The sequence below is a fragment of the Lactuca saligna genome, chromosome 1 (assembly GCF_052625555.1).
Source record: "Lactuca saligna cultivar CGN05327 chromosome 1, ASM5262555v1, whole genome shotgun sequence".
NCBI lineage: Eukaryota > Viridiplantae > Streptophyta > Magnoliopsida > Asterales > Asteraceae > Lactuca > Lactuca saligna.
In genome coordinates this window covers 1,247,096-1,312,832 of record NC_136417.1, presented here as the reverse complement: position 1 = coordinate 1,312,832, position 65,737 = coordinate 1,247,096, and the positions used below count along the sequence as shown (strand labels likewise).

Here is a 65,737-nt window from a genome sequence, read left to right as displayed (position 1 = left end):
CCATATCTTCCACATGTCTTACCAAGTCACCACAACCCAAGTGGTTTTGAATTGATTTGTTTGCTAAAGGATTAGTTTAGTGAACATTTTCTAATCACATTAGAAATCGGTAATTGATGACACATTAATCCATCACACTTTCCACGAAATCAACCATAGGAGTAAGTGAATTGCATCTAAATGGAAGTCTCTTTAATATTCTTGATTTAAACCGTCTTTTGTTCCTTAATTAGTTTTTAATTGATTCCTTTCTAAGTGTTTAAATTATTATTTAAGTTTCTAGTCTCGTAAAACTAGAGAAAAACTCCACTTTTTAATTATTGTTTAAATTAGTTAACATTAGTAGTAGTTTTAATTATTATTACTTTTCTCTGTGTTCGATACCTTACTTACCTGCACTAAGCTACTATTCGATTAGGTGCACTGCCTATCGTGTGTGTTGGTTTTTGTCTAAATTAGTTAGGATTAAAACTAGTGTGTATATATATATATATATATATATATATATATATATATATATATAGGTTGACTACATGCCCCAAGAAATTTACACTATGGAGCCAAAACTCACACTTGGAGAGTTTCGCATACAACTTGTACCATCCGTAGATCCGGGCTAGTCAATTTAGAGACGATAGGCGTCAAAAATGGATTTTTGATGAAAGATTATTTAGAATGAATAATCTTAACTAAGTTATAGTATATGTTACAAGGTTTCCTTGCATATAAAGAACGCCAAAATCCGAGTTATAACGAAAAAGTTATGACCTGTTGAAGTTTTGCGACAGAACCGGCACGAAACATCGCGACGTAAATAGTGAATTTACGTTAGAGCAATATTTAGCCTTAGCGATCTAAACGAAAGTCGTAAAGTTCGTTAAACCGTGTGCGTGCATAAAAAGAACGTTCAAATTTGACTTCATATGAGGAAGTTATGATTTTTCTAAGTTTCAACTTAGCAGTAGACAACCCAAAAGTTTGAATTAAGATCGAGCGAGTTTTAGCCAAAACAGTCTAAATGAGAATCGAAGATCTCGTTGATAGTAGTGCATTGGTGAAAAGACAGACAAAAACGGACGTCAGACGAAGAAGTTATGAATTTCTAACGAAGTTTTTCTGTCCCAGCCTACTAAAAATAAATAATAAAAAATAAAGTCAAAGTTAGCCGACGGAGTCTAAATGAAAGTTGTAGAGTATGGTCTGGCCTACGCGTGGATATAAAGAAAATCGAAAACGGAGCTCGTATGCGAAAGTTACTCAATTTAGAAGTTTGACAAGTCAAATTACGCAGAGCGTAATTTGAGTACGCCCAGCGTACTCAGAGGAGTGCAAGTTGCCTGACCAATACTCGAGTGCCACCAAATGACGCATGAAGTGACGTCGAAGTACGCCCAGCGTAACCAAATTACGCCCATCGTACTTGGAAATTACGCCCAGCGTAATCCCAGACCCAGCAGCCTATATAATGGAACTCGAGATCAGCCATTTTCCTTGCGATTTTTCCTCCTTTCTCTCTAAGTTTTGCATCGTTTTGCATGCCAATCATATCCCGAAGCCCCGGTATCATTCTCGAGCCCCGAAGCAAGTTTCGAAGCCCCGAGGATCCCGAGAAGTGAGATTCCCGAGCCAAAGCCCTGCCCGCGAAGAGCCCGGTTTTTGTGAAGATCTTCAAGATCTACCCAAGAATACTACTTCTACAAGTCGTAGTGCTGTCTGATCATCTTCTAATCAAGTGAGTGTGTGGTCACTTTCTTCTAACACATAAATATTAAGTATTTGCTATGAAATACGTGTTATGTGTATAATATATTGTTGTTTATTTGAGATGATTGTGGAATGGATGAGTTATACAAGTTTTAATGAGTTAAACTATATATGCATTTTGTATCTAAAAATATATATATTGGGTAGAACATGAGTAGATGAGGTTGTTGGTAGGTGATAAAAGGTGGGTTGGACCATGAGATAAAAGGATAAAGAGATAAAGTTGTTTTAGATCTGAGAGTATGGATCAGAGCAGGAGGTTAGTTTTAGATCCAAGGGTATGGATCAAATCAAGAGGTTAGTTTTAGATCTAGGAATACGGATTATGTAATGAGGCAAATTTAAGATCCGGAAGCACGGATTATGTATTTTAGAATTGCGTATTCTTTCGATAAGGTATCATGAGTATAGTCCCTTTTAGGAACATGATCTTAATACGAGTATTGATTAAAGTATGAAATATACATATGTATGTGAAGTATTTGTTATTGTCTGAAATACGTGTTAGATATCATTGATGATATACAACGCGCGAATCAGTTATGGTTCAATGTGTGTTAAGAGATGAATATATGATATTATTGCTTAAAAACTTTGCGTTAAGTATACTCGTAGTTAGTGTTTCCAAATGGAGATAGTATCGAAAGTTGATTATAGGCATCATAGGCTTGCCTAGTGATGGGTTAACACTTAAATAGGGATGTTTAGTTCCATTAAGTTTGGACATTGGGTAGCCTCTTATTAAGAGTACGTGTGTTGTGAGATTGATGATCGGTGGAGTACGTCCTACGTACAGAAGTACATTTTATGTATGAAGTCCTTATCAAAGCTTTGTGTCTTGGGTGCTGCTTGTGCCAGAAGTACTATCATGTACAAAATCCTTTGACAATTTTGTGTGTCAATTACGGGAGCATACGGGAATACTCTATTAGTATTTACCCATACTTTTATTTTGAGAGAGCTTTGGAGTCAGCGTTTCTTTTATGAAGTGATCGACCGAGCTTCATATGTCAGCGTTTTCTTTCACGAAGTAATTAAGGGAACTCCGTAGATTGCCTAATAAAGTGTGTCGGTAATAGGCCACTGCTAGGTATGTCTGGTGTTAAATTGTTGGATAGGGTGCGTCTGGGGGTGAAATACCTCATGTATTTAGACCATAGCCTAAGCATTAGTCGGTGTTTCCATTTCCGATGCCGGATAGGGTGAGTATGAGGGTTCAGACCACAGCCTAGGCATTAGTTAGCGTTTCCATTGTCGGATAGGGTGCATCTGGGGGTTATATACCTCACGATATTCAGACCACAGCCTAGGCATTGATTACTACCCCTGACTTAATTGTCCTGTGGTTCCTTCTTTTACGAACAAAGGTTTGTGGTGAAACTTATTCCATTCCCCTCAATTGATGTCTTTATTGATCCTCGTTTGCTGCCAGGGAATTTCCGAAGCAGCTTCGTCAGTTTGTGGTTCATATCGATTCCTTAGGCTAGATCTCGTAAGATCATTGTATAGGGTCAGTATGTGGGGATCGACGGGATGGGATATATTGTTTTAGAAATATAATTTATATGTGTTTATAACATTAGTGGTTTCGCAGGATCGAGATATACTTTATTATCACGTTGTTTGCACTAAGAGCTTTCAATCTCTGTGTGTCCTTAGGTGATTGGGTTCACCAAGGATATTCGAACTAAGTGTTCATTAGATATTTGAACTTAGTGTTCATCAAGGATAATTGAACTAAGTGTTCATTAAGTGTTTGTGAACTAGGTGCTCATTGGGTAATATTGGAACTAAGTGTTCATTAGGAGTTCTTGAACTAGGTGTTCATTAATTATTGTGAATTGCTTGTTCACCAGAGGTAATCTAAGAACTTTTGCAGCACTAGACATTGTGCCAGTTCCTTAGGGCAATCCTTAGCAATGAATGGGAGAAGGGTAATTGGTTCTTAAGATAAATCTTTTAGAAATAAATGGAGATAATGGGGGTGGGTATTTGAATTGATTGTTTGATAATTAAATATAATAATTATATTATTGTGGGTTGAAAACCCTATACGCTCACCAGGCTCCCAAGCCTGACCCACTCAGTTTTCTTTGCATTACAGGTAATGGCACAAGAGTATAAGTTGGTGGAATTGACGAGATTTTGGATTATAAATCGGTGGTTATAAATGACTGTTGTAAGGTCTATTTTATATTGTTTATGCTTTTGATCTGTATCGGAACATGACATCCCGAGGTTTTATTATTTAATAAAAATACATTCTTTTTGAGAAATATTTTTGATAAATGGTTATCATATTTTGTTTTTGGGACAAATTCTGCAACTGTTTTCTTTAAAAGATAACTCTGATTTCAAAACAAAGCATAAACAAATCGGTCTTTTCTGGTCGTGAAATTGGGGATGTTACACAACTTTTCAGCTCGAAGGGTCTCTAAGATCTGTCGAAGGTGTTGATTATGATCTTCCTTATTTCAAGAGTATACAAGAATATCATCAATCAAAATGATCACGAATTTGTCAAGGAATGGGCGACAGACTCGATTTATGAGGTCCATAAATGCAGTGGGGGCATTTGTTAGACCGAAGGGCATCACGACGAATTCGTAATGACCGTAACGAGTCTAGAAAGCAGTCTTGGGAATTTCCTCATCTCGGACTTTGAGTTGATGATAACCGGATCTCAAATCTATCTTTGAAAAGTAACTAGCCCTTTGAAGTTGGTCAAATAGATCATCGATTCGTGGAAGTGGATATCGGTTTTTGATGGTGAACTTATTCAGTTCCCTATAGTCAATGCACGTCCTGAAGGATCCGTGGAAGTGTATACCGGTTATTTTCATAACAAAAATAAAGTCAAAGATTTTATTGCTAATGAGCCAACAATATAAGGATTTCTTCCAAAATATTATACAATTAACTAACTGTGTTTTAGTTTAACCGATAAAAACATTTTACATCATTGTTAGCTGCATAAATTAAGCAAAAGTGAAATATGTTTTACTAATTATATAAAAAATAATAAAAACATTGTCACATAAATTAACAATAGAAATAAGAAGACTATTGGATATATATATATATATCCGATTAAAGTGTTTATCCGATTTCATCTTAGGGAATATCATGCTTGTTGACTTGTTGTTAACAATGGTATATTTTTGCTTTGAAAAGAAACATCGTTACACGCTCCATTTAATGGGAGAATTTTGTATATACTCTTATTAAGCATCAAAATATCATATTTACCCAATCTACTTTCTAAACATCATATTTACCTTTTATAAACTTTAAAATCTCAAATCTGCCCAAATTTTGTTTTTTAATTATCTTTTTGTTATATTTTATAATTATTATTTATATTTTAAAATCATTCTAATTGTAATAAAAATTAAATTTACCATATTATCCCTACTTTTAGTTTTTTCTCCTCTTACCCACCTTCCAAATTGTAGCCTCCAAAAAAATTACAGTCATTTCCCTTTTCTAACTCAAGTCCAGGTGTGTTTTTTCTCTCTGTAAATCGCAGCCAACACCCAAAACTCCTATAAGGTTGAGAGACCCACCCTTGCACCAATGGCTGCCCCAACCTTCAATCTAGGTCAGAAAAACTTGATAATGAACAGTAACATTTACTCCCAGGGTTGTGTGTGTTCTCATTTCTATCCCTTCGATTCGCAATACAAGGGTAAAAAAAAGGATTCCAAACAGACGTGCGGCTTGTTTTGAATGCCCTCGTTCAGAATCAATAGTTTCCAAAGAAGTTTTGATGAATAGGGTCTATTGGCCAGTTGTGTTAAGCATGCATCTAGATATATCCCGCTTATCGGAATAACAGACGTGGTTTCTTTAATCCAACTCAAGTTTATTTATTTTGGCATTTTTACTTCTTGCAATGAAACTCTAACAGTAAGAGATGGGGGACACGATTTAGGAGCTAAGATGGCAGAGGTAGCATCATGTTTGTGATATTGGATCAAGAGTATCGAAACAATTTGGAAACAAGGGTGATATGGTCAATATAATTTTATTAATCATTATAATGATTAGAAAATATTAGAAAATGAATTTTGACAAATTTGAAATTTATAAAGTTTATAAAGTATAAATATGATATTTAGTATTTTGGTCAGATAAATATGATATTTAGAAAATGAATTTTGGCAAGGTTTTAAAAAGTTCATCATTACATGTCATGACTCCAAGGCTTGTATTTGCCGCCAAACTTTAACAAAATGTCGCATTAAGTCAAATATGTATATAAAAATGAATAATAATAGAAAATTTATATAAATTTACTAATATATATCAAATTACCGCATTAAGTCACGTCTTACAAACGACATGATTCGGAAAAACTTGAGACTTGACATTGTCGTTAAGTCACATCTAACGTTATTTAAAACCTTGAAAATTATAATTAAAAAGGTACTTCGTTGCACTAACAGAAGAAAAACAATGAGACTAGATTACATTAAAAATTCATTTAACCATAATTTCTGTTTTGAATCAAGTTAAAAGAAAGAATTGTGTTACTTATAATAAGGGACTCAAACTCGGTTAAATATTTGATACCACGAGTTCCAACGCCACTTATCTTTTTAGGACACTAAATTAATAAGTCTTAACTTCGAGATATCTAATTACGCAACCCAAATTCATATACAATTGTTACACATAACTAGCAAAATAGATAAAAACGTAATTATATTTTTCATACCATCTTCAATTATAGTTTAACACTAAAACTATAAAAATAGTATGTATCATACCTATACGGCTATACGTTTATCATCATATTGATTACATGGTTTCGTCTGAATCCATTTATATCAACTACCCTAAGCACCAATTTGATAATTATAAATAAATAAATAAACTAAAAAAAAAAAAAAAAAAAAAAAAAAAAAAAAAAAAAAAAAGTGATCATAAGAGAAAAGAAATATGATTATTTGATTAATAAATCTTTTTATTTAAGTAGGCCATAAAACAATGAAAATATCTTATATATTAAACTAGTTTTTTTATTAAACCAAAAAAACTGTTTGAACTAATTAAATGATAATTTTACCCATCCGTATATAAATGATATTAAATAACAAATGACTTTTCATATAAGAACTTTTATAAATCTAGTTTAACTGAGCAAAACATATGATTTTTTATGAAATATTAATCAAACTATATGATATAAATTAGTAATAACCTGTGAGCTTGGTATTATTTTTCTATCAAGACTTTTTCCATCACATCTTATCATGAATTTCCAATGTTAACAGTTATTTTCATTAAAATTGTATGAGAAGTACTTTTTTTTTGGAATATGTAAATGAAAAAAATCTAAAATTTCACATCCAAAAATAATTAAGCAAAGCTAGCAGGCATTATGAAAACCATGAAATGTATGGTATGAATCTTAATATAAATTAAAAATAAATAATGCAAACCTCACCATTTGGGCCCACACTGATGAGACGGGTAAATCACAAAACACCAACATTATTATGCACCTCCATCACTAGACTCACATCACAGAGGTATACTATATGGTATTGTATGTGTCTGAATATGTTAAGTTATGTTGAGATTAGATGAAGATTAAACACACATATATATAATATATAGTTGTCAATATCGATACTAAGTATGTAACTCATTAAGTGAAAACCCGGTGACTTAAAGCTGGTCTCGTTTAAGAAGAGTTTGTACATTGATACATCAGAAATAATTGTAATATTTATGCCATATACACAGAGAAATACAAGCAAACCCTATTTGAAGGTATAATATGATATATCAAGTGCAGCAACTTTTAACATACATTATTGAAAGAATGATGTTTGCATGATTCAATTCCTAGCCACAATGCAAAGAGTAACGTTATTAACAAGCATATAATAATATGATAATACTATAAGAAAGCATAAATTCGGTTGGTATACTGAGGTCAAAGGTCGGTGAACATGAATGAATATCTGAGATGCAAAACCAAATCAAACATATTTTAACAAATAGGGATGGGAAATGACAGATGTTTTTTTTTTTTTTACAGTAAAGAAAAGAAGGGTGCAAAAAAGAAAGAATTTGAGTTTAGGGTTGGTTTTGAAGAGTTTTAACGGAGGTCAGTATTTTGTGGTTTCCTCTGGAACATGAGAGAGCCCAAGACAACAGCTATTCCAGTTATGGCTATCGTGAATACAAGTCTTCTTGTAGAGAATTCTTGTGGTGGGGGCCGCGGCCTTCTTCTAGCTGCCCCACCCCCATGCTCTCTTTCACCTTCCCTCGCCCTGATTCACAAACATCAAACATACAAACCTTCAAACCAGAAAACAATAACACTTTTTTTTATTTTCTAAAATAAAATAACACCTGGAAGCTTCTGCAGTGGTATCTGGGACACCATTACAAGTGAGTTCATGGGCCATTCTCTCGCGTAATCTGATGTATCTGATGCACAGATTGCAGAGCTCTGTCCTGTTTCCACAGACTTCCTGGTAATTGGTAATTTTAAAAGAAATATGATGATTAATTGGTATTTCAAATATCTGGAAAGAAAGATTGATTATTGCTATTTGCTGTTACCTACCTGATGCTCAAATAAGTCGATTGCAGGCAAAGGGAATTCACAGTAATCACATGTCACGATTCTTTTGGGGCAATGTTCACGTTGGTGTGCAGCCAGGCTTTCAGGTTCCATGCTCTCGCTGCACAATGAGCACGATACCTGTGTGTGTCCTCTCAGCTCTTGTTTTTTTTTCACTTATTAATTTTTTTAAAGTCATACAGTAAATAATAAGCTGACTGACTACATACCGGAGCATGGGTGTTGGAGTAATGCTCTTCAGCGTGCTTTTTCGGAACCATTTCATCACAGAGTTTACATTTTTCTAAATTGCGCGAGCAGTGAAAATAATGCAGATCGATATTCGAAGACGGAATCGCTCTGTCACTGCACAATCATGCTTTACATTATTATTCTCCTTTTTTTTCTTCACCAGTTTTATACTCTTAACTCTTAACTCTTATCCAAACAATATATATTTTTTCAAAAAAAAACAACGAGAGATATGGAAAAGAAGACATCAATAACAGACCCTTTTTGTATTTAACTAAGCCCAACTGGAATCCATGATTACCTTCATGTCATCATATATACATGAAACCATCAAAGATTACTTGCAATTTCAAGGTCCCATTGGTATGATCTAACATTTCAAATGGGAATATAATGGATATAGATGCCTGACGAGACAATTAAATCGTCAGTTAACAACTACCCTCCCAACACTTTTCGCACCAAACACAAATCTTTCTATGCCTACAGGCTACACATAAACAACTGTTTCACTTAACCTCATAAAATCCCATATGCAATGCAACAAATATCATATTAAATAAGAAATCTCAAAATCACGCAACAAATTTCCAAGAAAAAAGAAACCCTATTATTACCAGTGACTGCAAATGTTTGTCGCGCGATAAGAACCTACGTCCATCGTCTCGGCTGAAGGTAGGTATCTTACCCACAGCGCTACCAATTTATCTGCAAACTTCGAATTCTAGAATCGAATTGAATTCCTTATCGCAAGAAGATCCAAATTCCTAATAAAATCATACGAGTATGATGAGATTGGTATGGTATACGGGAAAAAACCAAACAAGAAAAAAAAAACACGGAAATGAAGGATTGAAAGCTCTGAAAAGGACCTGTGATTGTGAAATCGATCGCTCCAACACGGAACACTTTCGCGCAGGAGTCACTTCCTGGATTTGGTGTTTTTCTTGATGATGAGAATTTCAAGAAACTATGCTACTTCGTGGATTTAATGTATCTCTTCCATATACGCATATTTTTCATTTTTTATTTTCTCATATCTTTTATTTAGTTTGTGACTTCTTTTTTTAACGCCTAAATACTTTTATGTGTATACATTTTCGATAGACGTGTATATTTTTATTTTTTTCATTGTTTTTGATACAGTTGTATTAAACGTCTTGTGGTTTGGGGAAACTTCGTTAAAACTAATTGATAGGTGGTAGCATTGTGTTAATTGTTACGTAAGATAGTTTTTAGATTTATAACATTATGTTTAAGCTAAACATTAAAAGTTTTCAGCGTCAAAACAAAGACAATCAAATACTCCGTATCAAACATGTCTTTAGTTTGTGGCTCTAAAAGGTGCACATAATCTAATATTATACTAATCAGGATTTCAATCCAGCTTAGATCTTTCAGATCCGTTCTCAAAAAAATGTTAACAAAATTAATTAGATGTTAATCAGTTTTTGATAGAAACATATACCTATTGGCCATTATAACTGGTATCAAATCTGTTAGTGCATTTTATACACTCTTGTATTTATTTTGCATAGCGTATTTATTTTGTATTTTATACACTCCTTTTTTCTAGATATTTGTTTTTGGACTCTTGAGTTATGAATTGTTTGCAAGAAGGATCCCCAATGACAATTATGTGACTTTTGGGTGCTGCTTGAGTACATTGGGCATACACGTTGGTACGTTGGGCTACCTGTGACCCGCGCTAGTATGTTGGGCGTACGTGGTTCAGACCAAAACACTAATATTTAGGGTTTGTGCACCATTTACACACCATTATAGCCCCCAATACCTTTCCTTTTATTAGCCTTCATCCCAAGATTGACCCTCTTTGCAAACCCTATCCCATTTTGAGCTTTTAGAGTGAGTTATGCACTTCCTTATTTGTAAAGAAGGACCTTCAATGAGTGGGATTTGCTCTCAAGACTTTGGATCCAACATCTTTTCTTCATTGTGCACCATTTGGAGGTATAAAGCTCCAAACTTGGCTTATGTTTCTTTAGATCATAGTTAAGCCTTGATTTTCATCATTTTAGTCCCAAAACCAAGAGCTTGGCGAGTAGGAGGTGATGGAAAACGTAGGTTACAGAAATTTTATGCACTAAGCGGAAAAACATTCAAACAGTTGAAATGTTTAGGGCACATGCAACCTATTGAGGATCTATGTCTTTCATGTATAGGTAACATATTATGAACTATCATTTTATAAAACTTTTCTAATGAAAAACTAATTCAGTAGGTTAAGAAACTTACTTTGAAGATTGTTATTGTAAACAATCTTGAATCATTCTTCAAATCTTTTGGCAGCTAGCACCACAAGTGTCGTGTCTTTGATGGTTCACACTCTAGACTAGCAACTAAGGATTATGGAGAGGGATAAGGAGAATTTCAGTCGTAACCCTTCTAAGAATATGAGTACCGCATTGCATAGCCCTAAGTGCCTATTTATAGTGCAGTCGGGAAACCCTATATAAGCTCAAACCCAATATAATAATATTATCTAGAAACCCTAAGGCTCCTAAAACTGTCTAAGCCTCATGGAGGGTTCTAGAATGTCTATTGCTCAATCATAGTCATATAAATTGGCCCCTTTACCTTAGATATTCGGCAAGTAATGTAGGTTTTCGGCTATGGGTTATGTCCTAATTACTAATTAGGGATTTTTTTGTTTATTTAGCACGGGGATTTTTTCAGTCTATCATCTCGAACATTTATCTGGTTTTTCAACAATTAAGGTGAGTTTCCTTGCTAAATCCATGGGTAGAAGACACTAATTCCAGACCATTGCTTGTTGTGTAGAATTTTAGATGCCTTGTGATAATTATATGGAAGACCAAGATCTGGCCCCTAGAATTTACATGAAAGACCATGGTTTGGCCCTTGACAGTTATATGAAAGACTAGGATCTGGCCTCTGACATTTGTATACAAGACTAGGATTTGGCCTTCGGCACTGAACGGAAAACCATGGTTTGGCCCATGGTAGGAAATGATTATATGACTATGATTTAGCTCATAGCATTTATCTTCTTTCATGTGTGGTATGTGGTACTTGGGAGAACTCACTAAGCTTTATGCTTCTAGTTTATGTTTATGGTTTTAGGTACATCCAGTTCCAAAGGGAAGGGTCCGGCGTGATAGCACAGCATCATCCCCTCACGATTTTCGCATTTGATATATGTGTACTATGATGTTTTGGATATTACGAATTGATGTTTGTCCTAAACAATTTAATGAATGATTTAATGAGTTTGAAAAAGAAAGATTTTACTATTGTTTTTAGGGTGTTACACTCTTGAGCCTCCAACTCGAAACCCTAGCCCCCAAAATCAAATCTTGAGCCTTTATGTGTGTTTTGAGTGCATTTTGGATGAAAAAGAAGTTCAAGTTTATTGATTATTGAATCTCGAGCTTGTGGATCTAGAGCCTACATTGCTTTTCTAAACTCCAAAAGGTCTAAAGCTTGAATCTTAATGATGCATTTGTTAAATCTTAGCTAGTTTTGGGTTTTATGAGCTTTTTGGTCACTTTAGTGCATAAAGTTTAGATATTGAAAGTTTGTGACCTTGTTATAGATAAAGTGGAAAATTTGTCCATCTAAACATCATATTGATTCAGATCTAAAGGTTGGAGACTTGGACTTAATGGATTAAGTTGAGAAAGATGCATTTTAGTCCCTTTGAGACTTAAAGATTATATCTTGGTTTTTTGGACCATCCTAATGGATAACATTGGAAACTTTATCCATTATGGAACTATTAGGAGTCATAAAAATGTGATATTGCTCCCTTTATTCCCTCCATGCAAGAGTCATGATGCTTTAGTTTATGTATTAAGTTGGAATTTTGGTGTATGGACTCCTTCTAGCCATGGAAAATCATAAAGTTGGAAACTTTATGACTTGGAATGTTATTTGGGACCAGATTTGAGCTTTGGATGTGAGATCCAAATGAAATAAGCACTTGATGAAGGTAATTGGAATTGGTCGAGTACACTAGGCGTACCTTGTAGTACGTTGAGCATACCAGGCTGGAGCCCCATAATCAGGAAGGGATTTACTACGTTGAGCGTAGCGACTGAGTATGCTAGGCGTACTCATCCTATGTTGACCTCCTTTGACTTTTTAACTTTTTTACTTTGACTAGGAATTTAACCAAGTTTGACGTAAGAGCATTTTGGGTAATTTAAATAGTAGTTGAGATTTGGGTCCCCGTTAATTGTATATGTAACCGATAGAGATAGCTTTTGGAGCAATGATCGGTGCAACTATTCTTTCAGACTGTAAGGTGAGTCTCCTCACTATACTTGTAGGTCGAAGACACTAATGTCGGCCCACCGGATTATGTTGTAGGATAGCAGTGGTCTTTGTGACACTTACTGATATGTTTATATCTGCTTGCTGTCTTTGTGACTTTTACTAGTATGAATGTATGTTTAGCTATAGAGGGTGAAATAGACCAGTACTGATTGATAGAACCAAAGGATTCGGAAGGGACTCAAAGTGTCGGAAGGGACTCAGGGGTAAAATAGACTTGTTACATGTTTTAGTATGATATGTATATATGATGTGTATGTATAGAATGTGATACTTTGGGGAGCTCACTAAGATTTGTACTTAAGATTTATGTTTAAAATGTTTACATGTACTTCTGTTTTCAAAAGGAAATGTCCGACTTGATCGCACTGCATCCCCTGAAGAATTATTCTGCATTAACTATTTAGGATTTTACTCTGATATTTTGAGAATACTTTTATTATGATTGTCTTTTGGGATAATGAATGAATGGTTTCGAATTATTTAAATGAAAATTTTACTCGGTATTTTCGGGACGTTACAAAATGCGATGAATGATGAATATAATGCACTTATTTCTAACGGGACTTGGGTACTTGTACCTCATCCTTCAAATGCTAATGCTGCTAATTATGTTTGATTGTTCAAGAAGAAACTTAATGCAAATGGATCTCTTGCTCGATACAAGGCGTGTTTGGTTGTTAATGGTCGCAGTCAGCGACCCAAGATAGATTGTGAGGAGACCTTTAGCCCGGTTGTTTAGCCGGCTACTATACAGACAGTTCTGAGTATAGACATCTCTCACTTGTGGCATGTTCATCAGTTAGATGTAAAGAATGATTTTATTCACGGTCACCTTTAGGTGACTGTTTATATGCACCAGCCCCCAGGCTTTTGTAGTACCTCAACCCTTGATCATGTTTTTCTTCTTCAGAAATCTCTTTACGGTCTCAAACAGGCACCACGGGCTTCGTATCATAGATTTGCTCATTTTATCACTCGGCTTAGGTTCATTAACAACAAATCTGACTCATCTCTTTTTATATACATTCATGGTGACAGTCTTGCCTATCTTTTAATCTATGTAGATGATATCGTGTTAATTGCATATCCAGAGAAACTCCTTCGACAAGTCATTTCCACTCCACGGGATGAGTTTTCCATGATTGATTTGGGTTCTTTGAACCACTTTTTTGGTATTACAGTCACTAGAGATCACCATGGCATGTTTTTATCTCAACAAAAGTATGTCACTGAGATACTTGAACGTGCGAAGATGTCTAACTACAAACCCTAACGCACATCGACTGACACCACAACCAAGATCGATGGCATGGGTCCTCCTGTTTCCGATTCGACGCTTTACCACAGTCTTGCGGATGCTCTTCAATACTTGACTCTTACCCGTCCAGACATCTCCTACTCGGTTCTACAAGTATATCTCTGCATGCATAACCTTCGAGAGCAACATTTGTTTGCGCTTAAGAAAATTCTTTGGTACATTCGGGGCACTCTCGATCATGAAATTCAGCTATACGTGTCTCCCTCACAAGGTTAATCGCTCCACGTCCGGCTACTATTTGTTTCTTGATCAGAATCTCCTCTCATGATCTTCAAAGCGACAAACTACCATCTTTCAGTCTAGTGTCAAAGCGGAGTATCGTGTTGTTGTGAATTTTGTTGCTGAGACAAGCTGGCTACATAGCTCATTTAGTTTTTGTATAGCTAGCCCATTCTTTGTATTCAGACCATGTAATATTAGTATTTATATGAATGGAAAGGCGTGCGACAATTCAGGAAAAATCACTATCATAACAAGATCAAATTGAAAAATAAAGGTTTTTTATTTAATTCGTAATTTTTTTGTTTTTCTTCAAATTAACCCCGAAATAATATCCAAACACTTATTTAACTCCAATCAATTATATTTATAAAGAAAAAAATGAAACCAAATACAAAAGCATAAAACTATTATATATATATATATATACACACACACACACACACTAGCCGTTTGCCCGTGCAAAGCGGCAGCGGCGAATAGTTTCTTTCAAGCAATTAGTTCCATTCGGAGACATGTTATATTTCTAAGAACATTTGCACCATTATCGATCGGTTTCACAAAAATAAAAAATGCAATGTCAAAACCAAAAAATATTATGGTGGTGGATTCCATGGAGGAAAAGGAGATGAAGATTTGAATTAGTCTCCAATCAACTATATTTTATGCAAAAAAAATTAGGGAACTCCAATTTGAATGAGCTTTTAAATTTCAAACGATTTGTCGAAAAGAAGTGTTTCAGATTTCGAATGCACCAAATACCAGAGAAAATATATTTTAGAAGTACAAGTTGTGTCAAAATTTATGAAAAATACTAATTCAATCCCTAAAAATAAGGAAATACTAATTTAAATGTGTTTTTAATACTTATATCCCTAGGATTATCACTTGTAAGATAATATTATTATATTTATAGTTGGTTGTACTTTAAGCTTAAAAACTTGAACGTATTAAAAAATATTATTATGGTATTGATTTTATTGATAGAAATAGTAAGATTTCTTTTATAAGGTAGTATATATATATATATATATATATATATATATATATATATATATATATATATATATATATATGGGAAAAGTGAATATACTCTTAAGAGTATATAAGCTTAGGTACCCAAACACACCATAATACGTCGTTTTGTTTGATATATTAATTATAATATTGTTAAACTACAACCCTAACTTGATTTTCTTTCAAGATATTCGACATTTCACTATTATCATTCTCTTACATCACATCTTTTTGTTGAATACCTACTAGGCTATATATATTGTAGTTGAAAATGGAAATTATGTAAGAGGAAGATAAATGTGTAAATTATAAAAATCTTGGAAGTAAATCAAGTTGGAAATTAAATTATAAGAACATTCAATAATTAGAACATATTATATGATACAAAACGATGTAGTATAGTGAGTTTGGGTACCTAAACTTATATACCTTTAAGGGTATATTCACTTTTTCATATATATATATATATATATATATATATATATATATATATATATATATATATATATATATATATATATATATATATATATATATATATATATATATATCCTAGTAATCCTTTAGATAAGCGCATGCACACCTCATGCTCGTATTACCTTGCCACTTACAAAAAATAAATAAATAAATCTTGGACGATTAATAATTAAGGGTCATGATGATGAGAACTGTAAATTGTGTTTCAATTTTTATCCATGAAGACAAAATATAGAGATTTTTGTAATTCTTCAATAGACATATTTGCTAAATAAAATAGAAGCCATATTAATTTCTAATTCGCTGCTTGAGACAAAAGTTGAAAGTATTTTGCTAACCTCGTTTAATTTCTAATTCCTCTTGTAATAAGGTCGTGGATTCGTGTAGATTTAAAACTTGCTTTTAAGAAAAGTATTGGTCTTGTTGGTTAAATTTAAACTCTAAAGCATTGGCTATGTTTTCACAATAACTTCATTATCCACATTTATAATAAAAAAAATGATATATCGTACATATGAACGGTTCATGTGAAAGGTTTATGTGGGAGATCAACCATAGATGAAATTTCGCAAGTTAAGTCCTTAACCATTAGGTTCCTATCGTCAGAGACGGCTCAACCAATTTGGGGTTCTAAGCATAAGACACTTAGTTTGATAAACTAACGGTTTTACTACCGTGTCAAGCTCTAACTTGTTTTTATAACCCAATAAATACATATATAATTAACAGAATTAGCTTTAAAATTATGAGCTTTAAGACTTTGATTATTTTTGCAAATAATAGATTTGGTTCTGTGTATCTTGAGGTATCAACATTTATAGTAAGACTTTAAAAAAGTAGCACAAATAAAAATACAAAGTAAACTATTTTCTAAGGTTTTGCTTCATTGTTCTTATCATTGTAAAAACATTGCAAGTCGTATTTATTTAATTTTTGTGTCACTAAATTGATATAACAAGTAGACTCGAAGTCGCTAATCATTAATTAAACTATTAAAGCAGTAGAGTGATAAAACAGGCCCATAACAGTGTTGCTGTTGGATCACAGGCCCATAAACACCTACATTTTTTGAACATAAAGCTATAAAGTGATAAACAGGTCGTGAGACATTTCACTCGACAAATTCGGATAAGAAAATTTAGGCGGCACCTTCTTCAGTGTTCTTCCATCTGCAAAAAACCAGTAAGCTCTCTTCTTCTTTGTGTACACCGTTCTGCTCTTGATACGGACAGTCAATAATCTCATCGTTTTCCATTAAATCATCCGTTAGAAGCGTGTAACCACAAGTTTATGGTCTAAAGTAAAATATGGAGTCAGTTGTGTCCATAAAGCAAACCCATGACGGGTTTTGTTCCTTTCAATGTGTCCATACAAAAACCTTTAGGAATCGTAGAGTTAGGGTTCGTAATTCGGTTGTTTTAGCTACTGGAATTCATGGTAAACTGAATGATAAAAATGGGTTTTTGAGTAAAAAGATTAAAAGGGTGTCGGCCATTTCAAAGTCGGAAACATTTACTCCGAATGGGAAGGCTGTGAATGGGGAGAAAGCCTTGAAATTGAACGGGATTAACGAGGTTAATACCAGAAGGAACTTCGAGGAGTTTGAGAATAATAACCATCTCAGAAGACTGATTAGGAATGGTGAATTGGAGGAAGGATTTAAGTATTTAGAGAACATGGCTTATAGAGGTGACATCCCAGACATCATTCCATGTACGAGTTTGATTCGAGGGTTTTGCCGAACAGGAAAGACAAGAAAAGCGACTAGGGTTATGGAGATTCTTGAAGAATCCGGAGCTGTACCAGATGTCATAACTTACAACGTTTTAATCAGTGGTTATTGTAGAGCAGGTGAGATCGATAAAGCACTCAACGTGTTTGATAAAATGTCTGTAGCACCTGATGTCGTCACATACAACACAATCTTACGTTCTTTATGCGATAAAGGAAAACTAGACCAAGCAATGGTAGTTCTTGATAGACAGATGCAGAAGCAATGCTACCCGGATGTCATCACCTACACGATCTTGATAGAAGCTGCGTGTAAGATGAGTGGTGTAGGACAAGCAATGAAGCTTTTAGATGAAATGAAAACAAAAGGTTGTAAGCCGGATGTGGTGACTTACAATGTCCTTATCAATGGCTTCTGTAAAGAAGGCAGATTAGATGATGCTATCAAGTTCTTAAACAATATGCCATCTACAGGTTGCCAGCCTAATGTCGTCACACACAACATCATCTTACGAAGCATGTGTAGCATGGGTAAATGGATGGATGCTGAGAAATTTGTGGGTGACATGCTTCGAAAAGGGTGTTCTCCAAGTGTTGTGACTTTCAACATCTTGATAAACTTTTTGTGTAGAAGAGGGCTGTTAGGGCGTGCGATTGACATCTTGGAGAAGATGCCTAAACATGGATGCACCCCGAACTCTCTGAGTTATAACCCTTTGTTACATGGTTTTTGTAAAGAAAAGAAGATGGATCGAGCGATTGAGTATTTGGAAGTGATGGTGTCTCGCGGATGTTATCCGGATATTGTGACTTACAACACTTTGCTCACGGCTTTGTGTAAAGATGGGAAGGTTGATTTTGCTGTGGAGATTCTAAACCATTTGAGTTTTGAAGGGTGTTCACCTGTTTTGATTACTTACAACACTGTGATTGATGGGTTGTCAAAGATTGGGAAAACGAGTCGTGCGATAATGTTGATTGATGAGATGAAGGAGAAAGGGCTGCAACCGGATATAATCACGTATTCATCGGTTGTAAGCGGGTTGAGTAGGGAAGGGAAAGTGGAAGAAGCCATCAAATTTGTTTATGATTTGGAAAAGTTGGGGGTGAGACCGAATGTGTTGACTTATAATGCGGTGATGTTGGGGCTTTGTAAGGCTAGAGAAACTGACCGGGCCATTGACTTTTTGGGGTATATGGTTGGGAAGGGGTGTAAGCCTACAGAAGCCACTTATACCATTTTGATAGAAGGTTTGGCTCATGAAGGCTTAGCTCAGGAAGCTTTAGAGCTGCTTAATGACTTGTGTTCCAGAGGTGTTGTCAAGAAACGTTCTGCTGACCAGGTGCTCGTCAAGCTTTAGGTTTTGAACAATATGTAGTTTATTATTATGTTATGTTGTCTACTAAGAGATGAGTTTATGTGAACAAGAGTTTTTAGGTCAAATTTTGGTGCTTCAAATTCAAATTGTTTGTGGATTTTTTTAAATGATTTGCCACTACTTTTGTTGTTATATATATGCAAGTATTTGTTAGTTGTTAAAAGAAGGGAAGGGAGAGTTGGTGTTAATTTGGAGTAGAAAAAGAAAGAGTGAATAAAGCCAAAAACTAGTTCGTAGTTATACAAAATAAAATGCATTACCTAGCTACTTCATTTGGTATTATTATTTATTTCTCAAACAAAAGAATACAATACCATACCATGTATTGTATTCTATCTCATTCATTAGCACGCTCTAGGTAAAAAGAAAAAAAAAAAAAAAAAAAATTACCAAAGTCTACAACAAATGTAAATCAACCACGAATTGATCTTTTACATTCTTTTGGAGGTAGAAAGAGATGGGTGTAGCTACAACAGTGTTGGCCTGGCCTCTCCTGTAACAAGGAAATTTTTGAACCAATTAATAATAATAATAATATGTGTAATCAATCAAACTTAACTTAACTTAAAGATAAGATAAGATAGTTTAAAGAAAGAAAGAAAGAAAGAAAGAAATTGATGATGAGTAACCACTAACCAACGGATCTAACGGCGTTTGCTCTTTGTTTTGGTGATCTTGGATTTCCCATGTTGTTGTTGTTGTTGTTCGTTAGGTGGTTTCCAGACAATATCTTCAAGATTGTTACAGAAATTCTTGTAAAACTGCATGCAGCCACCAATATTATATTATTATTTAAGATTTAAGATAAGAAGAAAATGAAAAATACTCCCTTAAAATTAATAAAAGAAGAAGCACCTTAAGGTATTCAGCACCATCTCCTGCTGCTTTCTGAATGTCAACCATCACAAAATTGGAGGTCACCTGAAAAACCTGCTTTCAACAATTCATTACTTGCTTTCTTGATATATATATATATATATATATATATATATATATATATATATATATATATATATATATATATATATATATATATATATATATATATATATATATATATATATATATCCCTAAGTAATTAAGATGAAAAACTCACTTCCAAGATAACAGAAAAATGGGACTTCTTACTAGCAGAAAGCCCTTCTACTCTCATCTGAAAATAATATAATAAAAAAGAAAATAAGCATTTCCTCCTTCCCTATAGATTGTACGGCCCATTCATTGTTATTGATCATTAATAATCCATTTGTATGTAAACTGTGAAGATAGTATGTGTGTTTGTGTGTGTGTAACCTTGTAATTTCGAATGTGTGTCTTGAAACCCATTGACTGAGCAACAACTTCCATACTTGATAACACAATCTTTGCGGGTTTTTGAGAAACAAACCGAGTTATGTGCGTCACAGGGTCCTGTCAAACGCAAGCAAGCATATACTTTTCACATAGATTTCATTTTCTTAATTCCTAATTTCAAAAACCGATATCAATTTACTGTTTAAAACGTTCGTTTCAACATACAATTTTGAAACACAATTTGCATGCATGCATTTAAGATTTGTGGGTGGGGTGGGGTAGACAGAATTCAAACCTGACCACGGTCAAACATGGAAGACAGGTTTAATCCCTGAGACAGGATTATCATATCGAATGCATTAAGAGACAGAGGACATGCATCTTCATCTGTTTGTTGCTCATCACCACCTCCCTCTTCCTACATACATACATCATACATCATACATGATACATGATACATGATATGCAGCTGTTAAGCATTTCATTGTTTGTTTGTGTTGCCATAATATGAATATGAAATTGACAAACAAGTTATAGAATAGGTTTTGGCTTTTACCTCTGAGTCATCAAAAACAGCATTTACATCATCCAGATTAACATCTTCATACTCAACAACTCTAGCAGGGACATAATTCTTTTTGAACCATTCATCATTCCTTATTTCTTCAATACCAATACGCTGCACATAATAACCATCACATCATTAACTAACACTAGTCACACCATTTACTAACCAACATCATGCAAGATGCAATGCTCACAGTGTCAGGATTTGGATCTAAAATCCGATGAATTAACGATTTTGCCCCTACTGGGAAAAATGACGGGCATGAAAACTCAGCTTTATCGATCTGCACAAACAACCAACCAAAATTATTCTACCTTGGTAAACAAAATCCAACAAGACAGATAATGATAATGATAATAATAATAATAACAATAAACTTGACATGCCTTATTATACAATGTGGTGAGATCCATTTCATCAAATGGGAGGTATCCAGCCATCAGTACATATAGGATGACCCCACATGACCATACATCAGCCAAAGCACCATTGTAACCTTTGTGACTCAGTACCTAACAAACCACACCATCAACAAAGAATGAAGCAATGGTAAATATGCATGTAGGTAACACTACCAAAAAGAATAAATAAAAATAATAATAAGGATAAGTTGCACCTTTAATTACCTCTGGTGCAACATAGTTGGGAGTTCCACAGGTTGTTCGAAGGATACTGACACCCTGCAAATACATAAATTAATAGGATGATGATTCTGATGGATGATACTAAAAGAATGTATTCCAAATCTTACCTCTGCAGGCAATGCACTGAGTCCAAAATCTGAAATCTTTAAATTTCCTTGGGAATCTAACAAAAGATTTTCAGGCTGCAAAAGGAAAGTAAGAGGTAAAACAAAATGTTGAGAATCCACTGAAGATGATGACCTGAAAAGTACCCAACACCTTCAGATCTCTGTGATATACTCCTTTACTATGGCAATACTCTACACCATCAATCAGCTGCTGAAAGAATCTTCTAGATTCTGCTTCACTGAGGCGTCCATGGTGGACCTGGTCAACATGCGTTAGATTTATGAGCCCAGGGATAATACCAAAATACATCCATTTCACCTTGCTTGGAGAATGGAGACTTACAATTTTATCAAAAAGCTCACCCCCTGTGATAAATTCCAAAATGATGTATATTTTTGTGCGGCTTGCTAGCACCTAAACCAAAATTTAACATTAGTAAACAGACTTGATGATGATTCTTTCAAAAAGTTAAACTAACAACAGCTTATATAGCCTGGATTATCAGATCATGCCTCATGCAGCCGAACAACATTGGGATGTCTAACCAGCTTCATGATTGATATCTCTCTCTTGATCTGCATGCAATTATAAGAATAAATTTTAAGGGAGCTTTTAAGATTATGAAAGAGGTTAATTGTTGAAACCAAGTAAATATTGTGCACTGGTATATGTATGCTTAAAGTTTATAGCTTATGCGGTATCACAAGTCTTAGGTTATATTGCATGTCATCAACTGTGTACAAAAACATGTCAGTCATAAAGAATGTTTCCAACACTATGAATGCAGCTATAGCCTTCTTCCATAACGAATATGGTTTTGATTTTTCTTTTCAAAGCAGAAACTTCGTCCCCCTTCTCCCATGAGGTTTTCACTCTCAAAGTAAGAGTATTACTATTTGGCAACAGCTTTGTTTATTTGTAGCACTTACTAAATTCATTGTAGTTACTAAGTTTTTTTCTGAAATTAAGAAAGCCATAGCTATATCGTATCTAAAAAGTAGTCCAGTAGAATTCCAATGATTTTCTGGAGAGCTATACCTCTGTATGCCGACGTACCAAAAAGCAGATCAAAACCCTAATCAAAACTTCAAATCTTTAGCCAAAGACTAATCATGCAATGTAATTATATAACTGAAAGTAACATCATCATTAACAGCTACAATTGACTCATTTTAACCTAATTTTCAGATCAGCGTATCAAATGAACCACAAACAGGTATAATGATACAGAGAAGAAGAAATTCACCTGGTCGACCATCTTGTGCTTGATTATGGTAGCTCGATCGAGGAGTTTCATAGCAACACTTTCACCAGTCTCTGTATTCTGAGCAAACTTGACCTTCGCGAAGGTTCCTTCACCGATCGTCCTCCCAACCTCATATTTGCCAACTTTCCTCACCACCATCTCTACACTCTTCAACTATTTCTTTCTTCAATTCAGCCAAATTCTTGTAGCATTTCAAGTAGGGAGTAAACAGTAGCACAGGATCAAAATCAGATTTGTGAGAATTTCTTGTCTAGTTTCCGATTGGATTAATGTCTTCGAAAAAAAGGGGAAAGTTTGGCAAATGAAAGAAAATTAAAAGACAGAAAGGCGGGTTTGACGGAGAAAAGGGATAAGATATATAGAGATAGAAAGTGGGGTCTACAGACCACTGATTTAGAGAATAAACTTGAGTTGAAGGGAGGAGTGGGTGGGATTGATGTGAAAGGAAGATTGTATTTGTGGGTGATGGCGATGATGGGAGGAGGCGACGGGCCGGAGGAAATTAATTCAGAATATTGATTGGACGGTAGGTGGTTAACCACACCGGTTTATTCAGGCACCACGGCATCTCTACGACCTTGCAATAAAACATAAACTAAAGTATTTATTGATTTCAAATATAAGTTGTTTGGTTTATATTTATTTAACATTTTTACTATTAATACTTCATTCTCATTTTATCTTTGAGTAAACTACATAAATGGTCCATGTGGTTTGGTTTATTCCACAAGTTTGATCCAACTTTTAAATTTTTTTTAAAAAGATCATTCACGTTTTGAAGAAAATACATGGGGTTCTTGATCCATACAACTTTATTGAATTATCCTTTTTGATTTTTTTTACCAAATTATTTTTTCTAATAATATAAAAATAAAAGAAATGTCACCTCATCTAACCTCCACCCACCTATTTATTTATCTTTTCTCTCCCTCTACTCTCTCATGTTCTCTCCTTGTTTGTATTGTCTATGAATACTATATTAATTTTATTGCCCCCAAATATATAGTCGTCGATCTCTATTTTTCTCACCGAAAAATATCCACCATCACACCGCTCTCCTTCTCCATGTTATGATCTCACTCACACAAACATCACCCTCACCTAGTATCGCCAGAAAACTCAACCATTCCAACCTTCATTTATCTAAAACTTCACCGTAACAATTAGCCATCTCAGCCCTCACCTCAAAACATTGATCGTCTCCATGATTATCGTAAATAAACCCTCATTCCACCTAGATACCATCATTCATTAACCTTTGGTAAATCGCCCACATCTTAACATGTAACATTTGCATTCTATGTATTTCTCCTTTTAACCTTTAAACTTAAAAACATTGGCATTTTGGTCCCTAGTTGAATACGTTAGGTGTACACTAGGAGTACGTTGGGCGTACGGCCAACAAGGGCAAACCCTAATTTTTAGGGTTTGCGCCTTATTTAAACACCTTAAGACATTTGTGGACCTTCTTGTGACCAACCTCCACCTCTCTAAACCCTAAGAATGAAACCCTAATTTCCTTTTGAGTGTTTTGAGCTTTGAAGTGAACTTTGAAGGTGTTTTGGTGATCTTGAAGGAGGAAGAACTCTTGGAAGTTGCACTAGTGTGGCTAGAGCTTGTGAATCCATAATCATCACCAACTTGGAAATTTTTTTGAGGTATAAAGCTCTTAACTTGATGGTTCTTTTGACACATCTAGTTAGGGTTAGTTTTTATGTTTTTTTATGGTCCTTTAAGCCATGCTTGAGAGTATGAGCTACTCTAGAAGCTAGGGGTGGCAGAACTTAGCATTTTTAGGTCCCTTATTATGTAATGACCCAATTTTACAAAGAAAAAATTTTATTTTTGAGTTAATCAAAACCAATCTCATAAACCATATGTTTTCAAAATAACATTCATTACATCATTATTTTCCTTTTTAAAACATCAAAGGGTCACAAATACATTAAAAAGATAGATAGTATGCGCACCACGTCATCATGCCTTGCCCTTGCTCTTGGGCTCAGAAGTACCTGAAACAAATCAACAACCTGTAAGTGAAATGCTTAGTAAGTTTCCCAGAGCATACCACACACATTCATATACACATATCCTGTTAGCTAATAAAGCTATAAACATGCCACAAAAACCATGCAATATGATCCATCAAGAATGTCATGGGCTACCCCACATGATCTTTACCTATGACTGCCATGGGCTACTCCACATAGCCTTACATCCAATCTCATGGGCTACCCCACATGGTCTTTACCTAGGAATGTCATGAGCTACCCCGGATGGTCTTATATCCAATACCACGGGCTTCCCCTGGGTCTTCCATATCAACATAATATCACATAACATATCAATTCATAAACGAATAACACACACATAACATGATCACATAATGGGCCGACCTTGGTGCCGTAGACCCATAGGTATGGTGAGAAGACTCACCTCTGTCCGATGAATACAAATATTGTCCTCCTAATAGTTCGCAACCACCCGAGCTGAATAATAACAATAATAATATAATCAATGATAAGACCTTAAATTATTCCAGGAAAGGCCCAACCTTCCAATTCTACCCCCAAGATCCAATTACCCTTTTCTTGCAAATGGGACCTAAAGTCCAAGTCCAACATCCTTAATGGGCCCCTTAGCCCAATAAGGCCCAACCGATAAATCCCCGGCCCAAATAGATGAAAGGGCCTCTAACTCGCAGAATCCAATCAAGCCCAATAACCAAATGAGGCCCAAAGGCCGAAAACAGCTTAGGACCCAATTGAGTTGCGTACACCCAGCATACCACCCTGGTACGCACAACGTAGTGAAGGCTTAGGGATTACGCGTCGCGTACAGCCATTTACACCCAGCGTACAACCATTTTAAGCACTTTTTCCATAAAGTGCTTAACGCTCGAATCTTTCACGTCCAAAAGCTAGATCTAAGTCCAACAAGATGTCCTAAGGCATAAAGTTGGCAACTTTATGCCCTTGCATGTCTCAAACACACCCAATTACTCCATTAAGACTTTTCCAAGGTCTTTTACCCATGAATGAGGTCAAATCTCTCATCAAGCTTCCGTTTTTATACTTCTAAATGACTAAGGGACCTCAGATCTGCTTCTCAAATCAAATGGGGAGGCTTAGCTCAACAAAAGAGGTCCAAAGTTCAACAAAGGGACAAACCACCAAAACCCTAGCTAGATCTAAAGATTAGAAAGGAAAGATGCAAGCTTTTTACCTTTAGAAGCTTTGCAAGATGATTTTAGTGCAGGATCTTGAAGCACCCACTTGACCCAAGCTTGCTTGACCACCCCTTCTTCTTGAAATACACACTAAAAGGCCATAAATGCACTCTTTAAGGCTCAAGAATGATCTCACAAGGTTTCCAGAAGTATATTAACGTTCTATAGCTGGGGAGGCTCTCTGGGGTTTAGTCCAAGGGACTTAAAGATGTTTAAATAGGCCTCAAGTCCGGGATTTAGGGTTTTGTGTCCCTGGCGCGTACGCCCCGCGTAACTCACGGTACGCCCAGCGTACCCTAATTCCTCCACGACCACAACCATGCAGTACACTAAGCGTACACTTAAGTACGCCCAACATACTTAATGGACCAATTATGAAAAATTATCATTCCTTAGGGTTTCAAGACATACCAGAATTTTGGATGTTACATATTCATAAATATTGCAATCTTGATGAGTTATATTGGACCATGCATGAGTTAGAGTTCTTATTATGGGTTTTATTGAGTATTGGGTCCCATTAAGACATTTAAAGGATTAAAGTTGCCAATTTTACATGTTAAGACATCATTTAGGATTAGATCTAAGAATCGGACTTACTGGCTTAACCGATTAAGCACTTAATGGAAAGTTTGTGTCACACCCCAAACCAAGGATGGCAGAAACGTCCGGGGGTGGAGGACTTCATGTATAGTATCATAACCACAATTTCAATAGTAATTTAAGCAAACACAACCAACATATATATATATATATATATATATATAATTGAAAAAGTTACATCACTTGTATGAATTACATGTTTCAAAATCAATTACAATATGTTGACAAAATATGAAAAGTTTGACGCCTTAACGTCCCATCCTCAAAAGCACTTGATTACCTGTTTAGTGATTTCCTGAGAATACAAGTTGTTTGAAAAGTGTCAACACAAAGGTTGGTGAGTTCATAAGTTTTTGCTATAAAACTTAATAGAAGTCTTTCTCATGTAAATGTCGCATTTGTTTTAGAAAAATCCGATATTTTCCTTAAAATCCGTATAATGTAGCCTTATAACCAAAGACCAAAATGTATAAGAAATCATTCTTACTTAGTGGAAATGTCATGAGTTTGAATTGATATAAAAAGTGAATTTAAATCAACCTAAAACCTACTTAGGTTTTATGAAATCCCGTAAACTTTATGAATTGTTATCTCCCTATGTGAGTCGCTATAATCATACCATGACTATGTGAACCTGCCACGACGTTTCTCAGGCGTCGCGAAAATGAAATGACATTTGTCATCCGTAGACCTGCAGGTCCCACTGTAGCTAGAAGCAAGGTGTGGGGTGTCAAACCCAATATAGATCTATATACAAGTATCACGTTCCCCCTCCAGGAGACTCTGATTATAACTACCAGGAATTATATTCCGCACTCGGACGTACGGAAAGAGAGAATGTCTCACAATTTAGGGTAACAAGTTTACGTATAATGTGTGTGAGTGTAAACCTTTTCTGTATGAATGTACTCTTTTAGTACGAGTGTGTTATACAATATATCATAAACTATACCTATTATAGTTTATCTAAAACGTTTGTAATATGTAAGAACTCTTTTATGGAAATGTATTAGTGTTATGAATTTATTAAACTATACTTTTTATAGTTTAATATATGTGTTCTAAAATGAATGAATAATATTTATTATGAATGACTTAGTTTCAGTTCATGATGATAAACTAACAAAGAAACACATTCAATAATTAGAACTTATGATTATACACTTTGCTCAACATAATACAAAGTGTTATGATATTTATATGTTGTTGGCTAACTTTAGCCATTCTGCCCTGTTTTGGAAAAATCATAGAAAAATCATACGAAGTCGAAAACTAGATCCGTAAAATCTGAGAGTTCAAAAAATGTGTCTAGTTTACTCATATTTTTTTATCACGATTTTTAATGACCTCCAACTTGGGTGAAAAAGTCCATAATCACAGACTGGTCCGGATTGTTGTTTGAAATGATAGGCAGTTTTGTAAAAATCACCATAAATTGTAGAAAAGTCGTATGGAGATGTGCAAGTATTCATTTTAAAGCTAAGAACTTGAACTATTTTCACCTTGTATAATTTTGAAAACAAAAATGTTTAAGATGCCCAAAACAGTCCGTGAATGGAGTTGAACGTTTCTGATGAAGGCTGTTAGAAAATTTTAGTTATGTTCTTGGTGTTTTAACTTGTATTCCCCCCCCCCCCCTTTAAAAACTTGAGAAAACATGAAAATGTAGGGGTATGAACTCACCTTAAGTGATTTCAGTAGATGATTGTTGAAGAATGGAAGTGGTTAACTCAAGAACACTTGGAGATGCCTTGAAGATTTTCAAGAATCTAACATCATAGTTATGGAGTTTGTGTAAGCAATCAATGATTTGAGTAGAATGAAGTGAAATAATCATAAGGAGGATTAATTATACTTACTAAGAGTGGAAGAACACTTGAAAATCAGCCTTGAATCTCAAAATTTGTGTAGAAAAAGTTTGAGAGAAAAATGGTGTTTGATACTTAGTGAAATGAGAGCAAATGAGAGAAATGAGGAGAGAGGATGTTTGTTTCAGATCTAAAAACGTGGGAATGAGTGTGAATTGAGTGTAAGGGACATTGAAGTGACCTAGGTAAGGTGGAGAGGTATGGCTGGTCATAGAGTGGGTGTGGGGTGGTTGCTTGTGACATAAGTTAAGGCAAGGTCAACACTCCACCTTAAATAAATCTCCCATTAGATCTTTATTATTTAGATAATGATTTTCATCAAAATATGTTTAAATTATGAATATTTATGGTTTATTATGTTAAAATATAATTTCTGGAGAAAATCCCGCTTTAAAATCACGAAAAACGGGCTTAAAATGTTAAAAATATCAAAAAGGGGCTAAAAGTGACAATATTCCGAATTCTGGCCGAGGTTCGGCCTTCTGATGCTAGAACCGAGAGGAGAGAGGGCAGAAGTCGAGAGGGGAGAAGAGAGAGGGCAGGAACCGAGAGGGGAGAAAAGAGAGAGCAGGAACCGAGAGGGGAGAAGAGAGACCGAGAGGGGAAGAGAGAACAGAGAAGCGGGAGGCGAACAGAAGCAGAGATGCGACAGAGAGGAGAGAAGCGATAGAGAGGAGAAATGACAGAGAGCGAGAAGCGACAGAGAAGAGAGAAGCGACAGAGAGGCGAGAGGTGGCGACAGAGACCGAGAGAAGGCCATGGGAACCGAGAAGGGACAGAGACCGAGAACATAGGCTCTGCCCTCGCGAGTTTCGGCCCGAGAGGCCTTTCTTCTTGGTTTTAGTTCCTAAGAAGGGTTTCGGTTCCTAAAGCCTATTTTTCTCGTTTTTACCCCGTTTTAAGCCATTTTTTACCCGGTTAAGGGTCGGAATGACCCGAATTATTCTAAGAAGTTACGGGAAACTTTTGAGAGAGATTTGGGAGAGATTTCACATACTTGGAGAGATTTGGGAGAGATTTGACATTCTTGGAGAGATTTCTCATACAAAGAGATATTTGAGAGAGGTTTCACATACTTGGAGATATTTGGGAGAGATTTGACATTCTTGAAGAGATTTCTCATACAAAGAGATATTTGAGAGAGGTTTCACATACTTGGAGAGATTTGGGAGAAATTTGTCATAGAGAGAGATAGAGTGAAAACGATTGAGGGAGGTTCCATGTGTGACAATTGTGAGTGTTTGGCTCCGCAATGCAAGGTTCTTGAGCCCCGTTATATCATGATTAAGGATCTTACACACTCCCGATGAGTATGCAACATAGTTTTATCAGTTTAGTTCATTGATTAGCACTAAGGCTCAAGAAATTTTAACACAAGACTTTTCCCAAGTGATGTTTTCCCATTAATATAGCAAGTTATACAGTATGTACATAACACAAACCCTAATACACAAGGTTTAATCGAGTTGACCGGTTTGACTTGATGACTTGACTCAAGATTGACGATTGTCACAGTTTGGGCTGTTGAGGAGTACGTTGGGCGTATACAGCTCGTATGCAATGCGTACTTGCCAAAGATGGCGTATGCAGGTGTAACATCCAAGTTTTAGGTAAGTTCCCTTTATGTAACATCCCAAAAATAAGACCATTATTTTTTTAGATTAATAAATATCAACCTAAATCATTATCATAACACCCAAGTTATCAATATGTATCAATATATCCTCAAAATCAGAGTAAATCACAAAGATGTGGAAACGAGTGATGTGTGCTCTATAATCATCCCTAGCCATTTACTTTGGAACTAGAAGTACCTGAAACGCACATTGAAAACCATAAGCACAAAGCTTAGTAAGTTCCTCAAAATACCACATACCACACATAATAAATACATAATGGGCCCCGCCCAAAGAGTGTAACGAGCCCCGCCCACACTCGCATAACGGGCCCCGCCCAAATGTAACACCGTAAATTTTCAAACAAAATTTTCATTTTAAAATCACATAATTCTAATTAAAACATCTCACAAAAACCCCAAAGTATCAAATTATTAAAAACACATACCCATAATTGTTTGAATAAAAGTCCATGATCCTCAAAACATAACTTCATCTTGTGTGTACAATCAAGTCGGTGTCTTCCCGTGATCCTAAGAGGTACCTGAAACACATATCACATAACACGGTAAGCACGAAGCTTAGTGAGTTTTCCAAAATACCACACACATCTCAATAGCCTCTCATGTTTATATCTCGAATAAGACCCTCTCGTCAATGGGTCTCAGTGGAAACCCTCCGGTCCTAACTCAGTAAAGCTCATAATAATACACAACATAAATCACAAAGACATAATGCAGGATATCGCAATACTCAATATAAGCATACAAGACCCCTCCGGTCACACAAAGTTACCACTCATGGTAAGTATAATGAGAAGACTCACCTCATAAGTAAGCAAAGAAACCGCATACCCCTCGAACTGTCTAATCCCCGCCTACATGTCATAAGCATCTCTAACTAACACTTAAAATCACAATTATAAATAAACCAAGCTATCCCCTCTCTCTAGCTCTTGGGATGGGTAAAAGACAATTTTACCCCTTCATGGTCCCCATAATCCTTGTCTTGACAAAACCCTAAAAGTCAACAGACGTCAACACTCGAGTTAACAGTCCATGTTGACCCAACTCGTCGAGTGCATCTATGTGACTCGATGAGTTCCCTCGTTTCTTCAACAATGTCGCGAAAATCCAACTTAACTCGTCGAGTTGTCTCATCAACTCGCGGAGTTACTCATGTCCAGACTCGTCGGGAAAAACCCTAGCCGACTCGTCGAGTCCTTTCAGACCATTTCCTCATTCAGACGATTTTAGGCCGAAATGGTGTCTCATACTCCCAAGGGTCACTTATCACGTAAAGCTGCAATCTTTACGTCTCTTCATGGCATCTAGGGATCGAAATGCCAACATAAGATCCATATAGGGTTAAATGCACAAAGGCTTGCCTTTAGCTTAATAAAGCTCGAATCATTGGGTTCACAAGACATCCTACAATCTAGATCTGAGGTTTCAACCTCATGATATGCTCAAGTGACTCAATAACAAAAGATGGATGGGAGAAAACCATACAAACTCCCTAAACTAAGATCTCACAAAGAAATGGTAAATATAGTAGCTTTTTACCTCCACACAGAAGCTAATCAATCAAGAACACTGGATCCACAACCCTTCCTTAATCCAAGCCGTGATGCTCTCCAAATCTCCTTCCAAAGATGCACAAGAACACTCAGCGTGCGTAACTTAACATTGACTGCATTACGATGACGTTGATTGAGTAAGTGGGACATACTCCCTTCTACGCGGGGCGTACCCTCGCAAAGTCCAAAACTTCAATAAGTGCTTAATGACTTAAGCACTTAAGCCCAAACTTCAGATCCGTGGTCCAAATGCACCCTAAAGTCATAAAAGTCTCCAACTTTATGACTTTAAGCGTCCAAATGTCTTTAATACATGGTCTTAATCCATTAAAACCTTCTATAAGAAGCATTGAGCCAAATTAGCTAAAGGGGCCTCATTTTTATGGCTTAGAACCCTTCATATGGTCTGAAAGGACAACCCAAAACGTCCAAAACCAAACATGCATAACAATAGGGCTTTTGGGACAAGAAGAACATCATAAAGCTACTAAAATGAGATCCAAGCAAACAAAGCATAAATGTAGCAAATTTTTACCTTCTGAAGCTTCCGAAGAAGGTGATGATCCAAGATTTATAAGCTTGCTTCAATTTCTAATCTCCTTGATGCAACTCCTTATTCCTTAAGCACACAAAGAACACACTTTTAGCTCAAACCACTCTCTTATAGGGTTGGGGTTTGCCAAAAACGAATCAAGGGCTTGGAAGCTAAAAGAATGGGGCTAAATGATCCATAAAAGTGTTTAAATACTCCCCAAACCCCAAAAATTAAGTTTCACTTGGACATAAGTACGCCTAACGTACATATGTGTACGCCCAACGTACTCACATGTACGCTCGACGTACAACTCCTACTCTTAAAATTACCATTTTGCTACACGACATTCATCTCTACAATCCAAGGACCAAAATGACATAGTTTAAACCAATTGAAGGATTTGATAATACCTAAAATCTGGGATGTTACATGTTTGTTGATATGTGATGGTTTATTGGGTTGAGGCGGACTAGCTGAGACTCAAGGCCAAGATACCTAGGGTGATCTGTGTGACATCCCCAAATTCACAATCATTTTAAAAATATTATTTATGCTTATTTTAAAATCAAAGTATCTTTTTTGAATAATGTTATTACAAAATTTGTTCCCAGAAAACATGATAAAGATGTCATCAAAGCATTTCCGAAGAAATGTATTTTATTTATATTAAAACATTGATATGTCATCATCAATACGAAAACTTAAGCATACGGAAATATTAAAAGCCTTACATTAATTAAACTAGTGGCCTAATACTCCTTAAATCTTCTAGTAGAATGTATCTTTTGTATAGCTACTTATGATACAATAAACTGTGTAGGTCAAGGTGGAAAACTTGGTGAATACATAGAGATTTCAATCTGACAATGTTATATATATATATATATATATATATATATATATATATATATATATATATATATATATATATATATATATATGAACTCACAATATGAAATTTTACCTCATATAAGCAGTTTTACCCCACCCCGTCGATCCTCACAATGACACGATCCATACGCTTGGATCTAAAATTAACAGCTTTACCTAATCCATACTCCCAAATCCGGTATGTCTAATCCATGTTACCGGATCAATGATGAATAATCATGCCCACTCAATACTCTCGGATTAGGGACGAATGAGTATGTTAATCCATGCTCTCAAATCAATGACAAAATAAAAAGTTCTACCTTCCGTGTATATCTCACTTGTACTCATAAGAAGATACAACCTAATATTCATCTTAATTAATTTAGGTTTACTCTGTATCCTAAATCATCATAGATTGTCAGATATGCTCTTAACATGTATTTCAGGCAATATCAAATATTTGACACATAAACATATATTTAATATTTTAATTAATACTTGTATTAAAATCATGTTCATGGAAAAGACTATGCACTCACTTGATAAAGTGACGACTCGAAACTCAGACAACGTTTCGCTTCTTGCAACTGTCTTTTACTTTGACGAAACCTAGTATTATTATCAATACGTTTTAGTATAATATTTATTGCGACTAATTATTAGTCAAGATTCATCATTAACTCAAATTCTACTTTCATGATCTATCAAGTAAAGAACAACCATGTAGCATCATATTGGAGGTAGGGTCCGTTTGGTATATGCAGTATACTGTTTGGAACTCCCACTTTAAACACCTCACTAAGTCACAGTCTAAACATCATCCTCGTAAGTAGATCAATCAGTATACCGACTTGGAATCACTGATAAATCTTATTTATAGGTTCATGATAACGATAATGAACTTAAACATAAGTTATACTTGAAGTATGGTAAGCATAACTCACTTACAAGGCGGTTTAGCAAGGAACCGGGCTCTGTGCAGACAAAACTTCTAAGCCAAAATCTCTTCTTCTTGGGTCTTTATGGCGCTTAGGGACTTGCTACTAACACCTAGGAGGTGATAGGGAAAGGCTTAAAGGGTTTTGGGGGTGTTTAGGAGAGAATGGGTGAGAAAGGTGTGAAGAATGGGGTGATTTGCGCCTTTTACTTATAGGATGTCTAAAGGCCGAACACGGGGCATTCGCATGCCACGCGTCGCCATCTCGTTCCAATCCGTGGGGAAGAAGGCGCAGCCCAGATCGCACCACGTGTCACTCGCAAATTTAGCCCAAAATTATTTATCTTCTAAAATTCGTAAAGTTCGCATACGAGTTCCGTTTTTGACGCTCTTTATATCCACACATAGGTATCAATGGGATCTACAACCTTCGTTTAGACTCTGTCAGCTAATTTTGACTTTATTTTTAAAGATATATTTTAAAAGTCATAGATAGTTAAAGTCCGTTAAAAAATCACAACTTTGTCATCTGACGTCCGTTTTTTACTGTCTTTATATCGTTGAGCTCCTATTAATGAGATATTCGATTATTGTTTAGTTTGTGTCGGCTAAAATTTGATCAATTTAAAAATTCGATTTGCGGGTTGTATACTACTATGCGAAATCTTAGAAAATTCATAACTTCCTCAAATGAAGTCAGATTTGGACGTTCTCTATATACACACTCTTGGTTTAACATATACCATCACTTTCTTTTAAATCGCTAAGGCCAAAAAGTATTTTGTCAAAAATTTACTTTTTACGATACGCGAAGCCGTGCCGGTTTTGTTGCAAAACTTCGACGGATCATAACTTTTTCGTTATAAGTCGGATGCCAGCGTTCTTTATATGTACGAAATCCTTGTGACATATATTATACTTTTGTTAAGATTATTTATTCTAAATAATATTCTAACAAAAAAAATCATTTTTAACGCTTATTATCTCTAAATTGATTATCCCGAATCTGAGGGCGTTACATTCGGATAGACTGAAGGCCGGTGAGGCGGACCAGTCAGACCAAAGTCCCAGAGAGCGGTCCAGATAGGCTAAAGGCCCGATGAGGCGGTTTATTCATGTTGAAGGCTATGTACGCATGTTGTTGTTTGTTATGTTTATGTGGTGGTGCTTTGAGGAACTCACTAAGCGTTGACTTACAATTTTAATTTGGTTTCAAGTACTTATGAGGATCGTGACAAGGCGAAGGCGTGACCGTACACATCCTTGGTGTTATGTTGTTGGATATTGGGAGACTTCGATTTTAAATAATCTTTTTTGGAATGCAATGGTTATGTAAACACTTTTTGAGTAAATGAGTTGTTTTTGAAACGTTAAAATTTGTTGTGATTTTTTAGACGTTACACGCCTTCTGGTGGTTCCGACTGTGACATCTTCTGCTGGTTTCGGCTCGACGACGTCTTTTGGTGCATCCGACAGGGTGGCTTCTTGTGGCTTCACCTATGGCGTCTAGTGATTTGGTTTCGTAAATATGAAAAGAAGAAGTTGTGTCTATGGTGTATGTATAGGGGTTATGTTCACCAAGTTGTAGATTTTGGGTTTCATATGACAAACTAAGGAAATGTAGATAACTTGATAGTTTGTTAGTGGTTAGGTACAAAATGTGTAACTTTAATTGAATCATAAAGATGATTTTTGTAATTTAAATAAAGGGACATTTGTCGTTTTATGATTGGTAGTTACCTATTAACCCTAATATGCATTTTCAATTGATTATATATATATATATATATATATATATATATATATATATATATATATACTAGTCGTGTACCCGTACGATGCAGCGATGTCAATAGTTTATTTTCGCAATCAGTTTCCGACAACAATTTGTTTCTTTTATAGGATTTTTCACGAATAGATTCTTTTCTGCAATTAGTTTTTTTTTTTTTTCATCAGCCGACAAATAATTTTTTTTTGACAAATAATTTATTCTCAATTGTTAGTTACCTTTAGCAAAACATGTATTAGTTTCTAATTTTTCTAAAATTCTAAAATTTAAACATTCATTAATTAGTTTTCGGCGATTTTTTCGGCAAGTAGTGTCTTTCAGTACGTTGTTTGGAAATATTTTTTCTATAATTATATAAGTTTTGAAAAACGAATAATTTCTTTTCAGCAAATAGTTTATTTTTAAAGATTATTTTCTTTTTGTAACTCATGTCTCAGTTAGTATTTATGATTATTATAACCGAAGAATCAACTCGAAGTTGAATTTAAGGAATCATTTTTAAAATACTATGTCTAGTTTCTATTTTTTTTAATCGGATATATATACGTTTTGCTTTCGGATATTCTAATGCTAACCGTGTCAAACCACTTATATATTTTTAAAATTTTTAAGGATATCTAATGTAACATACATACTTCTATTTAGTTTAGACAAGCATGTAAATTATATTAGACACGTATAATTTGACTTTTCATTTTTTAATATAAATTGTGATATTTTTTTGAGGTTTAATGATAACTGTTGTGTATTAATTTATTAAATTTAAAAAGAAATGACTTTAAATCACACATCAAATTAAAAACTTATATAAAAGATAATTTAAAAAAATGATTATCAATTTGATTTATTACATAAAGAATTTGGTAACAATATTTAAAATTGAAAAATGTTTATGAAATTTTATATATTATATATACTATTAATCGTTAAAACTCTGGTGAATAGGAATGTTTGGCCAATTACATTTGTGCCACAAACTTTTGTTGCTTTACAACATTTACCACAACGATAATTTAACATTTTCTATGCTGACTTTTTATTCCTTTTCATTTGCCCACCACTTTTATTTATCTTTTATTTTTTTGCCACAAACCACTTTAACATTTTTGTTATCCTTATCTTCTACTTTTGCCTTCTTTACACCGCTTCTCTAAATTTCTTCATGTTTCTTTTTCCACCGCCTTGCCTCACGAATCAGATGCAAGAAAGCCTTCTCCAACCTTCTTCTACATTCCTTCAAATTAATTTATCCATCTTTGTTTTCTCCATTTCGACCTCCAGAGTTTTCCCACCGCGTATCAGGTTCGTTGTATGAAATTAGCAATTAGCAACTAATTGGTTTTGATCTTGGAGCAGGGAGAGCATGGATTGGACGTCGCACACCGATTCCAGCCACGAATCGACAGTTTTAAGCTTTTTCAGCTTCAATTTTGAAGGTATGTAGACACGATTTTTAACTTCTAAGGAAAGAAATCGTAACCACTTATTTCTTTCATATGCTACTGCTTTCACGCCTTTTCTTTTTCGTTTCCATTTCACTCTCTTTGTGATATATAGACTCAGTCTATCAATTAATCAACCATGGTGGAGGATTTGGTGTAACTTTCACCTGTTTTTTTGATTCTTTTTGGACCAACGCAAAAAGGCTACATAACACAGATGCTAAGGTAAGAACATCTATCTAAGTTTGTAAATTTGTAGATATTTCACAATGTATGGCAAGTGTTTGATGAATTGCTCAAACGAAACATACATCACAAAAAATGAACCGATGATACAAATTACTTTTTTTTTTTGCTTCAATTTCAAATTCACTCAATTGCTGCGACTAAATTGGATAAAGGTCTGAGTATTTTCGGTTAACAAACAAGTTTCTTTTTTAACAAGCAATTTCCTGTGTTTTGTTTTGATTCTGAAGAGGAATGAGGTGGATGGTTAAATGTGAAGTAATTTTACTTCAGATGGGTGTGTTTCTTGATCAGTTGGGTGTGTTAACGACATGGAATTGTGCTTAAATTAGCTTGAATTCTTTCTATACAAAAGATTTTAGCCATGATTGCTTGGAAGAACAGATCTGGTCCGTAGCCAAACAAATGAGCTTGAAAAGGTTTTATATTACTCAAACTATTAAGCAATTGATGGTATATTGTTTGCTTTTAGGCACTCAAATATTTTTCTCTTTTGCTTTGCTTAGTTCTTGGTTGAAGATGAACACTAAAAGAATCTGCAAGAGGTTATAAAAAAACGAAATAAATATTGGCCTGTTATAGAAAGCAATAAGGCAAATCCTCAGTTTATCAGGTATAATTTCTTTGCTGATCGTTAGCTTATTAGAACAAGTATTATCAATTTTACTAAGTTCCAATGCTTCCTTTTGTGAATCTTATTAGAGTTGCTATCAAAGTTCATGCAGGAGTTTTACAAGTAAGTTGTTTTAATTTGATTCATGGTGTTAACGTTTTCCAAAGATTTTGAGTTTCAATCTGTACTATTGATTCTCTCCATTTTCTTAATCTTATTAGAGTTGTTATTAAAGTTCATGCAAGAGTTTACAAGTAAGTTGTTTTAATTTGATTCATGGTGTTAATTTTTCCAAAGATTTTGAATTTCAATCTGTATCAAGGAGTTTACAAGTAATTTTTTTTTTAAATTTGAATCTGATTTTTCTTAGATATAAGTTCATATCTATTTAAAACCTTACATTATCAAGGTTTTTTAATGAATGGACCAAAAAAGTTTCTGATAATGATTTGGTTGATTGTGAGAGAAAATGCAAATTTGAAACATTAATATTTTTGTCCTTTTTTTCTGTTAATTATGGGAATTTTGTAGTCAATGCAAAAGTTTTATGAAGACAAAATATGATAACTTTTGAGGGTGTTTATTGTTTAATTTTATCAAATTATACATACTATTAACGTTCTTTTTTAAAAGTTATGGGTTTTTCGTTATTGATTTTTGTATTCTGTAATGCATAATTTGTATCTTAATAATTACATGCATATTACAATCTATAAAAATTTTAGAGCAAATGAGTAGTTTTAATTATTTTAATTTTGGACAAAATACAGAACATAAGAATGGTTTGTTTATCAAAACACCATTCTTCCTTTTACGACATTTAATTATTTAGAATATACATTTTATTATTATAATAAGGCCACCGAAAATACGAAAATACTTTTTTTTGTTTAGTTTTAGAACTTTCAAAGTGATTCAAAAAACTAAAACATTCCGCTTCTTAATGACACGCAGAGGCAAGCTGATCGTTTTGTTTTTTCTGGATGTTAGCCCATATTCTCGCCACTGCCATCATGTTCCATCATCTGGCTTTTGGTTGTTGGCTTCTTATGTAACATCCAGATTCCTAGGTATTTTATTCATTTATTTTGGAGTTTGTGGAGGGACTCGGCGAGTTGGTGCTTAGACTCGCTGAGTAGGGTCGCGGATTCTCATCCGGGTTCATGACTGGACTCGGCGAGTCCATGCTGTTTAATGAAACCCTATTTTCCCGGGTTTGGGACATGTTTAAAGGCCCTAGGGCTGTTATTTACGACTACCAAACCCTAGAGAGAAACCCTAAAAGAGCTAGAGCGATTGTGAGAGGAAAGGCGCCATTTCTTGATCTTTGTGGGTGATTCTTGCAAGGAGGTGTTTCCAGCTTAGAGGAGACCAAGGAGGTGGTGCGTATGTGGATTTCAAGCTAAAGACTTCATCTTTGAGGTACTATATCGCCCCTTTATCTGTTGTGTTGAAGGAATCCATAGATGTAGAGTTTTCATGTCCTTTAATGGAAGAAATTGTGAGAACATGGCCCTTATTCACTTTGGGATTTCGGATCTGGAACCATAGTGGTCTAAAGAGCTTATCTCATCTTGCTTTATGTTGAGCTATAGAGGTGTTGAGCTTATGATGTTATTTTTGGGGCTAATTCACCAAGTGAAACCTCCTAGATGTCCCATGAGTGTCAAGATTCGAGCTTTACGTGTTTATCAGGCTTGGGAAGGTCAGATCTATGGATCAAAGTAACATATCTGACCTCAGGAGGTCATTTGAGTTTGTACATGGCATGAACTCACCAAGTCCATGGGCAGACTCGGCGAGTAGGGTTAGGGTTTCCCGTAAATCACTCAGTGAGTAGACTCGCCGAGTTGGGGGAATAACTCAGTGAGTCAGAGAGGGATTAGAGGACTGGAGTTCACGGTGGAACTCGCCGAGTTGATCTTGAGACTCGGAGAGTTGAGTCGGGGTGGCCCCGCGATTTATGCCAGGTGTGACTCGTCGAGCAATGGGAGGGACTCGACATGCCAAATGAGACTAAAGAGTTAGTGGACACGTGTAGACTCACCAAGTTGCCCAAGTGCACTTGACGAGTCGGGTCAAAATTTGATCGTTGACTTGGTTGACTTCTAGGGTTTGGTCAACAACGAGGGCCTTTGAGCCAAAAGAGGGGTAAAATGGTCTTTTACCCTTCTGAGGGTGCCAAAAGAGGGTTGAGTCTAGTCCTGAGAGTTATATTTATGAGAGTATTACTTTATGTGATTAGGCGGAGGCTAGATCGTATTTCTACTAAGTCAGAGATTTACCGAGACATCTGAGGTAAGTCTTCTCACTATACTTTACCTTGAGTGGTAATTAGAGTTATGTGATAGAGTTATTGTATGCTATTTGTGTGTTATGTTGCATTGCATTATTTCTATGTGATTTATGTCATGTGTATATCAGAGTATATCAGAGTTAGAACCAGAAGGTTCACAGAGCTAGGACCAGAGGGTCCACAGATTTAGGGCCCAAGGGCCCACAAAGTTATAGCCTCGAGTGGCTAGTATGTGTTATGTATGGTATTTTAGGGAAATCACTAAGCTTTATGCTTACAGTGTTATGTGTTATGTGTTTCAGGTACCAGTGATGATCGCGGGAAGGCGTCGGCATGATTCGTACACACACATGGGATTTCATGTATTTTGATATTGGGAAATGTTTTGTGAAACGAAGATATGATACAATGAGATTTTGTTAATAAATGTGTTTGGAAAATATGTTTTAAAATGCAAAAAAAAAAAATTATCTTAAAATTTACGGTGTTAAATCTTAATTCCAATCGTCATGAACAAAGAAAGTGATTGAAAAAGTCGGCTTAATCTCTTTCTTTGTTCTTATTTCTAATTTCAAGTTCAAGACCTCGATATTTGTATGCTCTCTGCAGTCGTGGATTTTCCAGCTCGTGTCAAGTCAACGAAGAAGACGAAGGCCAGCTCCGCTGCTTAGTGTAGAGATTTCTGTTTTGGTGTTTTTTTATTCGACTTTTTATTGCTGTTGTTTTTTTTTAAATATCGTGTTTTCCCTTTTTAAAATATATTGTGTGGCTGAGGAATCCAAAAATCTTTTTATAATTCATGCGTATTTATTTGAATTTTTTTACTTAACAAATCTCTTATGTTCTTTGTCCTTTTTGACATATATGTCAATCCGTAAACAAATATGGGTCTTACATCTTCATCTCTTGAGTGTCAACATGTGTTAGATCAAAAATTTTGAAGCTATTCGTGAACTAACTCTATTATTCTGATGTTGTATCTTAGGTATCATCCGGACAAGAATGCGATTGAGTTTTCAAAATTAAATTTCAAATTTCGTGAAGGGCAAAATCGTTATTTTAAAAGATTTAACGATCCATACACCACCAATGAGACCCAAAAGATTAGTATAGAATGACCCAAAAACCAAGAAGCAGGTGGTTTCTTCCAATTTTGTTGTCTTTGGAGTTTAGTTATTTGGTTTGAAATTGGTTTAACAAATTTCAAGATTTTTTTTTGGGGTTATCTTTAATTAACTCTATCTATTGGATTTTCATATGAAATTGGTACTAAGATTAAATTGTTTATTTCTATTGATTCTCATGATTTCAATTTTTTTTGTTTTTTTGTTCTTAAGGATACAGAGGTTAGTTGATATGAAAAGGTTAGCATATATGAATAAAACGGTAAAACTTGCAAAGATTGGATGATCTGTTAAATCGACCAACTAAATTGGTTTGGGTTAGTTAGGTTTCTGCAAATTTAATTTTTTTAAGGTATAGGAAACTTATAGTTTCTTTTTTCTATTTGTTAGTATCTTACACTCAATGTTTTTAGGTACTCATCATCGACAGAGTTACTGTTAAAATCATGTAATGTTGTTTTGAATTGTTTTATTTCTGCTTCCTTTCCACCTCTTGCTTTGACTTTTCCCTTTCTAATGCCTCATGCTTACTCGAGGTGATCTTCCTTTACACCAACAATCAATTTTTTTACTTACTCTACTTAGTCCCTAAATTTTTTGTTGTATTTGTGTTTCTAGGTGTACCATGTGAATTTGAAGAATTATTGGGTACACCTTCATGTAATCCTGAAAATTATTCAACAACTTATGGAGATTGCTGCATTTTCCTTCTTGGATTTTGTGTTATTTGTATATTATTGTGTTAAGGGTATAATCATCTTTTTCATATTTCATGTTGATCGGGCTTTAGGGTAGACATCAGATTGGTTTAGAAGAATGCGTTGTCTTGTACTTTACAAAAGACGAAATTTCCAACTTCTTTGAATAATATGTGATACTGAAAAGAAACTTGATGATGATCTTTTTTTGGGGTCCTTTGGATCACCCGAAACAAGAGAAAATAAACTAACACAACACTAAAGGCGCGTATGATTCCCCAATAGTTTAATATGGGTCAACATCATTTGTAACAAAACTTCTTAAAGGAATATGAGTAAATTGCAAAATTCTCAAAACATAAACAATAATTTACAAGATTAAAAATTTATATATAGATCCTTTAAGAATTATCTATTTGTCCTCTTTAACACAAAATCTTTTTTTACCTTTAATATAATTTGTTATATTTTGAGACATGCATTTCATTTTATATTTTTTAAACGTAACTAAAATTGGAAATTGAAATTATAAGTTTTAAGATATTTTCTTTATTTATACTTTCAAACTAATTATACAAGAGTTTAGGTTTAAAGTAAAAAAAATATATGAATGTATTTTTAAATTTTAATCATTACTCAAAGAGGTAAATAAAAATAATATAAAAGAACGGTGGAGGGCAGACAATGTGACATTCTATTTATCCTTCCAAGAGCTGTTTCAAAAGAAATTGTCTTTCCAATTTTCAGTTTCCAACATACGAATAATCAATCAGTTTACTCTTCTGTGATGTCATAATGTAAGCATAACTTTTCTTTTTCCGTTAATTTAATTATAAACAATAAATTCACATCTATAAAAAAAAACTACATACCTTATAGTTTATCGATATAATATGTTTATCTACAAATACATTTAGATTAAAAATAGATTAAAACATTAACAACCAGAATATGTAAGTATTTATTTCCTTAATTCACTCTAAACATGTTTATACATTAAATAATGATTTCAAGCTATGCTTATTAGTTTCTAACAAAAAAAAAAAAGTCTAACGACCATAGAAAACATAACCAATATTGTTTTGTTAAAATTTTTAAAACCCACTTAAGTCTGGAGATTTTATTATCTTTATCAAAAAACAAATATAAAACACATATTATGAAGAAATTCTATAAACCTGCAGAATGATTCTTTTCAAAGAAGAATCAAACAAAGTATTTCTAAAACCTTTTACTTGTTAAAAGGAAGTCTCAATGAGATCAGCGAGATTGGTGACCAATCACATCATATCCCTTGCAATTAGGAGAACGTGTATCTGCTTTCCATTCACCAAAAATTGACATCCAGCAATAGTATTTCTTCCATATTTAGATCATTGTAATTTAGTATAAATTATGGTTTCTCCTCCTCATTGTAAGATACCTTTAAAAAAACGAATAATACAAAATAATTGGTTCCTATCAATTCTTCTCTGTTTTTTATCATGGTATCACAGCAGGTTTGCTCATCATCTACCTCAAAGCCAACTCAAATCTCGATCCCAAATAAGTCGCCATGTCCGGAGGCGACAACTTAGAACCCAATTTATCATTACAGCTTGCCAATATGTTAAAGAATGGCATCAATCCCCAACCTCAGAACCCAAAGTTCTATGATAATCTCCAAATAAACCTCAAACTTAATAGCCAAAACTATGCTTTATGGACTCGGATGATTCGAGTTGCCATAGGCGGAAAACCCTGGGCCCTATTATCTCACTTGACCTCTGATCCTCCAAGCCAAGAAAAAGAATCTTACGAGCAATGGGAACAAGAAGATCTAATTGTGTTCTCATGGCTCATCCAAAATATTGAATCTACTATTGCAGGTAGCCTAACAGAGTACCCCACTGCAAAAATGTTATGGGATGCTTTAGTGGTCACATATAGTAGTGGCAGAGACAAACTTCAAACCTTCAACCTCCATGTCAAGGCTAATGACATCAAGCAAAATGACAGCACACTTGAAGAATTTTGGATTACACTCCAAGGTGTCAGTGGAGAAATCGAAAGGATCGATCCTAACCCCATGAAATGTCCAGATGATATCAAGACTTACGCAAGAATCAGTTCAGAGCAAAAACTTTTTCAATTCTTAAATGCCCTTAATCAAAAATACGAATCAATCAAAAGGGAGATCCTTCGATTGGAACCATTGCCTTCGGCGGAGGCGGCTTATGCTACCATCCGTAAGGAAGCTGCTCACCAAAATATTCTTGGAACAACGAACCACACACAGGGCATAAGAGCGGGTCTGGTCGCTACTGAAACCGGGGGAATGGGGCTTGCCACGAAGGGGTATCGCCGATCGGAAGGAAAGAAGAATGGATCAATGATCAAAAAAGATAAAACAAACTTGAAGTGTGATCATTGTGGCATGTCAAAACACACCAAAGAGCAGTGCTTTCGGCTCGTTGGTTATCCCGAGTAGGGATGTTATTCGGGTCGGAACCGAACCGAACCGAATAAACCGAAAACCGAATAAAGCAAATTGTATGAATCGAAAACCGAACCAAATAAGCAATACAGGTTCGGTTCGGTTCGGGTCCGGCCCGAATAACCCAAATAACATGTGCAAGATGATTAAGGAGTCGAATAACCCAAATAACCTGAATATTTTGTAGTCGAATAACCCAAATAACACTTGTAGTCGAATAACCCGAATAACCCGAATATTTTGTATTACTTTTGAAACTTATGATTTCATAAGTATATAACCCGAATAACATGTACAAAATGATTTTGTAGTCGAATAACCCGAATATTTTGCATTATTTTTGTAGCTTATGATTTCATAACAAATCTTTTAAAGAAACAAATTAAACACTAAATATTAAACATCCAAAACACCCAAAAATCTATCTATAAGTATATAACCCGAATAACCCAAATAACATGTACAAGATGATTAAGGAATCGAATAACCCGAATAAATATTGTATTTTTTATGATTTTTGTAGCTTATGATTTCATAACAAACTTTTTAAATAAACAAATTAAACACTAAATCTACTCACGCAAGGTCGCAAGGGAAAAAAAGTCTCTTCATATTCGGTTCGGTTTTTTGGACCGAATAACCCCTTATTCGGGTAACCCGGACCGAATAACCCGAAAACCGAATAAGTCTTATATAGATACCCGAAAACCGAATCGAATTGCTTATTCGGGTCTAATTCGGTTCAGTTCTCGGTTCGGTTCTCGGTTCGGTTCGGGTTTTCGGCCCAATTTCTCATCCCTAATCCCGAGTGGTGGGCCGCTAGCCACAAGAAGAGTACCAAGGGTCTCAGACCAGAAAAAGGAAAAGCTCTGACCACTAATAAGAATATCGATCTGAAAACCGCCACCGGATTTGGGGGGGGGGGTTGCAGCAACGAGAATCGATGAAGAAGTTGAAGGTTTCTCGATGGAAACAGGTATAGGGGGGTAAGAAAGAGGGTATCTTGAAAACCTTGATAAATGAATTATACTCTAATGGTTCTTTTTGTTATCTTATTCAAAAGAGTTTTGAAAATCACAAAAAGATCCTTGATGTTAATGGTTGTGAAATTGTGGCTCAAAATTATAAAATAAAACAGGAACCATCATGGATATTTGATTGTGGAGCCACCGAAACCATGACTTACAACTTATCTGATTTTGTTGTGTCAACTAAACCAACAAAATCATACATTCAAACCGCAAATGGAGAAAAAATGAATGTAAAAAATGGGGGAACGATTGAAATCTCACCAACACTTAAGCTCTCTAATTGTCTTTATGCTCCTGCTCTATCTCATAAACTCCTATCAACCAGTCATGTAACAAAAGAGTTGAATTGTTCGGTTTTTATTCAACCGGCTTTTTGCATTTCACAGGATATCAGGATGGGAGCGATAATTGGGCGTGGCACTGAAAGTCAAGGGTTGTATTATGTGGATGAGGTATCTCAAAATGGTGTGGTAATGTTATCTCATGGAACAAAGGAACGAGAAGCTTGACTATGGCATCGAAGACTAGGACATCCATCCACCAATTACTTACATATTTTATTTCCGAAATTGTTTTCTTCTACTTGCAAGTTACATTGTGAAACTTGTGTATTAGCTAAAAGTCATCGAAAATATTTTAAACCAAATAACACGAGAGTTGACCTACCATTCTCATTGATTCACTCGGATGTGTGGGGCCTTGCTCAGATAATTGGGGGACCAAATTTTAGTTTTTTTGTTATATTTATTGACGACTGTACCTGCATGACTTGGGTTTATTTATTAAAAAATAAATCTGAAGTTCTTGACAAATTTAGCATGCTTTACAACATGATTCAAACTTAATTTCAGAAAAACATTCAGATTTTTAGATCTGACAACGGAGGAGAATTTGTCAACTCCAAAATGAAATCGTTTTTCCAAACCAAGGGTATAATTCATCAAACCACATGCCCTCATACTCCAAAACAAAATGGTGCCGCGAAACGAAAGAACCGGATCCTGTTAGAAATAACTCAAGCCCTTCTCATAGAATCACAAACTCCAAAGTTCTTTTGGCCATAAGCCCTTGTTACTGCCGCATACCTTGTCAACCAGATTCCCACCCAAATCCTAAAATCTAAAACCCCTATTCAGACCCTCATTGAATACACTAAACTCCCGTTTTTTCTTACCCTTGAACCACGAATATTTGGGTGCACTGTATTCGTCCATATACCTAAAGCCAACAGATCTAAACTTGACCCTTGTGCTGAGAGATGTATCTTTGTTGGATACGGAATAACTCAAAAGGGATACCGGTGTTATGATCCAAAAACCCGACACATGTTCACTACAATGAACTGTGATTTTCTTGAAACTGAGTATTATTATGCGTGGTCGGGGGAGACAGAATGTGTTGACATGCTGAATTGGTTGAGATATGCTACATCTGAAGAAGGAAGAAGCCACGGTATACAAAATGAGACTCCTCTTCCCACACAACCAACTAACGTTAGTGCCACCCAAGCAACTGCTCCTGACCTGATACCCGATGTAAGAAACACTCACCCTAGTTACCCTGATCTTTATGAGACTCTTAACACATTTGGACAAAGTGAGAATGGAGAGGAACAAGAAAATACATCAGTCGAACATGCAGAGGAACAAGAACATGTGGAGGAACAAGAGACCATTAAGATGCCAGCAGAAGGATATGTGTTGCCACCAAGATCAAATCGGGGAGTTCCACCAAAAAGATATTCACCAGAAAAAGAGTCTAGAGGGCGTAGATACCCAGTGGCTAACATAGCCAGAGGAAATATATCCAAAGGAGTCAAGGCCTTTGTTTCGTCTCTGTATTCCAATGAAATACCAGTTACCACAGAACAATCCTTAAAATCAAAACAATGGAGATATGCAATGGAAGAAGAAATGAAAGCTCTTACAAAAAATAACACCTGGATAATCGTGTCTTACCACCGGGAACGAAACTTGTCGGGTGTCGGTGGGTGTTTACAATTAAATATAAACCCGATGGTACAGTTGAAAGATACAAGGCGAGGTTGGTAGCTAAAGGCTATACACAAACTTATGGTATTGACTACTTTGAAACCTTCTCTCCGGTTGCAAAGATCAATACAATTAGGGTTCTTTTTTCTATAGCAGCAAATAAAGGATGGCCCCTACACCAGTTTAATGCAAAGAATGCTTTCCTACACGGAGAGCTAAAAGAGGAAGTTTATATGGAAGCGCTAAATGGATTTACAGACAGGTTTAAAGAGAAAGAGGTGTGTCTTCTAAAGAAATCTATTTATGGATTAAAATAGTCCCCGAGAGCATGGTTCGGGAAGTTCACCTTAGCCATGAAAAAGTATGGATTTAAGCAAAGTAACTCAGACCATACATTGTTTCTTAAACGGAGAGGCAAACTCATAACATGTTTAATAATCTATGTGGCTGATATGATTATCATAGGAGATGACAAAGAAGAAATAACCAAACTCAGGAGGAGATTGTTCAAAGAATTTGAAATGAAAGATCTTGGGGAACTCAAATACTTCCTTGGGATTGAAGTCCTAAGATCAAAACAGGGGATCTTCATGTGTCAAAATAAGTATGTCTTGGACTTACTTGCAGAAACTGGTATGATTGATTGTAAACCAGCTGACACTCCGATGATTGTGAATCAGAAGCTCTATATGGAGGAGAAAGCAGAGCTGAATGAGAAATAAAGATACCAAAGAATGGTAGGAAAACTGATATACCTCTCACACACTCGGCCATACATAGCGTATGCTGTGGGAGCTGTAAGTCAGTTTATGCATCAACCCCAGAAGGCTAACATGGAAGCAGTATTAAGAATTATAAGATATCTCAAGGGAACAGCCGGGCATGGAGTCTTGTTTCAGTCAAATGGTTATCTTGAAACGCTACTATATACTGATGCATATTGGGCTGGCGATAAAGGTGACCGAAGATCTACCTCAGGGTACTTTACCCTAGTTGGTGGGAATCTTGTTACGTGGAGAAGTAAGAAACAAAAGGTGGTGGCTCTTTCAAGTGGAGAAGCAGAATTTTGAGGAATTGCAAGGGGATTAACTGAAGTTTTATGGGTACGGAAGCTTGTAACATAAATAGGGTATCCTCCACAAGAAACTAGCAAAATTATGAGTGACAACAAGGCAGCCATCCAAATTTCAGAGAATCCAGTTCAGCATGATCGAACGAAACACATAGAAGTAGATCGACACTTCATCAAGGAGAAATTGGAAGCAAAGATCATCACACTCCCGTTTGTTCGATCGGATGACCAACTTGCTGATATCTTGACAAAAGCTGTTAATGAAAAAAATCTAAACGAATGTCTGGGCAAGTTGAATTTTGGAAATCCCATTATTCAACATGAGGGTGAGTGTTAAAAGGAAGGCTCAATGAGATCAACGAGACTGGTGACCAATTACATCATATCCCTTACAATTAGGAGAACGTATATCTGCTTTCCATTCACCAAGAATTGACAGCCAGTAATAGTATTTCTTCCATATTTAGATCATTGTAATTTAGTATAAATTATGGTTTCTCTTCCTCATTGTAAGATACCTTAAAAAAACGAATAATACAAAACAATTGGTTCCTATCAATTCTTCTCTATTTTTTATCATTACTAATGATGTATAAAAATACAAAACGTAAATATGCAATGCAATGATAAATAGATATACAACTACAAATACTATTACAAAGCTAATAATTTGATTACAAATACCAGAAACGGTTATTAGATTCTCAAAAAGACTAAGCACACACAAATATATATTAAACATGAAAAATACAAACACTTACCAATGAAAAACCAATAAAAATTACATACAAACCAAGATCTAGGATTCTTAGAAATCAAATAAAATATTTGCTCTAGTGTTTCTAGAACCGGACTTTTGCTTGTTTAGAATGGCTATGATAGGTGGTTGAAGGCGGTTCCAGATCAAGATTTTCCAGATCCAGGTGAGCAGTAACTTAAGGATCTGTGGTCGGAGGCGGCGTTTGGTGGTTCTAAGGCGTAGTTTTCTAGCAACTTTAGTAGAGCAGGTGAAGATAATCACAGGGATGGGTAATTTTGGTTGCTAGGTATTTCATAGGAAAAAAAAACAGTGAGAGATGGTGGGGAAAGGGAAGATGAGTGGTTGAACTTGGTGTTTTATAATTGTTGTGGGTTATTATGGGGAAGGAACAATACTGTTTCTGCATTAGTCGGCGTTTCACCACCATACATGGTTAGAAGTATGTCACAGAGAAAACGGAATGATGAGTTTTGAAATTAAGGTTAACCGTCTTGATTTTATAGCTGTAGTAATTGTTTTTGATTGGATTAAAACTATTTACTTGGATCACCATATAATTAATCTAAACCATTGAATAAAGATCTAAAGGTTCAAAATCTAACTCATTGTTTATAAGACTTTTGTCTTAAAAAATGGTGGGTCTTAAATTATGTATGCATCATATATATATATATATATATATATATATATATATATATATATATATATATATATATATATATATATATATATATATATATATGGTGGTTGCATACAAAGAAAGATAAATAAATGGACAAAATATCGTTTGATGCATGAGTGTGTTGGAGACACTACAAAGTTGTAGACCTGCAGTAAATGGACAAAATATATATTTTAACTAGTGATCACTTGAGTTCTTATAAGGGAAAATGATGTCAGCATGATATCAAATAATAATACATATATTCTACTGTTTTGAAAGTGACACATCACTTTAAAAAAGGGCAGCATAATGTGAGCAAAAGAAGAAAAGATATCGAGTTTCCCATCTAGCTTTTGAACCGATTTACGAATTGGTTTCATTGGTCCAAACTGGTTTACATAAGTTTGACTATTTTCATGTGAGAACCGGTTTAGGCCAAACTCGATTTGACTATATTTACTAGAACCGAATTGGGTTGAAAAAAAATCCAGTTTGTATATCTCTAACTAGTGTTGAAAAATAACCCAATTTTATATTTGTGCATCTATAGCCAGTGTTGAAAAATAACCCAATTTCATATTTGTGCATCTATAGCTAGTGTTGAAAAATAACCCAATTTCATAGCCCATATGGTGAACTTGTAAGTGAAGAGGCCCAAATGACATGTGAGAAATAGTTTTTAGCCCATATGATGCTGTTTGTTTTTTGGAAAAAACCTCTTCAAACCTCTTACTGCTGCACGACGCAGCACACGCGCAACACTTTTCATCTCGCAGTTGTTTGTTTTTTAGAAGTCTTATGAGTCAAAAACCTCTGCGCGTGCTCTGTTTGGCGCAACACTTGTACTGCCTCTTCCAACCTCTTATTCTTCTTTTTTTATTGCTGAAATTTTGATTATATGTTATTAAAATTTTATTTCATATTTTTTTTCTTTTTTTTTTCGTTTATTCATATTGAATTTATTTTTAATTTTTTTTATATTCAATAATGATAATTTCTTGATGAAATATCATTATTTTTTACTGAAAATATCTTTATTTTTTGTTGAAATATCATTCTTTTTTACTGAAATATCATCAATTTTTACCGAAATGTTATACATTATTAAAAAGCTATTTTTGGTTTATAAAATTAGTTTATTTTAATTTTTTTATATCTGCAGCAGTATGCGGATGTTAAAAAAACAAACACGCTTCTTATTATAATCTGCAGCCGTTTGGTCCACCTCTTCTACTGCAGAGGTGGTCCGCAGACTTCATGAATTTTTGTTTCAGAAAATCAAACAGCACCTAAATCAGTAAGTATTTTTGTTATATTTATTTATTTATTTTTTATTTTATCTATTTTAACATATTACTAAAAAAGAAAAAGTAGAAAGTCTTGGATTATGATGAAGTAAAAGAGAAAAAAAAGAGTACAAGTTTTGAGGAACCGAAGAATAGGGCAACGAAGTTCGAAATCTCCGAGTCCGATATCCTCTTTTAAAATGTGGGAGCGAGCGACGACACAAACACGACTCTGTGTTTTCACCGTTTCCGTTTCTGCTTTAAAACCCTAGAAAACCAGAGACAAGAACTTCCCAATTTTATCCTTAGGTTACGATTTACACAACGAGGGCTAGACATGGCTGCTTCACAGCGAGAGCAAGCGCTCTCTCTCCTGGCCGCTGCAAATAACCACGGAGATTTGGCGGTGAAGCTTTCGTCTTTGAAGCAAGCCAAAGATATTTTATTATCCGCGGATCTTTCGTTGCTTTCCGACGAACTATTCCCGTATTTGGTTGAGCTCCAGTCTTGTCATGAAGCCCTAGTCCGAAAAACCCTTGTCGAGTGAGTTTTCCATATGCTCAAATATCTTATATAGTTTCTGTGAAATTCATGATGTAGTTGTAATTTATTGACAATGCGTTGCCCTACAGAGGCTATATTTTCGTGGTAATGGATTATTGCAAGTGAAACGTCTTTTGTTTGTTGGGGATTCATGTGAAGATAACAAAATTTGGGATGGGTCGCAAGTTTATGCTTTAATTGGAACATCTGATAGCCTATGATTTTAACAATTTAAGTGATTATGAAATTCGTATTGGAACTGTTTACATTGACTGTCTTAATTTAGAACAAGGCATCACAGTTTATAGGAATATTTTTATAGCTCCCTCCGCCCCCCAAAATAGTTACTTTCAAACTGAAGGTAGAAAAAGATAATCTTTATCATCTAGGCTGATATGGTGACCGTTGTTCTTCATATAAATTTTATAGATGCACTCAACTTTTTAGCAAGTACAACACCTGTGGGAAAGTTTGATGTTTAATTTGTAACAAGAGCCATAAAAGTTTTCAGATATAGTGGTACTAGCCTCGACATAAATATCAATGGGGTGATACTTCTGTTTTACTTTTTGGAAAGATTGTATTTATGAGGTGATACTTCTGACTCACATAAGATTATTGGAGATAAATTTGTACATTTTTATGTAGTTTTATCATTGTAGATTCAAGGCTTTAATTATTGTACGAAGAGTTCTCACATGACAAATAGTTACTTTATATATATATATATATATATATATGTGTGTGTGTGTGTGTGTGTGTGTGTGTGTGTGTGTGTATATGATAAGATTCCAGTGGTTCTTTTGAAAGACATTTCATAGGAATGGAAGATTGAAGTTCAAAGCAAACATCACTGAAATTATGTCTATGCTTTTATAGCTTTACAATATGATTTTTTCAAGCTAATATGATGTCATGCTGTAATAGGGTGGTTGAGGAGATCAGTTTAAAAGCAATGGAGTATTCACAACTACTGATGCAAGTCTTGTTGACACTACTAACTGATCCTGATTCTGTTGTTGCTAGACAAGCCATTGTTGCTGGCACACATATCTTCTGTGAAGTGTTGGATGCGTTAGCTTTTCAGGTTTTTCTTGTCTATTTTCTTTTATCCCCATCCGTATCCATAGATGCACATGATTTTAGAGGCTTGAGCTTAATCTGAAATATTTCCTGTACTGCTTTAATTGTACTTGTTTTATTTTATTTTATTGCAATTCATGTACATGGAAGTTAGTCAAGTGCTTGTGTAAAATGTGCCTCTCAAACTTCCACTTTGCAAATATTTCTTGAAATAATTGTTGATGAAATTTAAGAGATTTAGCATTGATTTTAGGAGAAGTTGAGCATAAGAACATTACTTCCCTGTTTTCTGTTTTTTAAGTTCCTTGCGTTTGTCAATTCCACTTGGTTTTAAAGATTTGGTTACTGATCATAGTGCTAGAGACAATGGTTTTTCAGCTGCACCCATAATTATGAAAACTTATAATATGCGAATGCCATATTTCTTGTGGCACTTACTACTCTACTAGTTGATATATAAAGAAATCTGTTGTATTTGTGTTGTATTTTCTTCTAGCTTTTGTGAGAATATGTGCATTCTTGGTTTACCTTGAAATCGTGAAACTTTATTTTGAAAAATTTATAGTTTCACCGGCATGGTATAGTGGAAAGATGGCTTGAAGAGATGTGGTCTTGGATGATGAAGTTTAAGGATTCTGTCTTCCAAGTTGCATTGGAGGTATTATGAATTTAGCTTTCAGTAATTGAATTTTGGAAAGTGTGATTGATTGATACAAAGTGTCATCATTATTAATATTGAAGTTGCATTGATTTTGTAGGCTAGGTCTGTTGGTCCAAGGCTGCTTGCCATAAAGTTTTTGGAAACTTGTGTATTGCTCTTCATGCCTGACAATGATTCTAGAGGGCATGCTACAGAAGGTATTGGCTATTTTTTTTACATCGATGTTGAGGGGTTTTGTTGGTTGATATAACTGAGTTTTGTTTTGGACATTGCTTTTGATGTAGCAGTTGCTAGAAGTGCACAGATGTTCAATATTTCATGGTTGTCTGGTGGTCACCCTGTTCTGGATTCAATTGCACTCCAGTCAGAAGCAAATAGATCCTTGTTCATTTTACTTGATTTGTTGAGGTCGCCTAGTCTTCTCCCCGGTTCCATTACAATTTCTATTATTAATAGGTGAGATACCATCCCCATTTGTCTGCTGCATTCAATAAACATTTCCTGCTTTGTCACTTGCCATTTTATTCAAAATTTCATACCATGCAGTTGCTTTGTCTGGAAACAAATACATGCTTTTTTGTTTGTTTGTTTATCAACTTACAGTGATTAATTCTGTTGAAGGAGAGTGTCTCCTTTATTTATGCTTGGCATTCATCTTTGTTTGTTCCCATACTTAAGCAGACCACCATTATGTGCTCCTGAGATAGCCTTTGATAGTTAGAGTTGTATTTATGTAGAAAAGGCGTATCTGTATCAGTTGATGTTAGAATGTTGCAACTTGATTCTTTGACGAGGTTTTCCAGTGACCAACAATTCTCATATTTTTTTGTCAGTGAGATAAATAACAATATTTTTTTTGGGATTTATGGAAATAAAATTACATGAAAAACAATTTATAAGTATCTCTGTTTCTAAAGTTAGAAGTGTTGTTGGAGGTGGAATCAGGTTGTAGTACAACTTGAAGTGCTCTTTTTGTAATATTGTTGGTTGCAGCAGTGTGCAAGGTCAATCAGATGGGCATGGAATGGAACTGCTGATGTCAGCACCAGCTTCTAGCAGGCAATTTTTGATAGCTTATTTGCTGAGGGGCTTTGGTAGCATAGCAATGCAGTTTATATCTTTTAAACTCTTCTCTCATTCATTTGCTGTGTATACATACATACAGCCCTTGTATTGTGACAAGGCTTCCTGTAAATTTAACTTAATCAACCTTTGGCATACATTGAATAACCATAATCAATTAAATATCTTTTTTTTTCCCCTTCAATACTGTTGATGGCTGCTTCAGTAAAATGTCTAATTGATGTTGGTTGTGGTGTTTTGCTCTTTCATTTTGTTTGTCAGATCTTTGTTATTCAGGGATGTGGTCTTTCTTGTATCCTGTTTTTAAAATGCACTGTACAGGTCCTCACCTGCTATCAACCAAATAATTTTTTACTTTTTTTACTTCAGATCTCAAATTCTTACTTCTACTGGTAGTAATCAAAGGTTTTTCTCTTGCACAAAAGGTTTTAATTTTGATTTTTTTGCTGGCATGAATAAAAATGTTGATGCAGTATGTTTTCATCCAGATTTTCTGAAATAAATTTAGGATGCTGTTGCTTTCTGAAGCTGCACTTCATCTCCATTAATGAAGTCATCATTTTTATAATTAAAAAAGTAATATATAATGTATTTGAATCTGAGGAAATTCTGGAAGGGTAGTGACAAATGGTGCAGGCACTGGCTGGGGCTATCAAAGTAAATGAAGATTTTTCATAATTGCTGTATTGTGTTTTTTCAACATTTCATTTTTGAGAAACTGCACAAACATATAACAATGTGGTTCATTTTTCCAGTGGTAACATTGTTGACAAAAGGAGTTATATCATTCAGGTTCAAGAATATTAATTGACAAAAATCTATTACATTTTCCAAGGAAGCACGGTGTTTATGATCTTTGTGGACTGTCGATGCAGCTGTTCCTTAATTTTTGATGCATACAAAAGTGATTCAATTTATGAACACCTTTTATGCTCAATATAACCATATAGTTGTCCTTGAGCCGTGTTTATTTGTGTCTGAATCCTGTAATAATGAAAGTTAGTGTCCTAAAAATGAAGGTTGAACAGCAGTTTCTGCAATATAAACTAAAACTACTATCTGTTTTGTGGTTGTATGGTGCAAGTATTTTGTAGGGCTTGGCAATGTGCTATTATAACTCGTGAAAACTTGTACTAATGGAAGTTACATATGTCGAATATTTGTGTTTGTTGAATTTATGGCACTCCATAAGTAATCAACAAACCTTGATGTATCTAGCAAGCTGTTCCTTTGATGCCCATCTAATTTTATGTTGAACCTCAACATCTTTTTTTTTGTTTGTATTTTGTTTTTCAGTCTTGCTATCATAGCTCGGAGGAGGCCGGTTCACTATAGCTGTATTGTTTCTGCACTCGTTGATTTTGATGGTAATTTCATAGCAAAAGGAGCCCATAATGCCAGCATACAGTATTCTTTACGAACTGCTTACTTGGGATTCTTGAGGTGCACACACCCTGTTATCATGGAGGTAATTATAAATATTTCTTTTTTCTTATACTCTATAATACTAGTATTGGGTGGTGATGACTCATTGGTTTAATCTGAAATCAGTCGAGAGACAAGTTGCTCAAGATTTTACGGGCAATGAATGCTGGTGATGCAGCTGACCAGGTGATGCGTCAGGTTGATAAAATGCTCAGAAATAGCGCCCGTGATGCTCGGGCAAACAAGGTACATCTGTCTCTTTGATCTCATTGCTTTTTGTTTTGTGCTTATTTTTTTCTTGCTATCCTCTTCAGGATGAGCAACAACCATCAAGCCATATGCTTATGTCAGGTGGTGACATGGCAAGGAAACGGTCATCTCCTATGGATCAAGAACATACCGATTCATCTTCAAAAAGGAGTCGTTATGCCTCTAATGGTAGTGATGATCACTCAGTAAATGGTGTATCAACCAAGATGCCACCATTAGATAATGGTCTCAGCCCTGTTGAACAAATGATTGCCATGATTGGAGCTTTACTTGCTGAAGGAGAAAGAGGTGCTGAATCTCTTGAAATCCTTATATCCCAGATACATCCTGATCTTCTAGCAGACATTGTTGTTACAAACATGAAACATTTACCAAAAAGCCCTCCCCCATTAACCAGACTTAGCAACCAGCCAGTACCCCGACCTAGTGCCACTACCACACCGTTGTCTCCTACACCCACTTCCAATACTCTTCTGCAAGCAGATCCTAAACGTGATTCACGAAGGGTGAGTTTAAGTTTTGTCATATCATATCATATGTTTGCTTCATCATTATTTTATTGAGTTAAAAGTTGAACATGCATGATGTTTACAGGATCCTCGTCGCCATGACCCAAGGCGTGTTGTTGGAACTCCATCAGATCATATTGTGGAAGATGCTGCACAATCTGGTCTACCAGACTCTGATTTTGATGCCTCTGTTCTGTTTAGACAACCACAACCTACTCCACCTGTTGAGGATAAATCGGAAATTCTTATACCCAAAATAGAAACCAAGTTTCATACCCCAGAAAATATTACCAATCAATCATCTTTTAAGGAACAGGTTCCCAATGAACAAGTTGGTCCTGATGAGAAATTGAATATAGCAATTTCTTCTGTTGAATCACATGAACAAAAGTCAACGGATATTGTTACAATGACAGATGAAGGCCACCTGCCATCATCTTCATTCATGGATGAGGATCAGCTCTCACCACCAGGTAGAGTGGAGACACCTGTCATGGAGGAAACATCTGTTGATTTACCTGCGGTTCCATCTTATGTGGAATTGAGTGAAGAACAGCAAAGAGATGCAAGGAAAATGGCAATCAAAAGGATTATCGACTCTTATAAGCAGTTAAGTGGGGCAGAGTTTATGCAGACACGCATGGCATTGCTTTCTCGACTGGTTGCTCAGGTGGGGGTAGACTCCTCTTTTGATTGGTTAACATTTCTCCAGTTTAACTGCTTTTCTTGTTTCTCCTTTGGGGAGATATTCTTATTGTTTCTAACTTTCTTTTACTTATTATTACGTATGAGTACCAGATCTTTATTTATAATGTATGATAATGATAATTTTGTAAAAGAATCCATGACGCCTTTTATATGTGAGGTAATATAATAATATAATTGATTTTTGCATCTGTAATGTGGTTCATGTTGTGATGTGTCATGCTCAAATCATTCTTATCTGATATATTCTTATCATGGGAGCTTATATAAACAACATTCATTACTTTTAACTTACAAGCAATAAGGTCAAACATCAAAACATTTCTAAAAACCGAACGTATTAGCTAAATAACTTGGCCTTACACATAAAGTTATTCAAATATTTTTCCCAAGTAATTTGTAAACTGGAAATAGCAAGTTATCAGGTTGGTTGTGAACAGGGGCTTATAGTTGACAGAGAAATATTGTACTTGATGCTTCTGCTGCTTATTTTTTAGGAAAAGATGACAGGAACATGTATAAGGTCATAGTTAGCCGAACAAAGAATTTTGTGGAGCACTTGCAGATTTGTGTTCATTTGCCAACTGAACAGAAGAGATAACAAGTATTATAATAATAAAGAGGGGGTGGGGGTCATTTTTTAAAAAATATATATAACTTGCAAGTAAAAATGCTTAAATGACTGTTACTGTGCATTACTGTTTTAAGTGCAAACCTGACAGTTCTGGAGGATCAAAGATTGTAAGTAAAGGATGTACAAGAACCATCTGTTTATATTTTATAATGTGAAACTTGTTAAATTCTCAATCTGCTGATAGAGAAAACATATTATAATGTGAAACTGCATTTATATCAAAGGCAGAATGCATATCTTTCTTGTTATCTAAATCAGTATCTTTGACCAAATTTCTTTGAATACAAAAAGTGAATATGGAAAGATGGCAATACTAAAAGCCTTGTACCAATCTTTGAAAATTGCATCAACATAAGCAAAATTTTCTTGAGGCAGCAGTAGATAATTTCTGCATTTGTTGTGCTGTCTGCAGGTTGATGCTGATGATGATGTGATTTTAATGATGCAAAAGCATATTGTCTCAGACTACCAGCATCAGAAGGTATATATATATATATTATTTTCAAAATATCATTATATAATTAATGTTATTTATTTTTGTGTTTTAATACACATTTTCATGATTGCACCTTAACCAGGGGCATGAGCTTGTAATGCATGTGCTATACCACCTCCATGCTGTGAGGGTTTCAGATTCAGCTCAAGACTCTTCAGGGGCCGTTGTATATGAGAAGTTCCTTCTGGGAGTGGTATTTAATTGATCCGCATAAAACTTTTAAACTCCTTTTTTTTTTTTTTTTTTTAATTAAAAAAAAAGTATGAGATCGACTATATTTTTGTAGGCTAAATGTCTGCTGGATGCGTTACCAGCAAGTGATAAGTCGTTGAGCCGGCTTTTTAGTGAAGCTCCTTTTTTGCCTGAGTCTGCATTTGAGCTTCTTGATGAGATATGCTGCTCAGATAATAACTGTGGAAAAGATATTCGTGATGGTGATCGTGTCACTCAAGGTCTTGGTTCTTTATGGAGCTTGATTTTAGGGCGTCCTCATGAGCGTCAGGCCTTTTTGGATATTGCCTTGAAGGTTAATTTTTTTTCTATATGTTTTTAATTTTTTAAATAAATGTATTTCTCCTCACTTTGATGCATCTTGAAATGCAGTGTGCTGTTCATCCTAAAGATGACATCCGCGCAAAAGCTATACGACTGGTAAAACTTGTACATTTTTTTTTTGATGTGCACAAAGTCAAAACTACTTGATGATTGAGTTTTTTGTTTGTTGTATCTCTTGTCAGGTGGCAAACAAACTTTATGTAATTAGTTTCATCTCGGAGAAAATTGAGGATTTTGCCACAAACAAATTGCTCTCGGCTGTTAACAGACCAGTATCAGGTGCTGGTGCTGAGCTGTCAGTTTGTGGGGCCAATGAACAAAGACCTGAAGGGCAGGTGTGCTACTGCTATGTTTAATCATCAACTCTTGTAATGTAATGGTGTATATGTATTGATTTGAAATGAAAAACTTGATCCATTTTCAGATGGGAAATCAAGAAACATCAGTTAGTGGGTCTCAAATTTCAGAGCCAGGAACTTCTGAAAGCGAGTCAATTTCACCTGCACAGGCTCAACAACACCTTTCTTTGTTTTTTGCTTTATGCACCAAGGTTTGCTTTCATGCAATGACTTCTTTCCTTGTGTTTTTTCTGTTTGTTACATACTAATGCTGATTTTTGCAGAAACCTAGTCTTCTTCAACTTGTATTTGACAAATATGATCATGCTCCAAAGGCAGTTAAGCAGGTGGGATTTTTTTTTTCTTTTCTTGTTGAAGTTTTGTGATAAACAGATGTTTTGATTAATTTTGTTTCACTTTCTTTGTGATATAATGCACAGGCTATTCATCGCCATGTTCCTATACTTATCCGGGCTTTAGGCCCATCATATTCCGATTTACTCTCAATAATATCTGATCCACCTCAAGGAAGCGAAAACCTCCTGTCACAGGTGTGTTAAATTAATCTTTAAAGCTGCTTTGTTTTCTACTTTTGTTGTGTTGATATAATTTTATGGTGTGTGTTGTACAAGGTGCTTCATGTTCTATGTGAAGGGACGACTCCTTCGGCCGATTTAGTCGAAACTGTCAAGCGGTTATACGAAACTAAACTTAAGGTGATATGAATTTCCCACTGCTTTTTTTTTTTTAAATAAAAAAATAAAAAATAAGTAAAGGTGATGATGTTTTTGGAATATTGTGTTTACATGGAATGGATGGTATTTCTGTCATGCAGGATGCTGCAATACTTATTCCAATATTGTCTTCCTTCACCAAGAATGAGGTTTTGCCTATTTTCCCACGTCTTGTTCAGCTTCCATTGGACAAGTTTCAGACAGCACTGGCCCACATACTGCAGGTTTCAATTTTTGTGGTTCCTTCCAGTTTCACAACAAGTATAACTGAAGAGCAGTATATTATATTATAATAGAATAGAAAGTGTTGTTTTTTTTTGGGAAAGCAGTTAGATAGAAATTTTGTTGTTGGTGTGCGCAGGGTTCAGCTCATATGGGGCCCGCACTGACACCAGCAGAAGTATTGGTGGCAATCCATGACATTAGTCCTGAGAAGGATGGTGTTCCACTAAAAAAGGCATGCTCATCATATCTCATATTCATTCATTATATATCAGTTGTCAAAATCCATGAGCCATTTTTCATTTTTTTTTTTTTTTTGCAGATAATGGATGCTTGTTCAGCTTGTTTTGAGCAGCGTACAGTTTTCACACAGCAAGTCCTAGCAAAAGCATTGAACCAAATGGTGTTATTTCTGTTTTCAACTTGCAAGAAACTTAATTATGTCATGTCATGTGTTGAGAATACTTACTAAAAAGTTGATGTTTAGGTTGATCAAACACCTTTACCTCTTCTGTTCATGAGGACAGTAATCCAGGCCATGGATGCTTTTCCCAAACTGGTATGCCATTTTCGATCCCATCATCTTAATCTTAATCTTAACTTGGTTGACTTTGTTCATCAGTTTGTAACTTGTGGTTTGGTTTGGTTTCATAATATTCATGGTCCAGGTTGACTTTGTTATGGAGCTACTTTCCAAACTCGTAAGCAAACAGGTGAGCTACTTGTGTTTGTAATTGTATGATCATAAAAAAAATATATATATATATTTATAGGAAATAAGATGGAATAAATGGTTGTGTACTTGTGTACAGGTATGGAGGATGCCGAAATTGTGGGTTGGATTTCTGAAATGCATTTCACAAACACAGCCACATTCTTTTCGTGTATTATTACAAGTACGTATTTGTTCACTTCAACTTTCACATTTTGTATTTGGTTTATATTAAGTTAAATTATATCAAGTTAAATATGATTGATGACTTGTTGATAATTGCAGTTGCCTTCACCACAGCTTGAGGGTGCTCTGAACAAGTATGGTAGCCTGCGAGGTCCCCTTGCTGCATATGCCAATCAACCTAATATCAAATCCTCCTTGCCTAGGTACCTACCCCTCCCTACCTTTTTAAATCAAAATTCCAATTAGTAAATATGGAAATAAAATAGTAGTGGATTTGTCCTTTTCTGATATTTGTTTTATTAGGTCAACTCTACAAGCTCTTGGTCTTGAAACTGAAACTCTTGCTTCTTCTTTCAACAACCCAGCAGACAAAAGTGCAAAAGGGCCCAACGTCACGATCATACATACTTGAAGGACTTGGATTGAAAATTTCGATTGCTGTACAATTTTCTCTTTGTTTTTCATAACCAATTACCAGTCGGTGTACAAAGAGGCATGACCCCACCCTTGCTACTTTCTCAGACTCAGAGTAAATATAGTTCAAGATAGCAATCGAATCCTCTCTCACATCTTGCTCTTATCATCCCTCTCTCTGGAAGTGTATCATCCCTTAATTCCTTATGTTTTGTAGTATTTCATTCAGAGCTTTCTTTCTCTCTTAAGGACCTTTTTGTCTTCTCAAACTACTACATTATCTATCTGTAAAATGCTTGCAATTTAATTAGGGCCATCTTAAAAACTCAAACTCAATAGACACATTTGTCCAACTTTTCAAAAATTTCGTTCTTTCATTTATCAGATGCATCAGTTCTTATTCAACAACGCTTTCACTTTCAGGGAAATCTTATCAAATCAACAAAAAATCAACATTCTCTACTGTGTAGTTAGTGCGTACTACTAACCATCGATCATGAAATAACTTGTCTTATACACGCATATATACATACTAATTTATTACAAGTATTTCAAAATACAACTCTTTTCTGAAACAGACAGATGCACATAAAACCCTACTCATAATTTGTCAATTCTCCATGGAAAATCACCTATGCTCGCCCCTAATTTTAACGCTTCTATCCTAAACCACCGTCAAATATGCTTCATGCACAGGATTAATATAAATTGCATGATTAATGTGATAAAATGAAAGATTTATGTTCAAAAGAGGCTTACAAGAAAAAGATGACATATCCATGCCTTCGAATTAATTATTTTTTAAAGCAACACAAAACAAACAATCATACATAACATATTTATTTAGATATTATACATCCACCTATATGAGATATGACTGGTAAAATGTATTTGATTTAATTTACAATGTTGACAACATACATGGATTGTATTAAAAGTATTATAAAACCAAGAAAAATATATAAAAAGAATTAGTCTAGAACAAATTTTCAAATTAAAAGTTCTAACATTATAACATGCCTTTAAAAAAGGGTTAAAAGACATCAAATCAACATAAAAATCTTTACATTTGTTTTCTTTGTGAGTACGTGATTTGTATGTGTGTCTATTAAAAAGTTGTGTGTATATATATATATATATATATATATATATATATATATATATATATATATATATATATATATATATATATATATATATATATATATATAGGGTGAAGTTCATAATTAACGAAGGAACTAATCTTTTTTTTAATTTTTAGAACTTATTTTTATTAAAAAAAAACAAAAAATACAGAAATTCATAACTTTTTATCATTTTTCCAATAATATCAAATTTGTTTGTTTTTTTTTTTTTTTTTTTTTTTTTAAATTTTACGTCAAATTCACAATGTGAATTTTTGAAAATTCACAACATGAATCCGGATTTACACGGTGAATCCGAAAAATATTTTTCACATTCACAATGTTAATATATGAATTTAGATATTTTTAGATTTTTTTTTTCGATAAAGAATAAGCTCTACAAATTGAAAAAAAGATTTGGTTCCTTGAAGAACCAATAATTATGGTTCTCTTTTGAACTTTTATATATATATATATATATATATATATATATATATATATATATATATATATATATACTTTTTGGCAACACTTTTTTTTAGTAAGATTTAGTTATTTTATAGTAAACTATTTAGGGTGTTGAGTTTTTTTAGATAATATGGTTAAAAAGGTAAATTCATGCATAGTGATAATTGATGAGACAAGAAGATAAAATATGCTACATGAGTCTGCACATGTCCTACTACTAGAAGAAAACAAAAAATGTGCTAATGCTTTGTCACCATTTTCAGGTAACTAGTAACTAGTAGTGGTAGTGAACATTGAAAAAGAAACTTTACTTTGTCTTGTCTACCTCATGTTATCCAGTGTCCCACCAGTACGAGTTAAGGAAGATTTTTCTTCATTTGATTTGTGAATTAATTGACTAAATAGCTAATAACATGGCCACCAAAAGAACTACGGGCCAAAAGGGTTAGTGCTCTTAAATAATAATCAAGTTTGTATTTTATTTCAGGGACAATTATAAAAATGACAATTAGAAGCAAACTCATAATATAAAATTAGGTTTGTAAAATTGACTGCGAATTTCGAAACACTTTGTTATGAACTATTCAATTTTGTGAATTGGTGAGACATGACATGAAAGACTTCCAAAATGTTACATGTCATTGTAAATGTACATTCCGGACCGCCCGTTCGTACATTCTGGACCAACTCTCATACATTCCGGAATGTCCTTCACATAGTCACATAATTCGCTGGAAGTCCCACGTTTTCCGTACCAGATCGCTCGTACCAAAATGCGGTACGATTGCGATCCGGGTTCGCTCGGGATCGCGTTTTAGATTGTGAAATTGACGTTCCAAAAATGCAATTGCTTCGTACCTGATCTTGTTTGGACCGCGAATTATATGATTCCGATACACGTTCTGGAATTGATAGAGAGCATCGAATCGAAATTTTGAAAGTCTTTTACTGTAGCCGATACAAAAAGGAACAACCCTCTACACTCAAAAGCATTGAAATTCGACTTTATTTTTATGGTGTTCGGTTTTTACTCTGCGTTTCCACACTTCATTTGGATCTTGGTAAAGAAGAAGGAGAGGTGTAACATCCCGAAATCCAGGTAAAGCTATTAAACCCTTCCATTTTATAAAGTTGTCAAGAGTAGTCCCTTGAAAGAGTTCTTGTAGCAAACGAGTATGCTGGGCGTACCTTGGAGTACGCTGCGCGTACTCATGCGCTTAATTTGGATGCGGACTCGCCTGGGTACGCTGGGCGTAATGGGTCCAGATGCAAACCCTAAATGTTTGGCTTGTGCACTATTTAAAGGATGTTAAGGCTCATTTCTCAGCCTACATATCAGAGAGTGAAACCCTAACAGAGAGCCTTCCATCGTCCATAGCTTGAGTGTGTGTGTTTTGGAGCTAAAAGTGTTTTGGTGTGTTAGTGAAGAAGAAGGAGAAGAGCTTGTGGAGGCCAGGGCTTGAAGTGCAAGGTTGGATCTGAGATCTTCAGAGAAAGGAGCTTCATCTCGAGGTATAAAGTTCAAAACTTTCCTCCTTATTTGGTTTGATGTTGCATGGACCATTTCTAGGGTTAAAAGTCCCAAAGGTGGAGACTTTATGAATGTAATGTTCTCTATGGACCTAGATCTGTCCCATTTTAGTAGTATTTGTGTTATAGATCCATAAAGTTTCCATCTTGGTTGTTGATATGAGGTCATGCTTGAGTTATGAGCTCTCTAGAGTTGGGAAATGGAATATTATGGGTGATAGTGACTTGTCCAGCCATGCAAAGGCTTAAAGTCACCAGCTTTATGGATTAAGAGGCTTAGAAGTGGTCAGATCTAGAAGTTGGACGCGAGTCTTAACTGTTTAAGACCCCAAAAGCTTAGAGTCTGAAACTGGGAGTTACGCGGGGTGTCATCTCAG

The 65,737-nt window shown here is 35.0% G+C and overlaps 5 protein-coding genes and 1 long non-coding RNA gene across 16 annotated transcripts; 4 read left to right on the top strand and 2 right to left on the bottom strand.

The window, feature by feature from the left end:
* Positions 1–7,673: 7,673 nt before the first annotated feature.
* Positions 7,674–9,618, bottom strand: LOC145047952 (uncharacterized). The gene is made up of 6 exons (XM_078996645.1): positions 9,472–9,618; positions 9,217–9,366; positions 8,578–8,713; positions 8,351–8,488; positions 8,134–8,255; positions 7,674–8,051 (listed from the first exon to the last, which is right to left on the bottom strand). The coding sequence occupies exons 2-6, from the start codon at positions 9,258–9,260 to the stop codon at positions 7,877–7,879; spliced, it is 615 nt and encodes a 204-aa protein (XP_078852771.1). The 5' UTR covers positions 9,261–9,366; positions 9,472–9,618; the 3' UTR covers positions 7,674–7,876.
* A 7,431-nt stretch (positions 9,619–17,049) lies between these two features.
* On the top strand, positions 17,050–19,167 carry LOC145046421 (Pentatricopeptide repeat (PPR-like) superfamily protein). Its single transcript, XM_078994941.1, has one exon. The coding sequence runs from the start codon at positions 17,258–17,260 to the stop codon at positions 19,040–19,042; it is 1,785 nt and encodes a 594-aa protein (XP_078851067.1). The 5' UTR covers positions 17,050–17,257; the 3' UTR covers positions 19,043–19,167.
* Positions 19,168–19,274: 107 nt separating this feature from the next.
* CIPK8 (CBL-interacting protein kinase 8) lies at positions 19,275–23,522 on the bottom strand. Its single transcript, XM_078995697.1, has 15 exons — positions 22,920–23,522; positions 22,186–22,248; positions 22,016–22,087; positions 21,824–21,931; positions 21,673–21,747; positions 21,548–21,601; positions 21,308–21,433; positions 21,115–21,204; positions 20,910–21,032; positions 20,649–20,771; positions 20,354–20,470; positions 20,157–20,213; positions 19,916–19,990; positions 19,697–19,821; positions 19,275–19,553 (listed from the first exon to the last, which is right to left on the bottom strand). The coding sequence occupies exons 1-14, from the start codon at positions 23,076–23,078 to the stop codon at positions 19,705–19,707; spliced, it is 1,359 nt and encodes a 452-aa protein (XP_078851823.1). The 5' UTR covers positions 23,079–23,522; the 3' UTR covers positions 19,275–19,553; positions 19,697–19,704.
* A 13,566-nt stretch (positions 23,523–37,088) lies between these two features.
* Positions 37,089–41,044, top strand: LOC145043952 (uncharacterized). Of its 8 annotated transcripts, none has more exons than XR_013681629.1 (9): positions 37,089–37,405; positions 37,527–37,636; positions 37,888–38,076; positions 38,164–38,270; positions 38,360–38,393; positions 39,225–39,340; positions 39,618–39,692; positions 40,516–40,568; positions 40,869–41,044. It is a non-coding gene; the product is annotated as an uncharacterized LOC145043952 (long non-coding RNA). The 8 variants fall into 8 exon arrangements; XR_013681924.1 differs by adding an exon at positions 38,492–38,524 and having other exon boundaries at positions 37,089–37,636; positions 39,261–39,340; XR_013681789.1 differs by adding an exon at positions 38,492–38,524 and having other exon boundaries at positions 37,089–37,636.
* Positions 41,045–43,943: 2,899 nt separating this feature from the next.
* LOC145047428 (uncharacterized) lies at positions 43,944–44,858 on the top strand. Its single transcript, XM_078995699.1, has one exon. The coding sequence runs from the start codon at positions 43,944–43,946 to the stop codon at positions 44,856–44,858; it is 915 nt and encodes a 304-aa protein (XP_078851825.1).
* Positions 44,859–51,819: 6,961 nt separating this feature from the next.
* LOC145041489 (symplekin) lies at positions 51,820–62,569 on the top strand. 4 transcript variants are annotated; one of them, XM_078990645.1, is made up of 26 exons: positions 51,825–52,211; positions 53,139–53,298; positions 53,860–53,952; positions 54,053–54,152; positions 54,243–54,411; positions 56,335–56,506; positions 56,590–56,709; positions 56,778–57,239; positions 57,328–57,912; positions 58,994–59,062; positions 59,160–59,270; positions 59,364–59,603; positions 59,681–59,728; positions 59,815–59,967; positions 60,057–60,182; positions 60,255–60,317; positions 60,411–60,521; positions 60,603–60,686; positions 60,806–60,928; positions 61,066–61,161; positions 61,249–61,329; positions 61,414–61,485; positions 61,595–61,639; positions 61,739–61,822; positions 61,924–62,027; positions 62,128–62,569. In XM_078990645.1, exons 1-26 carry the CDS (start codon positions 52,006–52,008, stop codon positions 62,234–62,236), a joined length of 3,786 nt encoding a protein of 1,261 aa, XP_078846771.1. In that variant the 5' UTR covers positions 51,825–52,005; the 3' UTR covers positions 62,237–62,569. The 4 variants fall into 4 exon arrangements, with proteins under 4 accessions (XP_078848152.1, XP_078847466.1, XP_078846771.1 ...); XM_078989928.1 differs by having other exon boundaries at positions 54,240–54,411; XM_078992026.1 differs by lacking the exons at positions 56,335–56,506; positions 56,590–56,709; positions 56,778–57,239; ... (16 more) ...; positions 61,924–62,027; positions 62,128–62,569 and adding an exon at positions 54,952–56,298 and having other exon boundaries at positions 51,820–52,211; positions 54,240–54,411.
* Positions 62,570–65,737: the final 3,168 nt, after the last annotated feature.

Coding starts and splice junctions, on each gene's coding strand:
- LOC145047952 (XM_078996645.1), bottom strand. CDS start 9,260: ATGGACGTAGGTTCTTATCGCGCGACAAACATTTGCAGTCACTG. Junction 8,489..8,577: donor ACTCCAACACCCATGCTCCG/GTATGTAGTCAG, acceptor GGACACACACAG/GTATCGTGCTCATTGTGCAG. Junction 8,052..8,133: donor ACCACTGCAGAAGCTTCCAG/GTGTTATTTTAT, acceptor TTTGTGAATCAG/GGCGAGGGAAGGTGAAAGAG.
- LOC145041489 (XM_078989928.1), top strand. CDS start 52,006: ATGGCTGCTTCACAGCGAGAGCAAGCGCTCTCTCTCCTGGCCGCTGCA. Junction 53,953..54,052: donor TCTTCCAAGTTGCATTGGAG/GTATTATGAATT, acceptor TTGATTTTGTAG/GCTAGGTCTGTTGGTCCAAG. Junction 61,162..61,248: donor ATGGTGTTCCACTAAAAAAG/GCATGCTCATCA, acceptor TTTTTTTTGCAG/ATAATGGATGCTTGTTCAGC.
- LOC145046421 (XM_078994941.1), top strand. CDS start 17,258: ATGGAGTCAGTTGTGTCCATAAAGCAAACCCATGACGGGTTTTGTTCC.
- CIPK8 (XM_078995697.1), bottom strand. CDS start 23,078: ATGGTGGTGAGGAAAGTTGGCAAATATGAGGTTGGGAGGACGATCGGT. Junction 21,602..21,672: donor TCAGTGCATTGCCTGCAGAG/GTAAGATTTGGA, acceptor ATGTATTTGCAG/GGTGTCAGTATCCTTCGAAC. Junction 20,471..20,648: donor CCATGTTTGACCGTGGTCAG/GTTTGAATTCTG, acceptor TGCGTTTGACAG/GACCCTGTGACGCACATAAC.
- LOC145047428 (XM_078995699.1), top strand. CDS start 43,944: ATGTCCGGAGGCGACAACTTAGAACCCAATTTATCATTACAGCTTGCC.